Source organism: Setaria italica, chromosome VI (genome assembly GCF_000263155.2).
Source record: "Setaria italica strain Yugu1 chromosome VI, Setaria_italica_v2.0, whole genome shotgun sequence".
In the NCBI taxonomy this organism is placed as follows: domain Eukaryota; kingdom Viridiplantae; phylum Streptophyta; class Magnoliopsida; order Poales; family Poaceae; genus Setaria; species Setaria italica.
In genome coordinates this window covers 12040090-12112178 of record NC_028455.1, presented here as the reverse complement: position 1 = coordinate 12112178, position 72089 = coordinate 12040090, and the positions used below count along the sequence as shown (strand labels likewise).

Here is a 72089-nt window from a genome sequence, read left to right as displayed (position 1 = left end):
CCTCCATCCAGCTTGACTCGACCAATGCCGTCTCCATCACCGTCCATGTACTCTTGCTCTTTCGTGCACCATGTGGATCGCCCATGACTCCACCCGGACTCCTTGGGTTCCTCGATCCAAGCCTACTCATGTCCACCCTTCACAGCCCTAGTTCATCAGCATGGACCTTTCGCACTTGACCTTCACCTCATGCCGTCGACCGCCACATCACATCCTACACCTGCACATCACAAGCCAAGAGACACAACACACAACATACGGTATACTCAAATACCATAATACAACTCACACAACACACACCTCCGGTTAGCCGTTAGCATAATCAAGCATATATGGAATATGGACTCAACCGGTAAAGCCTCATCATCTAGTCAATCACTCATCACAAATAGACCAAGGCACTTCTCAACTTGGTCTCTCAATCTCCCCCTTGATAAGGGCATTGACAAAAGATGATTGGAAAGCAAAAGAGAACTCATTCAGGTGCCCAAGAACCAAGTAAAAGCAAACACAAGGCCACTTGAAATGAGAAGGGATCATGCAAGTTCTGAACAAAAATTCTAGGTTGCATCCAAGCCATTTGTCAATCTCCCCCTTGATGAATCCCACAATACAACCAAAAAGTCAGGCGAGAGACACAAGAGCTTCATGAATCCCACAATGCCATCAAGCCATTTCAACATTTGTCAAACGCTCATCACTATAAAATCAAGGTTCATATCAACTTGATTTTCTCAATCTCCCCCTTGATGAGTGTGTTAACAACATTCAAGCACAAAGAAATGGTTTGAGAGGTAAAAGCCAAAGATCTCATCCAAGTGATCAAAAATCAAGTAAAGGCAAGGATTAAAGTCACTAGGCATGAGAAGCATCACAAATGCCAAATCAACCTGGAAAAGACATGGGCAACGACTCGACACAACCGAGACAAAGAGAACATGATCCCTCAAGAAGAGGTAGAAAGGGCTCAACACTAATCATGTGAAGATTGAAAACACATGATCCCTCAAGAAGAGGCAAAAAGGGCTCAACACCAATCATGTGAAGATCGAAAGCTCAAACCAAATGCCAGTTCCTCAAGAAGAGGTAAAAGCTCAACACAACTAGGAAAAGAGCAAAAGAGAGCACAAAACTCACAAGCTCCCCCTGAACACATGCACTCCCCCTAAAAACATGCCACAATGAAATGCATGAACAAGAGCAAAAAAATGCATGCTCCCCCTCAAATGCAAAACTCCCCATTAAATGCAAGACTCCCCCTTAAATGAAAAGATAAGATACACATGGGAGCACAAAATGCATGCCATGGGTGTGCAATCTACCAAGCTTCTCAAATATATCACAAAGCACATGCAAAGGCTACAAGTGAGATAATGCACAAGAAGGTAGATCATAAAGAGCAATTGAATCGCCATCAAGAGGATATTATGATATAAGTAGAAGACAAAGCAAGTTGACAAGTTTTGCAGTTTATAAAAGTATCACCACATGAGCAACCACCTAGTCATGAATCACTCAAGCAAGAATTAAACTAGGCCATCAAAGCTCATATAAGGAAGATACATTCTCAACAAGAGATCATTGCAAACACCGACATATGCATCACAAGTCATGTCAAGGCTTGTTGAAACCATATGCCTACTTTTCGTAGACATCATGTAACAACTAAGCAAGCAAGGATATCAACATTAAGGACAATAACTTGGTGAATTACAGAATTTTTCTTTTCATAATTTTTCATTATTCACACAAAACAAGGTATATGAAGTGCCTTTGTGGCACAAAGAAGCCATGCTTCCTCAAGGAATGCATCATGGGCTAAACATTTGCAATGATACCTAGATCTTAGATCTAATTGAAAAGAATATGAATTCCAAGCAAAAGCTAAACATGGAACTAGCATTCAAGCAAGAGCAATGCATAAACAGGTAGCTAGTCATGGGTGATAAGCATTTCAGAATTCATTATTCAAGATTAACATTTGATTCACAAAAGCATTTAGCTCAACATGGTTATATGACAATATCATCAAGAGCATATGCTGCACATTGCTACATAATCCCCAACCAATGCACTAGCTCACAAATAGCATAAGGAAATGCTAACGATATATAGGAGAAGCTCATCTAGTGCAAAGTGTACAAGGTGCAATATGGTACAAATGCAATGCGATGCTAAAAGAGACGAGGTTCGACTCAAATCAAGAAAGCTCATGAGGGGTCAAACCAATCTAGGAAAGCTCCAAGGCAAAAGAAGAACCGCCAAGGATCCCAATTGAGTACCATAGAAAAGATATCAATTGAAGGATCAAAAATTGATATCACTTGAAGAAAATGAAATCCAATTGAAAGATCAAATATGATACCAATTAAAAGATCAAAAGCAGATATCAAAAACCAAAGCAAGTCCTTGGTCCAAACTCCCTCTCGAATGAAGCTGAACTCCCCCTCAACCAAAGACACCTAGCAAAGAAAAGCTAGAAAAAGAAGGGGCAAAAGAAAAGCTCTAACTCCAATAAAAAAGAAGAGAAAATGCAACCCAAAGACAAGGCAGGCCCAAAAGCAAGATAAAGCTCAATTCATGTCACACAATGCAATGATAATACTAATGAGAGGAATTAAAGCATTGCAACATGATTCTACATTTATGAATAAAAGATTGGGCAAGCAAACATGTCGACAAGGTGCAAATGATCATACAAAGATACTAAGCTAAAATGATACCAAATGAACAACATGCATACCCAATATGAAGACTAAGCTAAAGCATGGCACGATATTCATGTGGATCATTCACCAAGATATATTACAACGCTAGCATGACAAGACATACATGAAGATCACACATGCTAACATGAAAAGGTGGTTAGCCTACCATGGTATATTCACAGCATGATACAAGTATAAAACATGCAAAAGAGTCCACAAGTGAGTAGTATACACGAAAGGAAAAACTCATATACAAGTGTACATCCAAACAGTGTGAAGAACCATCAAGTCTTGATCACCTCAAGCAAAAGATCAAGTCCCTTCAAGCTCATGTCCTCCACCCTCATCCCCATACCTACACATGAGGGGACAAAGAAGACCGAGTCTAGGATCCCAAAGGGTTAGCAAGCATATACTTGGGAATCCAAAACTTAATCACACAGGTAAAAGATGCACTCAACTTATCATGTGGGTTAGCATGATGAAAATGCCAGTTCAAATGAGAAGATTTTGAAATGCCCTTGGAACCATGCCTCAAAGGAGCAACTCGAGAAGAAGAACGAGTGCTACGACTACAAAAAAGGCAATGATCCCCCGAGGTCTTAAGAGAAGAACCAATACAAGCATCATGAGAACCATGTCATGGACCAACATAAGAAGAACTAAAAGCATGTCCACGTGCATGACCTAACTCACTAGAACAGGAGTCATAAAACCCATCAATGAAATGTGGCTTCTTACTAGGCTCAAAAGTGCTCATGCCATGAGATGGGCTATGAACAACCAAAGGCCTAGAAGCACGAGTTCGCCGCATTTGTCTTGCACGACAATAACAAAAGCTCTCTTGTGTTGGGATACGAGGTAGGCTACACTAGCGCAAATCAAAAAATTTCTACCGTATAAACCAGAAAAACTGCCGTATAAGGATCACGGAATTACCACTCGACGCACTACTGGTGCGGAAGATGTAGATTCGCATCGATGCAGCGAAGTCGATCAGCGTAGTCGTACGTAGTCGATCACGTCGACGTCCAGCAGCTCCTCAGCAGCTCATCCACGTGCAGCAAGATCACCCTCGTGCCGCGGCTTGTCGTGGCTCGTCGGCAGCTCGTTGGCGGCTCGTCCAAGTGCTGCAGGCGCAACACCTCCAAGGTATCCACACGTGCAGGGAGGAAGCGTCGCAAGCCGAACTGCTAGATCCGTGAGTTGCAACAGGCGAGGGCGTGGGAGGTACGGCAGATGTGTTTTGCCAAAAAGATGTAAACCCTAGGGCGCCCCCACCCCTCTATTTATAGAGGTTCCTAACGGGCCTCTGGGTCCGAGGCCCATTAGTACTTCTAAACCTAATCCAACTCGGATCACATCCGAATTGGACTTCCAGCCCCTTAAGTGTGCGACCCTATGGGTTCGGATACGTATCGACATGGCCTGAGTACTCCTACTCGGCCCAATAGTCGGTAGAGGCCTCTAGCAAGACGTGCCAACTCCTATATGCACATGAAGATCATATCAGACGAACCAGCACAACATTATATACATGCTATTCCCTTTGCCTCACGATATTTGGTCTAGCTTCAAGCCGACCGCTCTTTCTTGATCCTGTGATTCGGAATCCCTTTGTAGGTTAACTCTTAACCGTACGTAGCATGGCCATGCATTTTCGGATCCGATCACTCGAGGGGCCCAGAGATATCACTCTCAATCAGAGAGGGGCAAATCCCATCTTGATTGACCATGTCTCATAGCATGCTTCTTGACAAACCCGAAAGCTACCTTTATAACTACCCTGTTACGGCGTAGCGTTTGATAGCCCCTAAGTAAGTCGATCCACATCTTGAATACATGCGACAATCTCAGGTCTAAGGACAAAGCGTATATGTTGTTTAAAGAGAGAACTACTTCTCGTGTTGGGTCAGTCCTAGCACATGTCTCCACATGTGCCCACATTATTAGTTCAACATCTCCATGTCCATGACTTGTGAAACATAGTCATCAACTAATACATGTGCTAGTCTAATATTCATGTATGTCCTCACATGAACTCCGACTAGGGACAACTTTAGAATAACCATACAAGTAAAGAGTTTCACACACAATTCACATAATTGCAAATCAATTCATGTAGCCTTTAATGGATATTCAAGGAACACAATATAAATCATGGATACAAATGGAATATCATCATCTCTATGATTGCCTCTAGGGCATACCTTCAATAGTCTCCCACTTGCACTAGAGTCAATCTAGAAGGTACCTAATACCCATAGCTCTTACATGCGCATCATGCTTAGCCTGCGGGAGTGGTTTTGTCAACGGATTAGAAATATTCAGATCCGTGTGTATTTTGCATATCTTGATCTCACCCCGGTTAACAAAGTCTCGAATGAGATGAAATCGCCGCATTACGTGTTTGTTCTTCTGGTGGTTCCTTGGCTCCTCTGCTTGCGCAATTGCCCCATTGTTATCACAGTAGAGATTCAATGGGCTGGACGCATTCGGGAACACACCAAGCTCAATGAGGAAATTCCTTATCCGAACACCCTCCTTCGCAGCTTCTGAAGCCGCGATGTACTCGGCCTCTGTCGTAGAATCGGCCACCGTCTCCTGCTTGGAACTCTTGCAACTAACAACACCACCATTTAGCGTGAACACAAATCCTAATTGTGACTTTAAATCATCTCTGTCGGTTTGGAAACTAGCATCAGTGTAACCTGTTACAACGAGCTCCTCCTCACCTCCATAGACGAGGAACATATCTTTAGTCCTTCTCAAGTACTTAAGAATGTTTTTCATCACTATCCAGTGACTTTCACCTGGATCAGACTGGTGTCTGCTTGTCATACTTAGCGCATATGAAACATCTAGGCGAGTACTTATCATTGCATACATGATAGATCCAAAAGCCGAGGCATATGGCACTCTACTCATGCGATCCCGCTCATCAGCAGTCGAAGGACACTGAGTCTTGCTGAGATGTATGCCATGTGACATAGGCAAGAACCCTTTCTTTGCCTCTTCCATGCTGAATCACTTCAACACTTTGTCAATGTAAGTATCTTGGCTTAATCCTATAAGCCTTCTCAATCTATCTCTATAGATCTTAATGCCCAGAATATATGCCGCTTCCCCTAAGTCCTTCATCGAAAAACTATTTTTCAGTGAAGTCTTTACAGACTCAAGCATAGGAATGTTATTTCCAATTAGCAATATGTCATCCACATATAAGATTAGAAATACTACAGAGCTCCCACTAACCTTCTTGTAAACACAAGACTCTTCTTCGTTCTTGGTGAAGTCAAACCCTTTGACCACTTCATCAAAATGAATGTTCCAACTCCTAGATGCTTGCTTCAATCCATAAATGGATGTTTGAAGCTTGCATACCTTTCCAGCATTTTTTGGATCGACAAAACCCTCAAGCTGTATCATATACACGTCCTCAGCTAGGTTTCCATTCAGGAAAGCTGTCTTGACATCCATCTGCCATATCTCATAATCGAAATATGCAGCTATAGCTAGAATAATCTGAATGGACTTAAGCATCACTATGGGCGAGAAAGTCTCGTCGTAGTCAACTCCTTGAACTTGTCGAAAACCTTTTGCGATAAGTCATGCTTTATAGATGTGAAAATTTCCATCCATGTCCTTTTTCTTCTTATAGATCCACTTGCACTCTATGGCTTTAACACCATAAGGTGGGTCAACCAAGTTCCAAACTTGATTGTCTCCCATGGACTCTATTTCGGATTGCATGGCACTCTGCCATTTTTCGAAGTCTGGGTCCATTATTGCTTCTGCATATGTCGCAGGCTCATCATTGTCCAACAATAATATTTCCCGTATTTTGCGGAGCCTTGCCGACCTTCGTGGTTGTGGCGGTACTTCTCTTGCCATGGGTATCTCAACTTGTTCTGCTACGTTAGCATCACTCATTGATTCTTGCCTGATCGGCTCATCTTGAACTTCTTCAAGATGCACTGTCTTTTCACTCTTTTCTCCTTTGAGAAACTCTTTCTCTAGGAAAACCCCGTTCCGAGCGACAAACACTTTGCCCTCGGACCGGTTGTAGAAATAATATCCCAAAGTTTTTTTGGATATCCCACGAAAATGCACTTATCCGACTTGGGTGTGATCTTGTCCGACTGAAGTTGCTTGACAAACACTTCACATCCCCAAATCTTTAGAAAAGACAAACTGGGAGTCTTTCCAGTCCACATCTCATATGGTGTCTTAACTACGGATTTAGATGATACCCTATTAAGTGTGAAAGCTGCTGTTTCTAGAGCGTATCCCCAAAATAACAATGGTAGGTCCGACTAGTTCATCATTGATCGAACCATGTCTAACAAAGTTCGATTACGTCGCTCGGATACACTGTTTCTCTGAGGTGTTACAGGCAGCGTAAGTTGTGGAACAATTCCGCAACTCTTGAGATGATTGCTAAACTCGTGGCTCAAATACTCGCCTCCACGATCAGATCGTAAGGCCTTAATTTTCTTGCCACGCTAATTTTCAACTTCATTCTGAAATTCCTTGAACTTTTCAAAGGTTTCAGACTTGTGCCTCATCAAGTAGACATAGCCATATCTACTAAAATCATCAGTGAAAGTTATGAAGTATTGGAATCCTCCTCTACCCGTCGTGCTCATTGGTCCGCATACATCACTATGTACGAGTTCCAACAAGTCTACTGCTCTCTCAGGAAATCCAGGCGTCTTGGTCATCTTGCCTAGCAAGCAAGCCTCACATGTCTCGTATAATTCAAAATCAAACGAAGTTAGAAGTCCATCAGAATGGAGCTTCTTCATGCGCTTTTCACTTATATGACCCAAACGACAATGCCACAAGTAGGTCTGACTCAAATCATTAGGCCGAGGCCTTTTAGCACTTACGTTACAGACAGGTGAACCATCAAGATTTAAAACAAATAATCCATTCACAATGGGTGCAAAAGCCATAAATATATTATTCTTAAAGATCACACAACCATTGTTTTCACTCGCAAATGAATAACCATCCTTCATCAAGCATGAAGGAGACAAAATGTTTCGACTTAAACTAGGAACGAAATAACAATTATTCAACTCCATAATAAATCCTGACGGGAGGTGGAGTTGCATCGTCCCGACAGGCAACGCAGCAACTCTTGCATTATTGCCCACGCGGAAATCAACTCCTCTTTCCACGCTTCTACTTCTTATCATTCCCTGCATCGAATTGCAAATATGAGCAACCGATCCGGTATCAAATACCCAAGAATTAATAATTGTATCAGCGAGAAAAATGTTGTCTATAACATTAACAACAAGCGTACCTGGGGTAGAAGTACTCTTACTTCCGTCATTCTTCAACGAAGCTAGGTACTACTTGCAGTTTCTCTTTTAGTGACCAGGTTCGTGACAATAAAAGCACTCTTTATCTGGAGCAGATCCAGCTTTAGCCTTGGACGTTGGGTTTGGCTTGGACACTCCAGCCTTACCCTTCTTCTTCCAAGAATTACCCTTCTTCTTGAAGGTAGGCTTGTTCTGTACAGCAATCACATGGCTGGTAACTAGCGCTTTTCTTAATGTCTACCTCTGCTGTCTTGAGCATACCACACAGTTCATTCAGACCCTTCTTCATCCCATGCATATGGTAGTTCGAGATGAAGTTCCCATAGCTAGGCGGAAGAGATGAAAGAATGAAGTCAGTGGCCAACTCTTTGCCCATTGGGAAGCCCAGCTTCTCCAATCGCTGAGTGTAACCAACCATCTTGATTACATGTGGTCCTACTACTGCGCCTTCTGCTAGCTTGCACTCCAGAAAGGCTTTGGACACATTGAACCTTTCAGTCCTAGCCTGTGTCTGGAACATGTCCTTGAGCGCCACAATCATATCGTGTGCCTCATGATTTGTTTCGAACAGCATCTGCAGCTCGGGTTCCATGCAAGCAAGCATAAGGCAGCTTACCTCAAGATTAGCATCAAATGCCTTCTTGTAAGCAGCCTTAATGGCAGCAGATGCATCATCAGCAGGTACTGGTGGTAGTAAGGTGTCTAGAACATCTTCCTTTTTATCGGCCCTGAGAACAATTCTCAGGTTACGGATCCAATCCAAGTAGTTTGTTCCATTCAACTTGTCCTTCTCAAGGACCGAACGCAAAGCAAATGGTGTGGTGTTGCTAGGTGCCATTTAATCTACAACAAAAGTAATGCAAAATACACTAAGACAAACGTATCCATGATAGAGCAAATCACATTAAACTATTTTAACAGAATCTACTCCCACTAAAATCAATATCCCTCTATTGATACTTAGTGATTCAGGATCCACAACTAACAAGTCTACTAGTGAGCTTTAGCATCACCGCTAGCAAACAAGGTAGATCGGTTAGCAACTTTTGCTAATCATATCACATATGACTCCTGTTGTTGGGTGACATCTCCATGTCTCAGCGCCCAACCTTTATGCCCCAAGGTCCTTAACCGTTAAGTTAACCTTGTTAAGCAAACCAACCCTTATGCGTGTAAGTATCCGACACAAACCCGTCTAATTAAGGAAAACTAGTGGCACCCTAATTTCATAGACCCACCACTAATTGTACAAGACATGGGACGGTGCAAGTTTTAGTTGGGAGGGCATACTAACTTAAACTTTGTGAGGGATTGTTCTACTTCTAACATCATAGCATGCAGAAAGTAAAACATAAACAGAATAGCATTCCCACAGTTGTGACACAGTATGGCCCGTTTTCATATGGTGATCTCCTTCACCATGGTGATCTCCATCTCCATGTTCCATGTGCGCCATCCTCCTGGTGATGAGTCCTCCAAGAACTAGAACATGCTATTACACCTAATAGCTAGTAAAGAAGCTAGTAATGAAGATTACATAGTTGCTTGGATCATCACAGATTGGTACGCAGACCATTAAATCCATTAAGGTGACAACACATATGGCTCCTGCCATGTTGCTGTACACGCGACACGCAGGTCACGAATGAGTTACACGCATGCATCACATACACAAAGGGGCCATATTGATCACAAGATACATACATCCTACAAAATAGAGTTAAGCGTCCTAACGTTCCAAACTTTGGAGGCCCGAAACTCCATCTTCCAAGCCGAATTTGGGAAATCTAATTTCGTAAAAAATGGCATGGCCATTGAATTTCATGTGTAACTTTTTCTATAGATCAATTTTCATATAAAATTCACCCCGATCCGAGATCGTACCAAAAAGTTACGGCTGATTTACCGAAGCATACGCACACGACAAAATTCCGACCCCGGCAGTAGATCCCATCTACTATTGCACATCTCATGCGCCTGGCGTATGAACCTGGATTTTGATTCGACCAATCACATTGATCTTCGCTCACTGCAACTGGAATTACATGTATCACTTAACTCCGATGGCGGAAACCCGACCGGTAGGAGTATGTCGTTACACTACCATTGCAGCAAGAACACGAAACCAGGACATAGATCAAATTGAAAACTCGCATATCTCCATATGCACACATCCCGAATCCAAAACTAAATAGCTACGACTCTGATACCACTGTTGGGATACGAGGTAGGCTACACTAGCACAAATCAAAAAATTTCTACCGCGTAAACTAGGAAAACTACCATATAAGGATCACGGGATTACCACTCGACGCACGACTGGTGCGGAAGATGTAGATTCGCGTCGATGCAGCGAAGTCGATCAGCGTAGTCGTACGTAGTCGATCACGTCGACGTCCAGCAGCTCCTCAGCAACTCGTCCACGTGCAGCAAGATCGCCCTCGTGCCGCGGCTTGTCGTGGCTCATCGGTAGCTCGTCGTGGCTCGTCGGCGGCTCGTCCAAGTGCTGCAGGCGCAACACCTCCAAGGTATCCACACGTGCAGGGAGGAAGCATCGCAAGCCAGACTGCTAGATCCATGAGTTGCAACAGGCGAGGGCGTGGGAGGCGCGGCAGATGTGTTTTGCCAAAAAGATGTAAACCCTAGGGCGCCCCCACCCCTCTATTTATAAAGGTTCCTAACGGGCCTCTGGGTCCGAGGCCCATTAGTACTTCTAAACCTAATCCAACTTGGATCACATCCGAATTGGGCTTCCAGCCCCTTAAGTGTGCGACCCTATGGGTTCGGATACGTATAGACATGGCCTGAGTACTCCTACTCGGCCCAATAGTCGGTAGTGGCCTCTAGCAAGACGTGCCAACTCCTATATGCACACGAAGATCATATCAGATGAACCAGCACAACATTATATACATGCTATTCCCTTTGCCTCACGATATTTGGTCTAGCTTCAAGCCGACCGCTCTTTCTTGATCCTGTGATTCGGAATCCCTTTGTAGGTTAACTCTTAACCGTACGTAGCATGGCCATGCATTTTCGGATCCGATCACTCGAGGGGCCCAGAGATATCACTCTCAATCAGAGAGGGGCAAATCCCATCTTGATTGACCATGTCTCATAGCATGCTTCTTGACAAACCCGAAACTACCTTTATAACTACCCTGTTACGGCGTAGCGTTTGATAGCCCCTAAGTAAGTCGATCCACATCTTGAATACATGCGACAATCTCAGGTCTAAGGACAAAGCGTATATGTTGTTTAAAGAGAGAACTACTTCTCGTGTTGGGTCAGTCCTAGCACATGTCTCCACATGTGCCCACATTATTAGTTCAACATCTCCATGTCCATGACTTGTGAAACATAGTCATCAACTAATACATGTGCTAGTCTAATATTCATGTATGTCCTCACATGAGCTCCGACTAGGGACAACTTTAGAATAACCATACAAGTAAAGAGTTTCACACACAATTCACATAATTGCAAATCAATTCAAGTAGCCTTTAATGGATATTCAAGGAAAACAATATAAATCATGGATACAAATGGAATATCATCATCTCTATGATTGCCTCTAGGGCATACCTCCAACATCCTAGTGCTCATCTTTCTCACAATATGAGCAATGGTACAAAGGCCTTTTTGTAGGCCCGATCCGAGAGGACGAATGATCATTCTCATTCAAGTGAGAAGTCGCTTGGGACTTAGAGCAAGAAGCATCAACAACATCTGTTGGCGCTGAAATTTGGCCGATGGCCCTCAGCGTCAAACACACGACCCGGGAGAATCTGCTTAGCTCTTGTTCAGGTTATTGCCTTGGTGCGGTTAGCGCGACGCGCCAGAGCGTATCAGCAAGTCGGCCGATTTACTGTAGAGATCACCAGCTATAAGACAGCCGATACTCGCGTAGCAATCATAAGGAAAACTTCTAGAGCAATCTAAACAACACTACAAAAGCAACACTTGGAGTAGATCTAATCAGCTATGTGATGATAAAGGATAAAAATAATAAAAGCCGACATTTCATACCTCAAGCTGGATAACTGGTGATAAAAACTAAAAGAACGGGTAAAACCTATGACTCTAGTTGATATCAATAACTGGTGAATAAATCTAAACGAAACAACAGCGATACGCCCGAAGTTAAAGCTTAGATATTACTCGATAAGCGGAACTTACAGAATCGGCCGGAGATTGTGTAGATGCAGCCCTGCCAATACGTATGAACTCGTGAAAGAAAAAGGTTTTGGCGAAGTCGCCGACTTGAAAGTAAAGTACGAGGAAAGAGTAGATTTGTTGTATTGATTGATGATGTTTTTACAAGCCTCTTGAGACAACTATCTATACATTATTACAATAGATTTCCTAACCGACTAGGATCTATCTCTAATGAATATTTACAAACATGACTCGTATTCGAGTTGGTTATTATTTCCTACAGGCCTATCTCTTTCTTCAACAAATCTTCATCCTAGCCCACCTTAGGCCCAAACCGGCCAAACTGCTTTGACTCCCAATTGGCCAGCCTCCACCGATTTCTTCCGCCAATCGGCTGAAACACTGTAGCTTCAATCGGCTGATTCCCAACTGTAGCTTCTAATCCGCCGCATCGGCCCCCCTTTTCAACTTCTGCCGCCTCTTCAACTCGTAAGCATCTGGGCCTCCGAAGATCATGAGTCACCCGTCCAGCTCGGGGAAGTTGTCCCCCTCCCATCCATCTGTCGGGGTGGGGGCCTTGGTTTTCTTCTTCTTGGTGTCTGTCGCCTTGAGGTTTCCCTATAGGTACTTCATGAGGAAGGAGTCCTTGTAGAGGTTCTTGGCCAGGAACACATGGTTAGGGCATGGTCCGTCGAGGATCTTCTCAAAGTAGTCAGTCAGGGGTTTCCCGCCCTTCTTCTCCGACCGCTCCGCCGCTGCGATGAGCTCGTTCTCCCGTCGCGGCTTGTTCTTCTTCTTTTTCATGCGCCCATGGGAAGTCGTGGCCTCGTCCTCTTCTCTTTTTGCCTTTCCTTTGCTACACTCAAACACGGCGTCCACAGCTTCCTCCCCCAAGGCATGATTGGTGGTGATGTCCAACAGCTCCTTGGTGGTTTGCAGCTTCGAGCATCCAAGCTTGTGCACTAGGGACTAGCAGGTTGTGCCAGAGATGAAGGCTCCGACTACATCCGTGTCGACTATGTCGGGGAGCTCATTACACTTCCTCAAGAATTGTCAGATGTAATCCAAGAGGGTTTCACCCAACTTCTGCCTGCAGCTCTTCAAGTCCCATGAGTTCCCGGCCTGAGTGTACGTGCCTTGGAATTTGTTGCTGAAGACATCCTTCAGGTCGGCCTAGCCTTGGATTTGGCCGTGCGGCAAGTACTCGAGCTAGGCCCTGGGGGAGTCGGCCAGACAGAGTGGGAGGTATTGAATGATGAAATACTCATCGTCGGCCTCTCTTGCTCGATAGGCCAGTTGGTAGTCCTCGAGCCATACTCGGGGGTTGGTGGCACCAGCGTACCTGGCGACATGCGTCGGAGGTCAAAAGCATGGGCAGAAGGGCGCATTACGGATCCTTCTCCCGAAGGCTTGAGGTTCGGGCCTGTCGGGGCTAGGGCTCCGACTGTGCTAGTTGTCGTGGCATGCCCTCTCCTTCTAGGCGATCTTGGGCTCCTTGCCAGCGTGCCTCCGGGCATTGATCGTGTTGCGTGCATCCTGCTTCTTACCCACTCGGTCGTTTATCAACGTGGTCGGGGCATGATGACTCGCAGTAGGAGCGCGATCACTCTTTCCCAGGCATCAAGAGGTACCCGACCGAGTCGAGGCTCCGTCATCCCTAAAGCTGGCGTGACTTCGCCTGCTCCCTAATGCTTCGTGCTGCCTCACATGGGAGCTTTCAGCTTGCTGTACGACCGCCATCTCCAGTTGCGATGGATCTACCTAGACGTGGGGTCGATCGACTCGGGAATCGAGTAGAGGATCATGGCTGCAGCGGCCATGTTCTGAATTGCCCGTGCGAAGCGTGGTACGTCCTCGGCTCCCTGAGCGATCTCGTGTTGGACTTGCCAGGCGCAGGTCCGTGCGGCATCCCCTCGCTATCGTCGTTAGGGATCTAGCTCCGCCTGCTGCCACTCTAGCTGCTGCCGTTCCCCCTCAAGTTCTGCACGCCGAGCTTTAAGAATTTCCGCCCGCTCCTGGGCGTAGGCTTTGCGATGCTCCGTTATTAGCTGGTCTGGCAGGGTGTCCATGGTGGCTTCTTCGGCAATGGGTTGCTTGCTGCCGTAAGGTCCTAGTTTTGAGCTTGAACTGTCGTTGGCGTCATCGTTGAAGAGGTCGTGGATGGATGCCGAAGCATAGTCCATCATGCCGACAAAGATGGGCACGTTTGGGGTGCGGACAGTGGCTTCTACTGACTTCCGTGAGAAGATGTTGACCAACGCGTAGAGGGTGGCCTCGATCTCCTTGCGAGGCGGGTTCGGCCTGAGGTAGTTGTTGATGCAGCTGGCGATCACGTCTACTTCGGTGTCGAGGAAAGCGTCATCGGCCGTGGCGTTCATATCGATGATGCGTGGGGTCGTCGGATCAACAAGATTAAGGTGTGAATTCTTTATTCCTGAGCTTGAGAGCTCAAGTTTGTAGTAGGAGGTTACAAACAGTGCATATGTGTGCTTGTGTGTGTTCTACTTGGAGTCGAATCTCCTCTCTCGTCCCCCTCCCCCCCCCGTCCTTATATTCACGGCTCATGGGGAGGGTTACACTGTAGATCGTCATGGGAAACCCGTTTAGTTGGGCGCTCTACTCGATTGGTAGTTGTAGGGCCCATCCTCGAGTTGAGGCATCTTTCTGCTCCATATCCGTCGAGATCTTTGTCAGGGCCCGCTCTTCCGGTCGCCTTGGTTGTTGAACCCGGCCCCTACACGTATCTGGGGGTGGCACCTGCCCCCGGTCACTTCACCTGACACCATCATGATGGTGAATCAGGCATGCTTGACTAGGTACGATTTGAAACAGTGCCACCACACCATTCCCGACTAGGGATCTTTGTCCTGGGCCTACTGTCCTATCCTCCGGGGCACGGACAACGGTGCGCTTGATTGATCGGCCCGCATTTTCCTCGCTCCAGCCCACATGGGCTTAGATGCGGCCGTCATATCGGGCAGGTCTACTATGTGGTAGTCCTGGCCCATCATTACATCTCGGCCCTCGCATGACGCCCTGGGCCGATTCGATGGTCTGTTTTCCTCGAATCCTAGGCTCACCCTCGGGTCCCATCGGCCAGTCGAGCGGTGATGGCGGTGGCCTCCCGTTTGGCCCAATAAGCTTCATTTTCTAACCCATCTTTGTTCGGGCTTAACGATGGTTTAGGGTATCCCTAATCTGGATACCCATCACCAATCACAGACATGATTGAGCCTTGTGTTGAAGGTGTGGAGCCTTGTCCATTATCAGAAATACTCAAGGATGTACCAAAAAATTCTCCAGCTTCATTCAAATGATGGTGAAATCTGTTTCCCAGCAAGTCTTGAGCTTCATGAAGTCTTTCCACCCCAGGGCTGATCTGACACCCATTGCTCAAGGCATAGCAGTAGATTGCTCCGACGAACACTTCAAGGAGATCATGTAGGAGATGGATCCTATTGCTGAGGAAGTAGCTACTCAGTTCGACCTTGAGTAGATCTATGTCAAACAAACATTAGTCTATGCAAAAACAATTGTTAATGCACGGCATGTAATATATCTAAGTCTTTGTGCAATTTAATGTTTGCTTTGTGACTTGTTATCTTTTAGTGCTTCGTACGAATAACCCTGATTTGTGCTTGTGTGGTTAATGTAAGTGTTTATGCACAAGGCTTTTCTTGCAAGCCTCATCAGTTGCCGATGTAGAGTACTTAAGGCCGCGTTTTCCTTTTGTGGAATGTGAGTACCTGAGCTATCTAGAAAATAGACCTCTGGATGAGTAGTCTCTTCAGGTTTCACGACATAAATGCTTGATGTTCCACGAGTTGTTGACATCTTCACCAGAGAGATATTGGAGCCTATACGAACTAGGTCCAGTGACCTTGGAGACTATGAACGGTCCCTCCCATGGTGAGTTGAGCTTGTGCAGCCTCTTGGTGTCTTGGATATGCTTCAGGACCATATCACCTACATTGAACGAGCGTTCTTTGATGTTGCAATCATGATAGCTGTGGATCCCCTCTAGGTATCTTGCAGACTGGATGAGTGCTGCACAGCGGGCTTCTTCAAGGCTATCTAGATCTAGACTTCTTGTTTCTTCAGCTGCACCTTCCTCATACTACTCGACTATTGGAGATTTCCACATAACATCAGCAGATAGGACAACTTCAGATCCATAGATGAGGAAATAGGGTGACTGCCCTATAGGCTTGCACGACTAGGTACGAAGCCCTCAGAGAACATTCGGTAGTTCTTTGAGCCACTTGCCTCCTTTAGTGTTCGATATGTCATGCAACCATTTCTTTAGGGCATCCAGAACCATCCCGTTGGCACGCTCAACCTGGCCATTAGCCCGCAGATGAGCCACAAAGACGTACTGGATGTTGATCCCACTGTTCTCGTAGTACTCTCAGAACTTATGGTTATTGAAATTGGAACCCAAGTCTGTGATGATACGATTGGGGAAACCATAGCGGTGGACAATTTCATCGAGGAAGTCAAGCACTCGGTTTGCCTTGGGACAGGTTACTGGCTTGACCTCAATACACTTCGTGAACTTGTCAATTGCCACTAGAACTCGGCTGAACCCTCCCGCTGTTGGTAATGGGCCGATCATGTCAAGCCCCCATCATGCAAAGGGCCAAGAGGGTGGTAAGGTGATTAGCTTGCAGGTAGGGACATTGTCGTTGTCAAGATTGACAGATCAAGACTTAGACTAGTAAATTTCTTTTATGCGCGTAAAGCCTTAGGTGGTGGCGTGGGAGACACAGGTTTAGACTGGTTCGGGCAAGGGAAGCCCTACGTCCAGTATCGAGGATGTTCGTGTTGCCCACGCGGGGTTCTGTAGTAGGGGGTTACAGATCGTCGAGAGAGGGACTGATCCCAAGTCTCTTCCGTGCTTGTGCTCTTAGGGAGAGTAGTGGTGTGCTGTGGCTTGCGGGGGAGAAGAAGCCGATCCCCTCTCCGGCCCTGGGCTCCTCCTTTTATATCGCAAGGGGGGTGGCCGGAGTTACAGCTGGGATCGGGTGAAGAGGACCGTAAAGTGTAAAGCGTGGAATGGTAAAAAATACGGCAGGAAGGGGGAGCAAGTTCCTAGACGCCCGACGCCTCCGCCGGCCCCTGGCGAACGCCGGCGTGCATGCCAGAGGGGGAGGTGGCCGTGTGCCAACTGTCGTTGCTTCCTACAGATAGCTCCTTCGGCACTCGTAGGCGTCGGGTCATGATGAAGGCGTTTCATCGTTATCCTGGTGTCTGTTGGGGAGGACGGTGGATGCTACCGTTCAGACGACGGCTCCTGGAGAGAGGGCGTCACATCCTTGCTGCTGGGCGCGTGGGTCCCGAGGGCGCGCGGGGCCCGAGGACAGGCCGGTCTCTCCTCCGCTCCGGCCGGCGCAGGCCATGAGTACCCTGCGGCGAATGGGAGCGAGCCGCCAGTACTATAGCTTGTACAGTGTGGTCGTGCACGGGTACTTGCAACGGGTTGCGTGAGGGGCACGGTCATCCCTTCCCTCTGCCAGGCCTGCAGCGCATTTATGGCGAAGCCGTCGGGGGGACCCACAGGATTTTGTCTATCTTGCCCACCTGGACCGCATCCGAGGGGGATGCCTGCCCCGGGGGCCCCAGCACGCCCGACCCCTCCGCTTGGGGTCAGACGAGGTGGAACTTCGTGGCGAGGGGTCGGGCGCCCCCGACCCCGGGGCCGCAGTCGGACAAGGCGGAAGCCTTGTGGAGGGAGGTCGGGCGTTCCCGACCCTGAGGCCGCGGTCGGGCGAGGCGGAGTTTCGATTATGCTTAGGTGGGCCCGGGCCTTCGCGTTTGCTCCTTTAAGCGGTATGTTAGGGGATCGTTAATATCTCCCCCCAACAGTAGCCCCCGAGCCTGTGGTGGAGCAGGAGTGCTCCTCCGAAGGCTTCTTTCACTGTTTCGCCGCGGGCTCTGTTTTATGGCGCGCTTGTTTTATCCCAGCTTGGCCGGGGAGCCTGCGAATTGTGACCACACGCGTGGCCGTTAGTTGCGATGCTAGCCCCCGAGCCCCCGCGCGTTGCAGGAAACCGGTCGGGAGGCTAGGTCGACTTTTGATCGTTGTCCCTCAAGCGTCCGTTCGCTAGGACGGAGGGGTTGTGCCAGGCCACATTATCCTCGTTGGACGAACCGTGGTGCTCGTTTGAGCTGCAAACGGGTAGGTTCGAGTGGAGTCCCGGTCCCCGTTCGGGGGGGTCCGGCTCGGGCCAAGCTGGTGGCGCACTCCAATTTCCCGCCGGCCATTTCATATAGTTCCCGAATTCGTTCGACCGGATCTGGGGGCTCGTTGCCTTTCCCTGTGGAAAAACCATGAACTTTATACCGGACGGGACTCGAACGTGAGGTCGGGACGCCCTTGGCTTTCGCTTGCCTGGGTGTTGGCCGCTAGCGGACCCGTCCCTTCTCACCCCTTGCTCGGGGGATGTCCTGAGGCAGCTGTCGAACCCGTGTTGGGCCAGCTTTCGAACCTCTGGACCGTAATGGGCCGTAGGGGCGTTTTCAGCCCCGTATCCCTTTCTTACCTCCCTGTGGGCTGTGGGCCGGAGCGAAGCGGTCGTTGCGTCCGGGCCGAACGTGGGGGCGTCGTGGGCGCGTCATCCGGGATTTGTATCCATGATTTGTATATTGTGTTCATTGAATATCCATTAAAGGCTACTTGAATTGATTTGCAATTATGTGAATTGTATGTGAAACTCTTTACTTGTATGGTTATTCTAAAGTTGTCCCTAGTCGGAGTTCATGTGAGGACACACATGAATATTAGACTAGCACATGTATTAGTTGATGACTATGTTTCACAAGTCATGGACATGGAGATGTTGAACTAATAATGTGGACACATGTGGAGACATGTGTTAGGACTGACCCAACACGAGAAGTAGTTCTCTCTTTAAACAACACTTACACTTTGTCCTTAGACCTGAGATTGTCGCATGTATTCTAGATGTGGATTGACCTACTTAGGGGCTATCAAACGCTACGCCGTAACAGGGTAGTTATAAAGGTAGCTTTCGGGTTTGTCAAGAAGCATGCTATGAGACATGATCAATCAAGATGGGATTTGCCCCTCTCTAATTGAGAGTGATATCTCTGGGCCCCTCGAGTGATCGGATCAGAAAATGCATGGCCATGCTACGTACGGTTAAGAGTTAACCTACAAAGGGATTCCGAATCACAGGATCGAGAAAGAGCGGTCGGCTTGAAGCTAGACCAAATATCGTGAGGCAAAGGGAATAGCATGTATATTATGTTGTGATGGTTCGTCTGATATGATCTTCGTGTGCGTATAGGAGTTGGCACGTCTTGCTAGAGGCCGCTACCGACTATTGGGCCGAGTAGGAGTACTCGGGCCATGTCTATACGTATCCGAACCCAAAGGGTCGCACACTTAAGGGGCTGGAAGCCCAATTCGGATTTGATCCGAGTTGGATTAGGTTTAGGAGTACTAATGGGCCTCGGATCCAGAGGCCCATCAGGAACCCCTATAAATAGAGGGGTGGGGGCGCCCTAGGGTTTCACACCTTTTGGCGAAACACTTCTGCCGCGCCTCCCACGCCCTCGCCTGTTGCAACTCGCGGATCTAGCAGTCCGGCTTGCGACGCTTCCTCCCTGCACGTGTGGATACCTTGGAGGTGTTGTGCCTGCAGCACTTGGACGAGCCATCGACGAGCCGCCGACGAGCCACGACGAGCCGACGACGAGCCGCGGCACCGGAGGCGATCTTGCTGTGCACGTGGACGAGCTGCTGAGGAGCTGCTGGACGTGATCGACTACGTACGACTACGTTGATCGACTACGTACGACTACGTGATCGTCTTCACTGCACCGACGCATATCTACATCTTCCGCACCAGTAGTGCGTCGAGTGGTAATCCCGTGATCCTTATACGGCAGTTCTTCCTGGTTATACACGGTAGAAATTTTGATTTGCGCTAGCGTAGCCTACCTCGTATCCCAACAGTGGTATCAGAGCCGTAGCTGCTTAGTTTTGGATTCGGGATGTGTGCATATGGAGATATGCGAGTTCTCTGTTTGATCTATGTCCTGATTTCGTGCCCTTGCTGCAATGGTAGTGTAACGACATACTCCAACCGGTCGGTTTCCGCCATCGGAGTTGAATGATACACGTAAACCCAGTTGCAGTGAGGGAAGATCAATATGATTGGTCGAATCGAGATCCAGGGTCATACGCCAGGCGCATTAGATGTGCAATGGTAGATGGGATCTACTGCCGGGGTCGGGATTTTGCCGTATGCGCATGCTTCGGTAAATCAGCCGTAACTTTTCGGTATGATCTCGGATCGGGGCGATTTCTATACGAAAATTGATCTACAGAAAAAGTTACACATGAATTTCAACCGCTTCGCCGTTTTCGGCGAAATTAGATTTCCCAAATTCGGCTTGGAAGATGGAGTTTCGGGCCTCCGAAGTTAGGAACGTTAGGACGCCTAACTCTCTTTTGCAGGATGTATGTATATATCTTGTGATCAGTATGGCCCCCTTGTGTATGTGATGCATGTGTGTAACTAATTCGTGACCTGCGTGTCGCGCGTACGGCAACACGGCAGGAGCCATATGTGTTGTCACTTTATTGTATTTAATGGTCTGCGTACCAATCTGTGATGATCCAAGCAACTATGTAATCTTCATTACTAGATTCTTTACTAGCTATTAGGCGTAATAGCATGCTCTAGTTCTTGGAGGACTCATCACCAGGAGGATGGCGCACATGGAACATGGAGATGGAGATCACCATGGTGAACAGGTTCTATGAAGATGGAGATCACCATATGAAAAACAGGCCATACTGTGTCACAACTGTGTGAATGCTATTCTGTTTATGTTTTACTTTCTGCATGCTGTGATGTTAGAAGTAGAACGATCCCTCGCAAAGTTTAAGTTAGTATGCCCTCCCAACTAAAACTTGCACCGTCCCATGTCTTGTACAATTAGTGGTGGGTCTATGAAATTAGGGTGCCACTAGTTTTCCTTGACTAGATGGGTTTGTGTCGGACACTTACACGCATAAGGGTTGGTTTGCTTAACGAGGTCATCTTAACGGTTAAGGACCTTGGGGCATAATGGTTGGGCGCCGAGACATAGAGATGTCACCCAACAACAGGAGTCATATGTGATATGATTAGCAAAAGTTGCTTACCGATCTACCTCGTTTGCTAGCGGTGATGCTAAAGCTCACTAGTAGACTTGTTAGTTGTGGATCCTGAATCACTAAGTTTCAATAGAGGGATATTGATTTTAGTGGGAGTAGATTCTGTTAAAATAGTTTAATGTAATTTGCTCTATCATGGATACGTTTGTCTTAGTGTATTTTGCATTACTTTTGTTGTAGATTAAATGGCACCTAGCAACACCACCACATCGTTTGCTTTGCGTTCGGTCCTTGAGAAGGACAAGTTGAATGGAACAAACTACTCGGATTGGATCCGCAACCTGAGAATTGTTCTCAGGGCTGAGAAAAAGGAAGATGTTCTAGACAACCCACTACCAGAAGAACCTGCTGAGGATGCACCCGCTGCTGCTAAGAATGCTTACAAGAAAGCATGTGATGCTAACCTCGAAGTAAGCTGCCTTATGCTTGCTTGCATGGAACCCGAGCTGTAGATGCAGTTCGAAACAAACCATGAGGCGCACGATATGATCGTGGCGCTTAGAGACATGTTCCAAACACAGGCCAGGACTGAAAGGTTCAATGTGTCTAAGGCCTTTGTTGAGAGCAAGCTAGCAGAAGGCGCAGCAGTAGGACCACACGTAATCAAGATGGTTGGTTACACTCAACGGTTGGAGAAGCTGGGCTTCCCACTGGGCCAAGAGTTGGCCACTGATTTCATTCTTTCCTCTCTTCCGCCTAGCTATGGGAACTTCATCTCGAACTACCATATGCATGGGACGGAGAAGGGATTGAATGAGCTGTGTGGTATGCTCAAGACAGCAGAGGCTGACATCAAGAAAAGCGCTAGTACCAGCCATGTGATGGCGATACAGAACAAGCCCAGCTTTAAAAAGAAGGGCAATTCTTGGAAGAAGAAGGGCAAGGCTGGAACGTCTAAGCCAAACCCATCGCCCAAGGTTAAAGCTGGACCTGGACCTGCTCCAGATAAAGAGTGCTTTTACTGTCATGAACTTGGTCACTGGAAGAGAAACTGCAAGCAGTACCTAGCTTCCTTGAAGAACGGCGGAAGTAAGAGTACTTCTACCTCAGGTACGCTTGTTGTTTATGTTATAGACAACATATTTCTCGCTGATACAGTTATTAATTCTTGGGTATTTGATACCGGATCGGTTGCTCATATTTGCAATTCGATGCAGGGAATGATAAGAAGTAGAAGCGTGGAAAGAGGAGAAGTTGATTTCCGCGTGGGCAATAATGCAAGAGTTGCTGCTTTGACCGTCGGGACGATGCAACTCCACCTCCCGTCAGGATTTATTATGGAGTTGAATAATTGTTATTTTGTTCCTAGTTTAAGTCGAAACATTTTATCTCCTTCATGTTTGATGAAGGATGGTTATTCATTTGCGAGTGAAAACAATGGTTGTGTAATCTCTAAGAATAATATGTTTATGGCTTTTGCACCCATTGTGAATGGATTGTTTGTTTTAAATCTTGATGGTTCACCTGTCTGTAACGTAAGTGCTAAAAGGCCTCGGCCTAATGATTTGAGTCCTACCTACTTGTGGCATTGTCGTTTGGGTCATATAAGTGATAAGCACATGAAGAAGCTCCATTCTGATGGACTTCTAACTTCGTTTGATTTTGAATCATACGAGACATGTGAGGCTTGCTTGCTAGGCAAGATGACCAAGACGCCTTTCACAGGATTTCCTGAGAGAGCAGTAGACTTGTTGGAACTCGTACATAGTGATGTATGCGGACCAATGAGCACGACGGCTAGAGGAGGATTCCAATACTTCATAACTTTCACTGATGATTTTAGTAGATATGGCTATGTCTACTTGATGAGGCACAAGTCTGAAACCTTTGAAAAGTTCAAGGAATTTCAGAATGAAGTTGAAAATCAGCGTGGCAAGAAAATTAAGGCCTTACGATCTGATCGTGGAGGCGAGTATTTGAGCCACGAGTTTAGCATTCATCTAAAGAGTTGCGGAATTGTTCCACAACTTACGCCGCCTGGAACACCTCAGAGAAATGGTGTGTCCGAGCGACGTAATAGAACTTTGTTAGACATGGTTCGATCAATGATGAGCCAGTCGGACCTACCGTTGTCATTTTGGGGATACGCTCTAGAAACAGCAGCTTTCACACTTAATAGGGTACCATCTAAATCCGTAGTTAAGACACCATATGAGATGTGGACTGGAAAGGTTCCTAGTTTATCTTTTCTAAAGATTTGGGGATGTGAAGTGTTTGTCAAGCGACTTCAGTCGGACAAGATCACACCCAAGTCGGATAAGTGCATTTTCGTGGGATATCCAAAGGAAACTTTGGGATATTATTTCTACAACCGATCAGAAGGCAAAGTGTTTGTCGCTCGGAACGGGGTTTTCCTAGAGAAAGAGTTTCTCAAAGGAGAAAAGAGTGGAAAGACAGTGCATCTTGAAGAAGTTCAAGATGAGCCAATCGGGCAAGAATCAATGAGTGATGCTAACGTAGCAGAACAAGTTGAGATACCCATGGCAAGAGAAGCACCGCCACAACCACGAAGGTCAGCAAGGCTCCGCGAAATGCGAGAAATATTATTGTTGGACAATGATGAGCCTGCGATATATGCAGAAGCAATGATGGACCCAGACTCCGAAAAATGGCAGAGTGCCATGCAATCCGAAATAGAGTCCATGGGAGACAATCAAGTTTGGAACTTGGTTGACCCGCCTGATGGTGTTAAAGCCATAGAGTGCAAGTGGATCTATAAGAAGAAAAAGGACATGGATGGAAATGTTCACATCTACAAAGCACGACTTGTCGCAAAAGGTTTTCGACAAGTTCAAGGAGTTGACTACGACAAGACCTTCTCGCCCGTAGTGATGCTTAAGTCCATTCGGATTATTCTAGCTATAGCTGCATATTTCGATTATGAGATATGGCAGATGGATGTCAAGACAGCTTTCCTGAATGGAAACCTAGCTGAGGACGTGTATATGATACAGCCCGAGGGTTTTGTCGATCCGAAAAATGCTGGAAAGGTATGCAAGCTTCAGAGATCCATTTATGGATTGAAGCAAGCATCTAGGAGTTGGAACATTCGTTTTGATGAAGTAGTCAAAGGGTTTGACTTCACCAAGAACGAAGAAGAGTCTTGTGTTTACAAGAAGGTTAGTGGGAGCTCTGCAGTATTTCTAATCTTATATGTGGATGACATATTACTGATTGGAAATAACATTCCTATGCTTGAGTCCGTAAAGACTTCACTGAAAAATAGTTTTTCGATGAAGGACTTAGGGGAAGCGGCATATATTCTGGGTATTAAGATCTATAGAGATAGATCGAGAAGGCTTATAGGTTTAAGCCAAGATACTTACATTGACAAAGTGTTGAAGCGGTTCAGCATGGAAGAGGCAAAGAAAGGGTTCCTGCCTATGTCACATGGCATACATCTCAGCAAGACTCAGTGTCCTTCGACTGCTGATGAGCGGGATCGCATGAGTAGAGTGCCATATGCCTCGGCTATTGGATCTATCATGTATGCAATGATAAGTACTCGCCCAGATGTTTCTTATGCGCTAAGTATGACAAGTAGACACCAATCTGATCCAGGTGAGAGTCACTGGACAGCGGTGAAAAACATTCTTAAGTACTTGAGAAGGACTAAAGATATGTTCCTCGTCTATGGAGGTCAGGAGGAGCTCGTTGTAACAGGTTACACCGATGCTAGTTTCCAAACCGACAGAGACGATTCAAAGTCACAATCAGGATTTGTGTTCACGCTAAATGGTGGTGCTGTTAGTTGGAAGAGTTCCAAGCAGGAGACGGTGGCCGATTCTACGACAGAAGCCGAGTACATCGCGGCTTCGGAAGCCGCGAAGGAAGGTGTTTGGATAAGGAATTTCCTCATTGAGCTTGGTGTGTTCCCGAATGCGTCCAGCCCATTGAATCTCTACTGTGATAATAATGGGGCAATTGCGCAAGCAAAGGAGCCAAGGAACCACCAGAAGAACAAACACGTATTGCGGCGATTTCATCTCATTCGAGACTTCGTTAACCGGGGTGAGATCAAGATATGCAAAATACACACGGATCTGAACATTTCTGATCCGTTGACAAAACCACTCCCGCAGGCTAAGCATGATGCGCATGTAAGAGCTATGGGTATTAGGTACCTTCTAGATTGACTCTAGTGCAAGTGGGAGACTGTTGGAGGTATGCCCTAGAGGCAATCATAGAGATGATGATATTCCATTTGTATCCATGATTTGTATATTGTGTTCATTGAATATCCATTAAAGGCTACTTGAATTGATTTGCAATTATGTGAATTGTATGTGAAACTCTTTACTTGTATGGTTATTCTAAAGTTGTCCCTAGTCGGAGTTCATGTGAGGACACACATGAATATTAGACTAGCACATGTATTAGTTGATGACTATGTTTCACAAGTCATGGACATGGAGATGTTGAACTAATAATGTGGACACATGTGGAGACATGTGTTAGGACTGACCCAACACGAGAAGTAGTTCTCTCTTTAAACAACATATACGCTTTGTCCTTAGACCTGAGATTGTCGCATGTATTCTAGATGTGGATTGACCTACTTAGGGGCTATCAAACGCTACGCCGTAACAGGGTAGTTATAAAGGTAGCTTTCGGGTTTGTCAAGAAGCATGCTATGAGACATGGTCAATCAAGATGGGATTTGCCCCTCTCTAATTGAGAGTGATATCTCTGGGCCCCTCGAGTGATCGGATCAGAAAATGCATGGCCATGCTACGTACGGTTAAGAGTTAACCTACAAAGGGATTCCGAATCACAGGATCGAGAAAGAGCGGTCGGCTTGAAGCTAGACCAAATATCGTGAGGCAAAGGGAATAGCATGTATATTATGTTGTGATGGTTCGTCTGATATGATCTTCGTGTGCGTATAGGAGTTGGCACGTCTTGCTAGAGGCCGCTACCGACTATTGGGCCGAGTAGGAGTACTCGGGCCATGTCTATACGTATCCGAACCCAAAGGGTCGCACACTTAAGGGGCTGGAAGCCCAATTCGGATTTGATCCGAGTTGGATTAGGTTTAGGAGTACTAATGGGCCTCGGATCCAGAGGCCCATCAGGAACCCCTATAAATAGAGGGGTGGGGGCGCCCTAGGGTTTCACACCTTTTGGCGAAACACTTCTGCCGCGCCTCCCACGCCCTCGCCTGTTGCAACTCGCGGATCTAGCAGTCCGGCTTGCGACGCTTCCTCCCTGCACGTGTGGATACCTTGGAGGTGTTGCGCCTGTAGCACTTGGACGAGCCATCGACGAGCCGCCGACGAGCCACGACGAGCCGACGACGAGCCGCGGCACCGGAGGCAATCTTGCTGTGCACGTGGACGAGCTGCTGAGGAGCTGCTGGACGTGATCGACTATGTACGACTACGTTGATCGACTACGTACGACTACGTGATCATCTTCACTGCACCGACGCATATCTACATCTTCCGCACCAGTAGTGCGTCGAGTGGTAATCCCGTGATCCTTATACGGCAGTTCTTCCTGGTTATACGCGGTAGAAATTTTGATTTGCGCTAGCGTAGCCTACCTCGTATCCCAACATGGAGTTATGGGGAGCACCGTCCCGCGAATCGAGGAGGATAGGATGTTTTCGCGACCGATCGTACGCGCGGGTTTCGAAAAGGAAACGGGCGTGGCAGGGGCGTACCTGGCGCTGCATTTATGGCGGCCGAGGTGTCGATTTGGCTTCTTCGGTATCCTTCCTATAAAAATGGGAGCCCGCCGCGCCGGTTCCGCCTCCCTTTTGCATTCGAGCCTTCTCGCCTCACAGCCTCATGCTCAGTTCATCCGCGCCTTGCTTCGTTTCCTTCGCTCCAAGCCGCATGCTCTTCTTCCTGTCTCTGTCGATCTCCTCCCTCCTCCGGCGATGGGTTCCTGGAGGGTCTCTCATTTCACCTCCTCGCGCGCCGAGGGCCTGGTGCGGAAGGGCCTCCTTTGCGAGAGGACGGCGGCGGGCGAGTGGGAGCTGCCGGGGCTGGAGCAAGTTCCGACGCCTCCCTCCGGCTACGTCGTCTCCTTCGCTCACTTCCATGAGCGGGGGTTCACCTCTTCCCCGAGTCGCTTCTTCCGCGGGCTCCTCCACTACTATGGTCTCGAGCTCCAGCACCTCAACCCGAACGGGATCCAGCACATTGCGGCGTTTGTCGCACTGTGCGAGGGATTCCTGGGCATCAAGCCCCACTTCTCGCTGTGGAAATATTTTTTCACAGTGAGTTTGTACCAGAAGTCGGGGAAGGCTGGGAGTCAGCAGCGGTCGCCTCCGGTGCCGATCGGGTGCGCCGGGATCCACATTCATCATACTCGCTCCAAGGAGTATATGACGATGAAGACCTCGGCGTCCCACAAGGGGTAGCACAACCAGTGGTTCTACGTGAAGAACTACCCGGACTCCCCCCTGCCGGCTTTCACCGGCCGTACCATCGACGCGGCGCCGGATGTGTGGGCGTACGGGCCGGTGGAGAAGGAGAAGAAGCGATTCTCCGAACTGCTGCAGGCCATCGAGCGGCTGAAGAAGAGCGGGCTCACCGGCGCCGGGGATATCGGAGCGTACCATGCCCGACGGGTGGCGCCGCTGATGCTCCGGATCCAACCGCTTGCCGCCATGACCCCCGATGCGCCGACCGAGGGCACCGCCTTGGTGACGGGTGCGCTTGCCGCCTCCGAGATCCGGCAACGGATTCGGGAGGCGCTGGAGGACAAGGACGTTGAGTACCTGATTCCCGGGCACTCGCCGATGCGCCCGGAGGCGGGCTTCATAGACCTGGTAAGGAGTTGAGGCGTCGTCCTCCTTTCTTTGTATCCTGCGATTGTCGCTCTGACGCGGAGCTGTTTTGCGTTTGCAGGGCCCACTAACCCGGGTCGCGGACTCGCTCCCGCCGGTGCCGGAAGATGCTGAACGGCGAACTCGCAATCGTCTCCTTGCCGAGGCGCAGAAGCGCCGTAAGGACAAGGAGACGGCGAAGAAGCGGAAGAAGGCCGCCAAGGAGCTCCAGTGGCGGCGGAGGGGGTCGGTCGTGTCTGACGACGACGACGATGATGACGATGATGATGAAGAGGATGAAGATGAGGAAGATGATGAAGAGGAGGAGCTGGTTTCCCCCCGATCGGGCGCCCTTGTCATTCGGGAGGCACCCCCGCGGACGGCCGCGGGAGGTGAAGCGGGGGAGGCGTCCGCCCGGGCTTCGGCTCCACCAGGCCTCGGGGGCTGTGCCTCAAGGGCCAGCACAGCGCGTGCCCCAGGAGTTGGCGCGGGACGCGCCCCCAGGGGTCGGCGCAGGACGTCTCCCAGGAGCAGGTGCGGGATGCCCCCCAGGGGTCGGCGCAGGGCGTCCCCCAGGAGCGGGCGCGGGATGCTCCCCAGGGGTCGGCAAGGGGTGCCCCCCTGGGGTCGACACGGAGCGCCCCTCGGGGGTCTTCGGAGCCTGTCCCCGCCACAGCTTTGGAGCTGGCGCGGGGCGCTCCCCAGGAGTCCGCTCAGGGCGCTCCTCGGAGGTCCGTGGAGCCTGCCTCCACCGCCGTGCCCGCTGCCGGAGAGCAGCGAAGCGGCGACAAGCGGCTGCTGCCGGATGCCCCAGGGTCGGCGTCGGGCTCCGAGTCGAAGCGCGCGCGTCGCCCTTGTGCTTCGGGGATGTAAGTTGCCCTTCCTTGCGGCTCGTTCCTCTCCTCTTCTTTCGTCCGTTTCTGCTGACGTCCGTTTATTGGTGTGCAGCCCTGCTCCCCATGGCCTTACCCTGCAGTTGGCGCCTAAGAAGGCGCTGCAGTTGTCGACCTCCTCCGGGGGGCGAACCGCGGTCCCGCCCGCGGCGAGCGGCGGGGTCCCTGGTGAGGCCGCGGACCCTTCCGCGGAGGTGGCCCCTGTGGCGGCGGCTGGCGGAGCGACGGCGGCGTCAGCCGCGGGAGGGGGAGCAGACCCCACTCCACCTTTGGTCCCCCCGGTCGCCCCTACAGTGCAGGGCGCGATCCTCCCGGGTTCTCAGGCCGAGGAGGTGATCGACCTCGACGCCGACGAGGCAGAGGGGACGGCGGCGACGGGAGGTAGGGCGGATGCCCCCGCAGCCGTGGCGGGATTGAAGGTGGAGGGGGGAACGCCTGCTTCCGAAAGCGCAGCGGCGGCGGAGGCAGTGGTGGCGGAGGCAGGGACCTCCGCCCCAAACACCCCCGTGGGAGTAGCTCTGGCGGTGGAGGCGGAGGGGCCCACTGGGATACCGCTGGCAGCCTCGGCGGCGACGAGCGTGCAGGTGCCGGGGCCGTCGGTAGACCCGGCGGCTTCTAGTGCAATGGTGCCGACCTTGACAGCAGCGTCAGGGTCGGCCCCTGCCTCGGCTTCGGCTTCCTCCGTTCCCAAGGCGTGGAGGGGGTCCGTCCTTCGCTGGTCATCCCGCGATGACCCGCCGAGGCATCTCTTCGCGCTGGACGACGCCGCTGAGTGGCACAAGTGGCAGGCGGTGCAGGGCGGCATTGCCCACGTCCAGGCGGCTCTGTCTTCGGCGTTGGGGGTTCTGGGTAACACCGTCCTCCCTGGCAGCCAGGTATGTTGCTCCTACTGTTGGTGATCAGCGCCTTCCTTTTGCTTTTTTCCCTAACGGCACGTTGCTTTGCAGGCTCTCCAAGAGGGCAGTCGGGGGAAATCTGATTTCCTCCGGCGGCAGCAGGGTCTCTGGGAGCGCTTCAACACTGGGAGGGAGCGCACCAGGGACCCGTCCCTGCAAATCAACGCCGCCCAGGGGGTCATTCGTGACCTGCAAAGGCGTGAGCGGGCGGCGTTGGAGGAGGCGCGGCGAGCAGAGGCCAAGCTCCAAGCCGTCACTAAGAAAGCCCGCCTCGACCTCGAGGAGTTCCAGGCTGTCGCTGCGAGGGCCCGCCGTGACGCCGAGGAGCTTCAGGCTGCTGCTGAGAGGGCCCGTCGTGACGCTGGGGAGCTTGCACAGCTGAGGGGGGAGCGTGAAGCCCTTAGCGCGGAGACTGGTCACCTTCGCTCGCAGGTGCAGGGACTTCAGTCTGCCGTGTCCCGAGGGGCCGACCGGGAGCGCGAGTTGAAGGCCCAGGCCGACGGTGAGGTTTTTTCCGTTCCCGCGTTCCCGTGTTGTTTGTGTTCTGTCCTTTGACTTGGTGGGCTTTTCTGGATGGTTTCTGCAGGTGAAATCGCCAAGTTGCAGGGTCTGCTCGACGCGGAGCGCAGCGAGCACGGCGCCCTGCGAGATGCGGTCCGTGTCGTCTACGACGACTTTGGCGTAGCTCCGGAGGAGGGGTCGAGCTCTCTGCCGGCTCGTGTCCTCGGGGTACGCCGTCGGCGTCGCGAGATCGCCGTGGACGCACTTCACATCGGCGTGCGGCGAGCCTTCGGGGTCTTCGGCTCTCACTATTCTGGCATCAATTTTGTTGGGATGAGTGAAGGGTACGCCGTCGGTTACACTGAAGCTGAGCTGGACGGGATCAATGCAGCGGTGACCGTGCCGGCGGAGGCCCTCGCGAAGCTCCTGGAAGATGAAGCCGTCCCTCCTGCCGACCCCTCGTCAAGTTAGCTGTACCGGGCTTGTGCCCAAAAGTTGTAATTATGTCAGTCTTGAACTCGTTTTGCGTTGGCCATACGGGCCTGTTCTATGACTTTGTTGCGTGAAATATTCCGATCCCCTTTGCTGTTCCTTTGAGCTCGAAAGCTTAGAATGTGTTGCCGGGTGCGTCAGTAAGTTTTGATGAGCGAAGGTGCCGTAGCCGCTGGGGCGTAGGTTTTTTCGCAGTCCGATCAAACTTGCCTGAGCACCGTTCACGCATCCTTCTCTTTTTTGCGCCTAAAGGTCTAGAAAGGGATTGTTCGGTTTGAAAAAGAAAAAACGTTTCTTTTAGATGGCGCCAAGCGGCTGGGGTCGGGACCCCTGATAGCCCCCGAGGGGTATGCGGTCCTAGAGCCAGGCCAGGGTTGGATACCCCTGAGCTTGAAGGACTGAACCGAGACGGCTCGGGGTTTCTTTTTTCGCAGAAGAACAAAACTGGTAGCCCCCGAGGGGTATGCGGCCCTGGAACGAGGCCAGGGTCGGATGCCCCTGAGCTTAAAGGAAAAAACGGAATTGAAGGCAAGTTTATGCAGGACTTGGAAATAAGAGCTATGGGTAAAAGCGCCTTAGTTGTTCTATGTTCCAGGCGTTGCTGAAGACGTGCCCGTTGGGAGTCGCCAGTTTGTAGGTGCCTGGTCGTAGCACTTGCACGACGATGAACGGGCCTTCCCATGGGGGAGTCAACTTGTGCCGACCCCTGTTGTTCTGGACGAGGCGGAGTACTAAATCACCGACGTTGAAGGCTCGGCCTTGTACCTTGCGGCTGTGGTAACGCCGTAGGGCCTGCTGGTATTTAGCTGAGTGTAGTAGGGCTACGTCTCGCGCCTCGTCGAGTTGATCTTGTGCGTCCTCGAGTGACGCTTGGTTTCCCTGTTCGTCGTATGCCTTGACCCTCGGCGACCCGTACTCTAGATCGGTGGGCAAAATGGCCTCTGACCTGTAGATCATGAAGAATGGGGTGAACCCCGTCGCCTGGCTGGGGGTTGTCCTCAAGCTCCAAAGGACTGCGGGAAGCTCCGCAACCCACCGTCCGCCGAACTTTTTAAGACGGTCGAAGATCTGTGGCTTGAGACCTTGGAGTATCATGCCATTGGCTCGCTCGACTTGCCCGTTCGTGCGGGGGTGCGCCACGGCCGCCCAATCCACTCGGATGTGGTGGTCGTCGCAGAACTGGAGGAATCTCTTCCCGGTGAATTGCGTGCCGTTGTCGGTGATGATGGAATTCGGGATCCCGAAGCGGTGGATGATGTCGGTGAAGAACTGTACCGCCTGTTCGGACCTAATTTGCGCCACTGGTCTTGCTTCGATCCATTTGGAGAACTTGTCGACAACGACGAGCAGATGAGTGAAGCCCCCGGGTGCCTTTTTGAAGGGTCCGACGAGATCCAGCCCCCAGACCGCAAACGGCCACGTGATGGGGATGGTTTGCAACGCCTGTGCGGGCAGGTGAGTTTGGCGGGCAAAGAACTAGCATCCTTCACAGGTGCGGACTACCTGGGTAGCATCCGCGACCGCGGTTGGCCAGTAAAAACCTTGTCGGAAGGCGTTGCCAACGAGGGTCCTTAGCGCGGCGTGGTGACCACAAGCTCCGGCGTGGATATCCTGGATCAGCGCCTTTCCCTGCTCGATCGGGATGCAGCGCTTGAGGATCCCAGTGTGACTTTTCTTGTAGAGCTCTTGGTCGATGATGGTGAAGGATTTGGCGTGGCGCGCGATCCTGCGGGCCTCTGTTCTGTCTGCCGGGAGCGTGTCGCGGATGAGGTAGTCGAGGTATGGGGCTCTCCAGTCGATCGGGGGGTCGGCCCCCGCCGCGGGGTCTGCCGTGATTTCCATGACCGTGGGGTCGGGTGAATCGTCTTCCAGGGCCGAGTTGGGCAGAGCAGCGTTGATTCCCCTGGGACTGGTGCTCGAGTCCGGGACAGGTGGCGCGTTGCCGACCTCCCCTGGCTCGGGTCCCGATCCCAGGGCTGGGAGTGCTTCGTCGACCCCTGCCGGCTCTGGATAGCGGATTGAAGGCTTCAACTGGTTGCTAACGAAAACGCCGTCGGGGACGGGCATTCGGCCGGATGCCGCCTTCGCCAGCTCGTCGGCGGCTTCGTTGAAGCGCCTTGCAACGTGGTTGAGCTCTAACCCGTCGAACTTATCTTCGAGCTTACGGACTTCGTCGTAGTAGGCTGCCATTTTGGGGTCATGGTAGCTCCACTCCTTCATGACTTGTTCGATGACTAACTGGGAATCGCCCCAGACGTCCAACCGACGGATACCCAGTTCGATGGCAATACGGAGTCCGTTGAGGAGGGCTTCGTACTCGGCGACATTATTGGATGCAGGAAAATGGAGGCGGATCATGTACCTAATGCGCACGCCCAACGGAGAGACGAAGACGAGACCCGCTCCGGCACGGGCCCTCATCAGTGACCCGTCGAAGTACATTGTCCAGTACTCCTGCTTCTCTGGCGCCGATGGGGTTTGAACCTCCGTCCACTCTGCCACGAAGTCGGCAAGTGCCTGGGACTTGATGGCGGTGCGGGGGACGTAGGTGATGCCCTGGTCCATGAGCTCGAGCGCCCACTTCGCGATTCTACCCGTAGCATTTGGGTTCCGGATTACTTCACCTAACGGGAATGATGAAACGACCGTTACCGGGTGCGAGGTGAAGTAGTGACGCAGCTTCCTCTTCGTGATAAGGATGGCGTAGACGAGCTTCTGGATCTATGGATAACGTGTCTTGGATTTGGACAAGACTTCGCTGATGAAGTACACCGGGCGTTGCACCTTGAGAGCGTGTCCCTCTTCTTCCCGTTCCACCACCAGGGCCGCGCTAACCACCTGGGTGGTCGCCGCGATGTAGAGCAGGAGGGGCTCGCCGTCGGTGGGTGGGACCAGGATCGGGGCCTTCGTCAGGAGGTCCTTGAGTCGGTCAAGTGCCTCCTGGGCCTCGCTGGTCCATTCGAAGCGGTCAGACTTCTTCAGGAGCCGATAGAGAGGAAGACCTCGCTCACCGAGGCGCGAGATGAAGCGGCTTAGAGCTGCTAGGCATCCCATCACGCGCTGCACCCCCTTTATGTTCCGGATTGGCCCTATGTCGCCGATGGCTGCTATCTTCTCTGGATTTGCTTCGATGCCGCGCACGGAGACGATGAAGCCTAATAGCATGCCCCTTGGGACTCCGAACACACATTTCTCGGGATTGAGCTTAATACGCTTATCCCTCAGCCTTTCGAAGGCTAGCTCTAGGTCGGGAACGAGCTGGTCGCCCCTCCTGGATTTAACCACGATGTCATCAACGTAGGCCTCAACGGTCCGCCCAATGAGGTCTCCGAAGCACTTCAGCATGCATCGCTAGAAGGTAGCCCCCGCGTTTTTGAGGCCGAACGGCATCTTAACGTAGCAGTAGGGACCAAAAGGGGTGATGAAGGAGGTAGCGAGCTGGTCGGCCTCTTTCATCGCGATCTGATGGTAGCCGGAATATGCGTCGAGGAAGCTGAGGGTCTCGCACCCGGCGGTTGAGTCGACTATTTGATCTATGCGTGGCAAAGGAAACGGGTCCTTTGGACACGCTTTGTTGAGACCGGTATAATCGACACACATCCTCCATTTCCCGTTCTTTTTTGGTACAAGGACAGGATTAGCCAGCCACTCGGGGTGGCGCACTTCCTTGATGAACCCGGCCGTCAGAAGCTTCTGGAGCTCTTTGCCAATGGCCTTGCGCTTTTCCTCGTCGAAACGGCGCAAGCCTTGCTTCACTGGTTTGGAGCCAGCCCTGATGTTCAAGGAATGCTCGGCGACTTCTCTCGGGATGCCAGGCATGTCCGAGGGCTTCCACGCGAAGACATCGCTGTTCGCGCGGAGGAAGTCGACGAGCGCGCTTTCCTATTTGGGGGATAGGGCCGCGCTGATCCGCACAACCCCTCCGTTGGAACAGCCGGGATCGAGAGGGACTTCCTTGATACCTTCAGTGGGCTCAAAGGAGATGTTCGACTGCTTGGAGTCGGGCTGATCCTCGATGACCTCCGCAAGCTGGACCGCTAAGCCGCTCGTGACGGTGATGGCCGCGGCGTACTCGCAGCACTCAACGTCGCACTCGTATGCCTTCTGAAAGGTCATGCCGACGGTGATGACCCCGTTGGGCCCCGGCATCTTGAGCTTGAGGTAGGTGTAGTTGGGGATTGCCATGAACTTTGCGTAGCACGGCCGTCCCAAGATGGCATGGTAGGTTCCGCGGAATCCCACCACCTTGAAGGTGAGGACCTCCTTCCGGTAGTTGGAAGGGGTCCCGAACGTAACGGGCAAGTCGATTTGCCCGAGGGGCGTCGCCTGCTTCCCTGGCACGATGCCATGGAAAGGTGCCTTGCTGGGACGGAGGCGGGAACGGTCGATCCCCATGGCGTTGAGAGTCTCGGCGTAGAGGAGGTTGAGGCCGCTACCCCCATCCATGAGTACCTTGGTGAGGCGCGTCGTGCCGACGATGGGGTCGATGACGAGAGGGTAACGCCCCGGATGCCGGACGTGTCCAGGGTGGTCGGACCTATCGAAGGTGATGGCCGGCCCTGACCAGTCAAGGAAGGCCGGAGTCGCAGGCTCGGCCGCGTAGACCTCCCGGCGCTCCAGCTTTTGCTGGCGCTAGGTGTCGTACGCCGCGGAGCCGCCGAAGATCATGAAGCAGCCGTCGACCTTGGGGAAGCCGTCTTCCTTCTCTTCGTCGCCCTTCTTTTCCTCATCGGGCTTCCGCTTCCGATCACCTTTTACCGGATTGCCCACGAAGTATCTCTTCATGAGGTTACAGTCTTTGTAGGCGTGCTTCACGGGGAACTCGTGGTTCGGGCACGGTCCCTCAAGCAACTTGTCGAAGAAGCCGGGAGTGCCCTCGGGGGGCGGCTGCCCCCGCTTGCGCTCGACCGCGGCCACGAGGGGGGCCTCGCGCCGTTGCTTGCCCTTCTTCTTCTGCTGGCGACTGGATGTGCCTTCGTCGGCATCCTCCTCTCGTTTCGCCTTGCCTTTGGAACGGTCGAAGATCGCTCCGACGGCCTCTTCGCCCGAGGCGTAGCTAGTGGCGATATTGAGGAGCTCCTCCGTGGTTCGCGGGCCTCGGCGCCCCAGCTCGTGGACGAGGGGCCGGCAGGAGGTTCCTGCTAGGAAGGCTCCTATGATGTCGGCGTCCGCGATGTTGGAGAGCTCGGTGCGCTTTCTGGAAAAGCGCCGGATGTAATCCCGGAGGGACTCGTCCGCCCCCTGGCGACAGCTCCGGAGATCCCAGGAGTTGCCGGGGCGCGTGTACGTGCCCTGGAAGTTTCCTATGAAAACGTCCTTCAGGTCGTTCCAGCTGCGAACGCGTCCCGAAGGGATATGTTCTAGCCAAGCTCGCGTGGAGTCGGCCAGGAAAAGGGGTAGGTTGCGGATGATAAACAGGTCATCATCCGCCCCGCCGGCTTGACATGCAAGCCGGTAATCGCTGAGCCATACTCCAGGATTCGTCTCCCCTAAGTATTTGGCTATACTCGTGGGTTGCCTGAAGCGCGCTGGAAAAGGCGCGTTCAGGATGCGCGCAGAGAAGGCCCGGGGCCCAGCCGGACCAGGGCTCGGGCTGTGGTCTTCCCCGCTGTCGTAGCGCCCGCTGCGGTGGACGTGGTAGCCTCGATCTACCCCGTCCTCCCTGTCCGCGCGGGAGCGTCTCCGCGCGTTCAGGGTGTCGCGGGCATCGCGGACGAGGCCGACGCGCTGGTGGACGGATCGAGCCTCGCCTCCCGCGGGTGGCGGAGTCCAGCGGGCGGACGCGGCCTGATTCGCCCCCGGAGGGGGTTGATGGACAGATTCCCCCCGCCTCTCTGGGGGCGCGTCGGGCGTCGCCCGGCTGGCGTTCTGCCCGCGTCGCCGGGACGCCAAACTTTTCGCCTGCTGGACGACAGCACACTTGAGCAGGTTGCGCATCTCTTGGCGTGCCCGTCGTTCCTCGGGCGTCGCTGGTTCGGGGAGCTGTCGGAGCAACACTGCCGCGGCTGCGACGTTTTGGCTAGCGCGGGCGAAGAGCTGCGGACGCTCCTCGTCCGCGTAGATGCGTTGCTGGACATCGCGCGCCCGTTGTCGCGCTCCCCCCTCGCGGTGGGGGTGCTCGACTTCTTGGCGGGCGCCCGCGTGCGCCTCTGGTTGCCGAGAGCACTCCGGGGCCCTTGGCAAGGCTCCGGTTGTAGCTGCGGCGCGCGAGGGGGGAGCCCTTTGTCTCCCCTCGGCATCGTTGCCGTTGGATCCCTCGGAGTGCGCGTCGGCCACGAGGCACTCACGTGAGGGATGTGGACTCCCGCTACTGGAGCCAGCGTCAGAGATCGTCCTCGTTGCGCCTACGAGCTCGTTGCTCGCGGGCGACGCGGTCATGGACCGCGCTAGGAGGCGTCCGTAAGCCCCCGTGGCATTGCGTAGCCCGAAGGGCTGTCCCCCTGGTGAGGTCCTTCCAGTGGGCGAGTGGCCGTTCGCCGCCGTCCCGGCAGTGGGGCCGGGGGCAGCTGAACGAGCGGGTAGGATGAGGACAGGGATCAGCTTGATCCCTTCCCCGGTGGCAAGGAAGTCCAGGCTCCCGAATCGGATCAGGGAGCCCGGAGCAAAGCTACTATCGTAATTGGCCATCTAAGGCTGGGAATGTACGCGCAAAGGTCCCCTACCTGGCACGCCAACTGTCGTTGTCAAGATTGGCGGATCAAGACTTAGACTAGTAAATTTCTTTTATGCGCGTAAAGCCTCAGGTGGTGGCGTGGGAGACACAGGTTTAGACTGGTTCGGGCAAGGGATGCCCTACGTCCAGTATCGAGGATGTTCGTGTTGCCCACGCGGGGTTCTGTAGTAGGGGGTTACAGATCGTCGAGAGAGGGACTGATCCCAAGTCTCTTTCATGCTTGTGCTCTTAGGGAGAGTAGTGGTGTGCTGTGGCTTGCGGGGGAGAAGAAGCCGATCCCCTCTCTGGCCCTGGGCTCCTCCTTTTATATCGCAAGGGGGGTGGCCGGAGTTACAGCTGGGATCGGGTGAAGAGGACCGTAAAGTGTAAAGCGTGGAATGGTAAAAAATATGGCAGGAAGGGGCAGCAAGTTCCTAGATGCTCGACGCCTCCGCCGGCCCCTAGCGAACGCCGGCGTGCATGCCGGAGGGGGAGGCGGCCGTGTGCCAACTGTCGTTGCTTCCTACAGATAGCTCCTTCGGCACTCGTAGGCGTCGGGTCATGATGAAGGCGTTTCGTCGTTATCCTAGTGTCTGTTGGGGAGGACGGTGGATGCTACCGTTCAGACGATGGCTCCTAGAGAGAGGGAGTCACATCCTTGCTGCTGGGCGCGCGGGTCCCGAGGGCGCGCGGGGCCCGAGGACAGGCCGGTCTCTCCTCCGCTCCGGCCGGCGCAGGCCATGAGTACCCTGCGGCGAATGGGAGCGAGCCGCCAGTACTGTAGCTTGTACAGTGCGGTCGTGCATGGGTACTTGCGACGGGTTGCGTGAGGGGCGCGGTCATCCCTTCCCTCTGCCAGGCCTGCGGCGCATTTATGGCGAAGCCGTCGGGGGGACCCACAGGATTTTGTCTGTCTTGCCCACCTGGACTACATCCGAGGAGGATGCCTGCCCCGGGGGCCCAGCACGCCCGACCCCTCCGCTTGGGGTCGGACGAGGCGGAACTTCGTGGCGAGGGGTCGGGCGCCCCCGACCCCGGGGCCGCAGTTGGACGAGGCGGAAGCCTTGTGGAGGGAGGTCGGGCGTTCCCGACCCTGAGGCCGCGGTCGGGCGAGGCGGAGTTTCGATTATGCTTAGGTGGGCCCGGGCCTTCGCGTTTGCTCCTTTAAGCGATATGTTAGGGGATCGTTAATATCTCCCCCCAACAGACATGTTGTTGCTTGGTGAAGAATTGGCATCCTTGACATCGTGGGCTAGTTCCTCGATGTCAGCGAAAGCTGTAGGCCAATAGAATCCTAATCTGAAAGCTTTTCCTACGATCGTTCGTGAAGATGCATGATTCTCGTAGATGCCTTTGTGGATCTCCTCCAGTATGTCCTTGTCGTCTTCTCATAAGATGCACTTCATGAGCACTCCTGACGATGCGCCTCTTTTGTATAGCTTATCTCCAACTAGAATGTAGTTTTTGCTGCACCGTGAGACTTGTTCTGTGTGACATCCCTAGTAATTAAGAGCAAGATCAAGAGAAATTAAGAAAGAGATTAGAGACAAATCAAAAATTTCTAAAGATCAAAGGCCTTATTTGCTAAGCGTTAAACTCCTTTATGCTCTCTGAGGCAGAAAGTAAAAACAAATTTTATATAAGAACTCAAATTTTGGCCGATATAAAAGTGGTAGATCTCTTCAAATTGGGCATCATGTGTGCATAATTGAGCATCTTGGCCATGCATTGTTTAAGTTCACATAATTGTTGTTTATTGTTGAATTTCAAACTTGTGAAGCAACTCCAATTTCTGCTAGATTCATAGAAAATGACATATAATTTGAAGTGGATGGAGTACCTCTTGCTATAGCACCTTCCTCTTACTAGGTTCCCAATGCATCTTAGGCCTACATTACACAAGAATCGGAGAGCTTTAACATGCCATGGCAGAATAACACTAGGATTTGAAACAAACTAATATATATTTGGCAGTTCTTATAACATGCAACATGCAGTATTTTAGTTTGTAACATGGATGTGGGTGATACCGAAATAGTATATATGCTCAAGAACAATTAGTTTATTAGTGGAATATCTGTGAAAGTGTTAACCCTTTTTTTGCAATGGGGCCACTGATACTAGCTGGATAGTGCATATAATGATTGGATCTTTACAATTGATCCAGATGGAGAAAACCAAAAAAGACAGTACCCTGTGTTAACCAACCATTAAACATGGAAGTTCAAAGGTTGCTACGTCATTGTTACTTTCCTTATCTTGGTTTTAGCCAAATTAAAATAACCTATAAAATGGTTGGACCATCCCAGTCAGACATGATCTTTACTTATAAAGAAAATTATGTTAACTTCTTCGTCTAATATATCATATAATGATCATCACTCCCCACACAAAACCATGTATTTCATTCTGGCCATAGCAATAATGGCATGATTCTTGTTCTGCCAATATAGAATTTCAAGGTGTAAGCTTGTCAGTCATGGTTGGTGGTGAGTAACAAATGTTCTTCAAGGCAAACCGATTCCTCAATCAGCTGATTTTGTGTTGGATACTTGTGTTTTCCTGCAGCACTGGGAGCACTCACCACAGGTGAGAAACAAGGAGCTGGTTCTTCAAGTGCATGAAAGACACAAGTTGCCATCACAAAGCCTTATAAATCAAGAAGGCTCTTTTAGTTGTATCCGTAGATTGCGTAACTGGGTTTGTGGCCAACTTAATATTTTTGACATGTGAACGTGCTATTGGTTCCTGCCCTGCTGGGGCAATGCTTTCTGGATCTTTCTGTAAGGGATGATTAGTAGTTCCTCAGTAGATTTCTTCTTAATACAAAGATACGCAGCTCTCATGCGTCTTCTTAATACAAAGATACGCAGCTCTCATGCGTATTCTCGAAAAGTAGTTCCTCAATAGCTGTAAACTACTCGATGCCAAGATCTATGGTCTTGTCTGTAAGATGGTAACACAAGTGAAATCTCACTATCTGTGTGCTCCGGAACTACAGCTTGCAAATTTGCAATCAGGACTCGGGAGTGCATGTGACCTCTTTTGTTGGAAGGTGCTGGTGCTCACGAGAATGAGCATATGAAATTGACCATTGCAATTTCTAGCAAATCATGTTGTTCCTACTCAAGTTCAGTTTGTTTCCACTTCCTGTGGCTTTATTTGTTAGATAACAGCTGAATTGTTTTGTGAATGCGTACTTTATTGCAAATGTTTTATTCTCCTCTTTGGCACGGTGCATCTGTTTTAACAGTAATGGAGTAGTGTTTGAGCATTAGCAGTATGATTTTATTCTGTTCATGTACCACATGATAATGCTGAATGTCAGTGTCGAAGGCCGATGGCACTGCCGCGGAGTACGTTTGGGTCCTGTGCTTCTTTGAAGAAGCTATCCTCATCCTGCCGCCCATTTTCAGAGGCACATATCTGCCTGCATCTTTCTCAACATCTTGTAGATTGACAACTGACAAATATCAATAACCAGCTATCACCATCCACCACGAGAAAATTCGTAAGTGAGCTGGGTGGGTGAGGCTTTCAGCCTGTGATTCTGTGAAGGACATTTTGGTCCACGTAGAAAAAACTGACAAGGGACAAGGCACAAGTTAACGGAAACAGCTAACGGACTGAACGGCAATGCCATATAGGGAATGAATTTCGGATGTATGTCAAATAAGGAAATTCAAATTTTTGAAGGTTAAGAAAAGATCAGTCATATTTTACCAGTGTTAAATAAGAAATTGTCTCTTCATTTGATGACCTGAGAGCCTGGGACAAGCTCCGCATTCAACCAATACTGAAAAGAATATCTCGCTTCTTTTATTTAGAGCCTGTTTGGATCCAAGTGCTAATGGGTGAAAGTGCTAAAGTTCAGTACCTTTATGCATAATCCAAACGGGGGGGCTAATGGGAGGACTTTAGCCCTTCCTAAAAAGGTGCAAAAAGCATTAGCTAGTGGGGAAGAGTTAATGGATACTAATGGCATGTGAAAAGATCAGAAAGGGAAGAGAGAGAAAGGGGAAGGTGAGGAGATAAAGGGGCAAAAGTGCCGCTTCATGGACTTTAGCTCTATCCATTAGCTATGTCTTTCAAATGGGAGTGCTAATGAGTTGAAGTGCTAAACTTTAGATGGGTTAAACTTTAGCAATAACACGTCAAATGAGCCTCAGGATGAATGCAGGGTAGGCATGCGAAAAAGGAAAAATAAAAGTTTGAGGCCGTCCGGTATCTTTAGCAAATGGGAGTCTATTTGACTGTATCCATGCCTGCAACAATGTTTCGAATTCCAACATGAAACTTCTATTAAAAGAAGCAAGACAACGTAAGCCAAACCGTGAGAAAACCACCAAACAAACCTCTAGAACAAAAGGTGGAATCTCAAGATAAGAAACGGAATCTTGACACGAGTGCCCATAAGCACCAAAACTGAAACATGAGCAAGTATGCATACAACGATGTACTTAACTAAGAAACTGAACTTAACAAACTCAGCCGATCTTGAATACAAAGCAATTTCCCAGTGCCAGGATCAATGCATTTGAGCTCTTGGACAGCTACGTACTTAGGTGTGAATTCCTGCTGTGCAGAGAACCACATAAACCCATATATACAAGACAACAACAGCTTCACATGCATATATACCACATAAACACAGCTTCTGAACTACAGGGTACAGTACATGCATGAACTCCAAAGAACGCAAAAATGTTATGTGATTTCTGAGCCAACCATATGGTCATTAATGAACATGACGCAGAAAGTGGCATAGCAAGTATACCGACGCCACAAAACAAAAATATCCACACATGCTATGCGGGCACACCAGTTCTCAAGTGCCACAACAAAGCTAAGTCTGCAAAAGAAGTTCATCCATCAGCATGAATACATCGATTATGTCTTACACAGGCTGAATACCCCAAAATTGCTGGAAGTCGCAAATCTTCTACAGATCTAGTTGACATCGAATATATGATAACACTCATTATTAGGGGTACTGTAGCGCACAAATCATACAATTACTCTAACAAATAGGTAGTCAAAATTTTCTTTCCAGATAGAAACTCAGATACAGGATTTGAGGTCAATTGCTCCCAAAACAGAGGAAGAAAGCAAGACTTTGATCCATTCCCTGTCTCATGTACAACAACACAGCACTGTAGGTAGATTTATCTTCATCATCCAGAACTTCTACCTCGCTTTGCATATTTCAATCAGGCATGTGGACATCATCCGGTAAGCATCCATTTTTCCTGCATGGAAACAGAACATCAGTCAAGAGGTCCGAAGGGAGATCACAACTAACACAGGCTACAGTATACATGTAACAAAAAAGTAAACTTTCATCATGTAGAAGAGATTTCTGTTGAACTCCAGTTATGTTTGTGGTATAAGAACAATTGATGTTGGGGCAAGCCGCAAGCCGAGTATAGTTATTATGTTAGGTTAGGACACTTTGGTCATGCAACAATGGATACGTACACACATTTGTACGACAGCATAAACAACTCCAACAAAACATGCCCTGATGCTTTCAATCTCAACTTGTGCATTTTCAATAGCATTAAAAAATATTTTAATCCACAAAACTACTATTCGAATACATGGTCCTATCCAATTAATAGAAAATGAATGATTATAAACTTGGTGACAAGAAAAATTGTATCTACCAACAGGCCTCTATGTATCAGTGAAAAGGTGCATATTATAACACAGATTTGGTGTTTGTTACATCTTGTGATTGTTAAAGATACGATCCACAATCCCAGGCTCAAACAAATAAGGCCTTCAATATTCTACTACCCAAGCCTAACTAATTCTCATGTCCACACGCACTTGATGACGTAAAAATTATGGAACTGAGATGCACTTGAATGTACAAAAACTGTTCATCAGCCATCGTACACAAGAATAATTGGCTATCCAAAGCAAACGAATGCTCCCTTATGTAGGTACAACAATCTACTGTCAAGTAATCAAATCACAATAAACTAATTGTATGTGTACCAAGCTCTTGCACTGTTAGCAACACAATTATAAGACATGTGAAAAACTGCCTTCGCTTGTAAAGCTGAAATTGTCTGGACAATTAATGATTTATTTACAACTTTCATCTAACAGCCATACTCGGCAATCATAAATGTTAGACCTAACATGACATCTTTATTCCCAATTTAACATTCCAGTCCTGTCACTATACATGTCAGCAAAGAATGATTATGAAGCAAAAAGTTAATCTGAGGGTGTACTTTAACTCTCACACGATAGACAAGCAAACATGTGTTTAACAATTACAAATTCAAATATAGGTACTGAGGTACCTTAGTTACATTTTTCTGATTTTCATAATTAGCAGAGTACAAGAAAGAACCAACTAAAATGAGACATGGGGATATAATTTGAGATATTCTGACAAGGATGGCAATAACCTCTACAAGGATCTAATGGTAGTATACATGCAAGGATTGTGAATTGTGACAAATTATCTATAAAAATTCCATGAACTGCAATTGCTGTATATACCCTCATGTCGGATGTCTTTTACAATGTTGTACAAATCAGCATGTGTGTATTACTTTTAGCTTTTTGCAGGTGCAGTTACTTTTGCAGCAAAAACAAGCTATAGTAGCAGCAATAGATTCTTGATATCTTAACAAAACTAACATACTGATCTAGTCCTCATCTTCATCAGGAACAAGTCTAACAGGACCCTTCACCCTGCTATCACTATTCCCAATAAATTCCTGAGCAGCCTTTGCAAGGAACTCTTCCGCAGCAGCACGAACAGACTTCTTTTGTGGCAAATACTCAGACTTTCTCTTCTGCCCAGACCAGCCCCTTCTTTCTCCTCTACTGATTGCCTGCATGCTTCTCTTTTGATCTGAAACAACAAAAATAAAAACCTCAACTCCAAGCCTTGCTGCTGCTTATGTTCCAGACCTCAACACCAGAAATCCATATGTACCAGATGTCAGGTGGGAAAGTGAGTGTCCAATGAACCTTGCTGCTGCTTGTGTATTCAGTGTAGTAGTAGGGCGAAGTGGTGCTGCAATTGAGTTCAGTGTTAACAGGGTAACAGCATGGCATATCTATGAATAAACTATGAACACACATTGAAAAGTGCAGTACAGTACCCTTGTCCCAGTCCTCAAATCGATTTAATTTCTCTTGCCACAGGCTTAACCTCTCCTGGAAAGAAAAGAATCGAGCCCAGGAGAAAACAACTGTCAACTAAAGAGCTATACCATTTTACAAATACAGAGATTGCATTTCCACTTCAAGTAGTGGCCAGTGGCCACAGGCCACGTAGACTCCACCAAACAATCATAAACATCAAAACTTTCTCCCGGAATAGTTGAAAAGATATAAACATCAAATTCATGTGGCTACATAGAATTCTCCATTCAAAGATTACAAAATATCAATTTTCATTAAACATAAAACTTTGAACAGTAGACAACATGCATAGACTGAATTTTTGATAACATTGTAAATCCAAATAGTACTCCTCATTGAAGAATTGCCATCATCGCCATTTTCAGAACTTTTCTCCTTAAATTAAAATTTCAACGAAATTAGAACAAAGAATTTTTTATTTAAGATGCCCTCACAAAGAACCCCAATGAACTTAATACTTAAACTTTTGGCCATGCAAATTCTACACCAAAAGGGCAACAACAGCAAATTAAGCTAAATGCCAAACCATGTGAAAGGTGAAATTTAAACCATGCAAGCTCTGTTCTGATCCACAAAAAGCTACTGTAAAACCATGCGCATGTTCCATAGGCCTAAGCTAAAGTGCTCCACCCTCAAGCTCACTGCTCCAAGGCATTCATTTACACGATATACTACCATCTTCGTTCCAGACTTCCAGTCAATAGCATCGACATTTAACCCCTACTTCAAGTTCAAGGGCATTCAGAGACAAGACACTTCAAAAGATTGAGGATTCTCAGAGCAAGGAGGAGCTTACAAACTCCTTTCTGATCGGGTGCTCGTCGGGGTCAATTCCAGAACACCTTAGCCGCACTGCAAAAATCCACAAAAGGAGACGTTTATAATAAGAAAAGGAAAAAAAAAGAGAAAAGGCTTAACCTTAAGCAATGAGAAGGGTAAGCGCGGACTGTACCCGCGAAGAGGGAGGTGGCAGCCTGCGCCACCGCGAGGAAGGCGCGCGCCCGGAGCAGTGGCGGGAGCTCGGCCACGGCGTCGGGGTCCGCCGCCGCCGCCGCGAGCAGCTGGGATAGGTGGTCCCCGACGGACTCGGCGGCCGCGAGCGTATCCTCGGCTGCGGATATCGCAGAAGGCGGAACCGCCGAGGCGGCGTCAGCGGAGGTGGCGGCCATGGTCTGGCTTCTAAGCAGATTTGGACGGCGGCGAGGAATTCAGGGAGGCGGGTCGTTTGGGTGCACGGTTAAAAGGATGTGTTAGGGTTGGCATAAGGGCTGTCAAAAAAGCTCGAGCCTCGCGAGCTATTCGAACTCGACTCGCTAAAAGCTCTATTCGAGATTGGCTCGTTTTTAAATCAAGCCGAGCTCGAGCCTGACTCCATGCTCTTGTTTACTTCATCCCCAACTCCCAACTTTGGCACTATATAAAAAGAAGATTTCCCATCACATTAAACTTGCGGTATATGCATGGAGTACTAAATGTAGATGAAATTAAAAACTAATTGCACAGTTTTGTTATAGTTTGCGAGACGAATCTTTTGAGCCTAATTAGTCAATGTTTGGACAATAATTCACAAATACAAACGAAATGTTACAGTGTGCTACAATACCGGAACAGTAATTTTAACATTTCCAATTTTAGCAACTAAACAAGACGCATCATGTTCAGTTTCGCCAAACCCCCACCTGCCACCTCTCCCAGGCTATTTCCCTCCATGCGGCTTCCTAAGGCCTTGTTTACTTCCTAATTTGGGATAGGCAAAATTGACATTTTGCCATAAATGCGCAACTGTAGCGTTTCGTTTGTATTTGTGAATTATTATCCAAATATTGACTAATTAGGCTCAAAAGATTCGTCTCGCAAAGTACAACAAAACTGTGCAATTAGTTTTTGATTTCGTCTACATTTAGTACTCCATGCATGTACCGCAAGTTTGATGTGATGGGGAATCTTCTTTTTGCATAGTGTCAAAGTTGGGAGTTTGGAGGTAATTTTTCATCCGTATCGTACATACTAAAGGCCGTATCGGCCATATCATTCTCTCGAATGAAATTATGTAGCGCCATGCATGCTACTATTATCTTGCTCTGTTTGTGCATTGAAAAACTAGGTATACCCAATAAAATCCTCCACTTCATCTTCAACACACCGAATGACCTCTCGATAACATTCCTACGATAACATTCCTAAGGGACGAATGCGCGTAATTAAATGTCTCTTTCATACCTTTTGGCATTGGGCCACTTCTAAACTCTGGAAGATGATACTTTATATCCTTGTATGGTGCGAGGTAACCAGTACGGTTAGGATATCCCGAGTCAACTAGGTAAAATTTTCCTAAAACAGAAGATAAATTCATGATGTTAAACAAAATTGACACCAAACTTGTATAACCTTGTATAAATTTAAGACATTCCAAGTATACAAAGACGAGTACCTGAAGGCGGATGGGGAAACCTATCCCCATATTTGGTTAAGGCATCACTGAACACCCTCATATCATGAACCGATCATGGCCATCCACTGACTACAAATGTGAACCTCATATCGAAGTCACAAACAGCTAACACATTCTGTGACGGATACCCATGCCTTCCTGTGTGCTGGACTACCTTATCATTTGGCACCACAACTGGAACATGCGTCCCATCTATAGCTCCTATACAATTATCGAAGTATGGAGAAAATCGTGGATTCCTCAATCTTTGGTGGACGGTCTTGAAATCTGGATCCTTTGGTTTAATGATATCTACTGCTAGTCTCAGCACACTAGTTAAAACCTTATCAAAAGTACGACTGATAGTCTCTAAGGACCTGACAAACCGATCCTTAACCTGTCTAAGTGACTGGGGTGCACCAATGATCCAAAGAAACATTCCTAAAGCTTCCATAGTTGACATTCCTCTAGTTGGGCTCAGTCCATACATGTCTACTAACAGGTCATGTAACTGATGAAACATTAAGCTTGACATCCTAAACATGTTATAGCATGAGGTTCTATTACTTAATGTTTCGTGAACCCAATCTATGCCAGGTACAGTGGGTACCCTCCTTGGTGCTTTGTCCATGTGTTTTTCATAGTACGTACCCATCATAATTGCAGCCTGTATGATGTCTCTAGTCCTTTTACGACGATGTTGCCTCATTTCCATGAATATTTGAAACTCCAGCGACAAATCCTCATCAGAATCACTTCCACCAGAATCATTATCCTATAACAGTAACTTAAAAATGTTAGGAACTTGGGACAGCCATAACAGGACAGTAATTATCCAGTAACTTAAAAATCATTATCCAGAATCACTAATTATTCAAACATGCATAACAGCCATAACAGGTAGTTCATGCATACAGGTAGTTCAAGCATACACATTGTTCATGCATACACAACAGTAACACATAGTTCAAGGACACAAATAGTTCACAAAAGTAACACATAGTTCAAGGACACAAATAGTTCACAACAGTAACACATAGTTCATGCATACTAAAGAGACAGCCTCTAAAGGAACTTGGGATCAGTAGACGTTGCAAACTCGACAATGTTGTTCTCCTTGCAAAATCTTCTCAAGTGAAGCAACCTTCCTTCAGGAGTTGGAATGTTACAAAAAAATTCCCTCTCATATGGATCTTTAAACAAGTGCCTGCTTCCATAAAACTCCACAGTATCAGGTGTTGCTCCACATTCTAAAGCTAAATCCTGTGCCTTCTTTACTGATTGAGCCATCTCTTGCATAGGTGTTAGCTTCATTCTCTTTTCATTGATTCTGGCTTCTAAACTAGCACCCACATTCTTCAAAAGATGGTCACTTCTATCCTCAGAGGAACTCAGTTTATCAATCAAGTTGTTCATGGCTAACATCATTGGGCTTTTGTATTTCTTGGTAGGACTTGTACCAGTGGACTGTGTGCTTGGGGTACTGCCTCTCTTCTTGCTGTTAGTGCTGATTGGGCTCTCCTCATAATCAGTAGGCCCTTCTTGATCTTCCTCCTGACCATCTTCATCATCTGCTGGCTGTTCTTGGTCCCCTTCTTCTTCATCAAATCCAACCAGGAAAGAAGTAGACCCATCCACTATAACATCATGAAACATTTCCTCTAGATGTTCCATATATGCAGGAGTACCAAACTGCAATTTTTTGCATTCCCTAAACTTTCCCTGCAAATACATTTTCAGGTTATACAACATTTCAAACAAAGGGACTGCATGATACTGTACATACTGCCCCTCACCTTTGTGTTCTGTTTCCACCACCAATCAGATGCTGTTACAGTGCCATCTGCTCTCCTTCCTAGGCCACTCCTTGTTTGAAGTTTTTTCCAGAACCCATAGAGAATTTTTAGTTGATTAATTCTGTTCCTCAACTGTCCTTTGTCATGTTTCAAACCAGTGATCTTAGAGAATTTGTCAACAACTATCTTGAAACCCCTTGTTGACATGGTCCCTTTGTGGCAATTGCCGCCTCTAATTTGCTCAACCCATAATTCACACAAAACATGGGTATTTGGTTCAGATCATTGTGCCTTGTCAGTTGCAATCTAGTTCATAGCACAAACATACAATCCAATCACACACAAATTCAACAGATATATAGTAATTCAATTCACATTGCACATAAGCAGTGAGTATCAAGAAAGGACCACACATTGCATAGTAATCTAGTTCAAGAAAGGACCACACATGGATCAGCAGTGAGTATCAGTGAAAATGGGTCCCCTGATGTAAATGAAATCTAAATACCATCATAAGCAAGAAGATGATAGTTCAATTCACACACAATTCAATTCACATTGTATGCAAGCATATCAAGCATGGCACCATTCATTCATAGTGAAGAAGATGAGTTCCAGAAATTACCTTCGAGCTTGGGAATATGCATTCCACATTTTGTGCATTGCAGTTGTCTTCATCAACATCATACCACTCATCTCCACCAAGATGAGATGTCTCTTATGCAAGGCCTTTACCACGAGCAACGACACCTCTCATGCGAGCTCGTCCATTGCCGGTGGTAGCACCGTCAGGGCGCTCACCGACGAACAGGGACCTTGTTGCACGGCCTCTGCTTGCGCCGGTGTTCTTGCTGCCGCCGCTAGCTCCTCTTGCGCGGTGTTCTTGCTGCCGCCGCCAGCTCCTCTGCTTGCGTTGGCACTCTTGCTGCCGCCGACAGGGACTCTTCCGCCGCCTCCTCCAACCCTTCCTCCGCGGCGCGATGCGCGCAAGACGGGTGGACAGCTTCCGCGGCCAACGAATGTTGGTTTGCGAAGCATCTCCGCGTACGAGTCCATGTCGGGGAAGTCGGGGAAGTCGGGGAAGTCTTCGGCCTGAGAGTTTAGATCCAGAGCTTGGAGACCTTGGTGAGGAACCCTAGAACAATCGGCCGAAGAGAACAAGTCTTGAAGGCCATCGTCGCCGTGGCCCTCCATGGAAGCCGGTGGAGCAAAGCCGCTTGACTGCGGAAGGTGTGGATCCATGGGATCTGGATCGGCGTGGGGAGGAGTGGATCCACAACCAAAGAGGAGGAGTTGTGGATGGGGATTCCAGCCAGAGGGGAGGAAGGGGAATGCGGCAGCGGCCGGAGATGGCTGTAGGGCGAAGGGGAAGGTGGCGGATGACGGGGAAGATTTGCGGGCGGTGGATGGGGGGGCTTGCGAAGCGGAAGGCGGCGGCTCGCAGGGAAGATCTGCGGGCGGCGGCTGGCGGGGAGGATCTGCGGGCGGCGGATGGGGTGAGGGCGGAGCGGCTCCGGCGGCGGCTGGCGGCGGGGTGGGGGGCGATGCGAGAGGAGAGACGATGCGGGGTGGGGGGCGATGCGGCGGGGGGCGATGCGGGAGGACACAGACGGAGGGGTACCCAGGGAATAGCCGGATGAGGACCAAAGTTTAACAAGTTTAACACCCCCTTGAGGTGTTAAATTGGAGGTGTTAAAGTTTAACACCTAAGTTTTAACACATCTGTTTGGATCAAAAAGTGTTAAAATGTGTTAAAACTAGGGTGTTAAACTTTAACACCCTCAATCCAAACAGGACCTAATTATATATACTATTGAATTAATTTTTGCTGCTTCTCTGAGTCTTATATGTAAACGAGCTTATGCAAGCCGAGCTCGAGCCTTCGCGAGCTTCTCACGAGCCGAGCTTGAGCCTGCCTTCAAGCTCGAAGGAATCTTAGGCTCAGCTCGAGCTCGGCTCGACCTTCTACCAAGCTCGAGCTTGAGGTGGCAAGCTCGAGCTCGGCTTGTTGATGGAAACTTTAACTATCAATACTAATCTGTCTTTTTTCCCTTAAATTTTTGAAACTTTTGCTATCAAAATATTAACCTCCATTTCCGTCTAGTAGTTACTCGCAAGGCACAATATCAAATTTGACCCTACATCTATTTCTAAAAAATTATGCATACGTGAAACTTCCTCATATATATGATTATTATGCAACATTCTTTATTAGTATTGCACAATTTCAAGTATCGCTACAATAATTTAAACTTCAAAGGTGAGTAGTTTGAAACAGAGGAGGATAGTTTCCAAAATATGTAACTTTGAAAGCACAAATATGCTAATAAGAAAGGAAAAAGCTTACGCGTGCACAGACGTGTCTGTGCCAGACACGACGCGCGACCCTCATGGCCCGCGGCCTGTGTCACCTGAGGCCTATTGGCGCACGTGCTTGCACGAGTGCAGCACTCATGGCTCGTGGCATGTTTGTAGGTCTGAGGCTGAGCACATGTGTTGCTGGCCCAGGAAGTTAGTAGCTTTTGTTCTTTTATACTAGTCTGTTTCTTTTCCTCTAATTTGTGATATTTTTATGTAGTATCTATTTTCAATTTAATTTGCACCAATACATTAATTATGAAGATACCTACAAAATAAGACTGTATTTGCATATGTTTTGAAGTCATTTTATTTATTCTATAATGTTACATGTAGTAGCACCAACAATTTATATTTAAATATACATAAGTTGCAGCTGACACAGTGACACGTGACATCAAGTTGTGACCTGATATATGCATAAGTTGATAGCAGACATACATAATGCAGTTTTTATAGAAAATGATACAATATTTCCACGTAAGTTGCTGCACGGGCTCTTTGTATACAAGCTGACACACAAACATATAATATAAACCGATATAATGTATGTACATGTATGTGTTAATATTGAAGCTGCACATAATCAAGTTCCATACAAGCTGCTACTACTACGCATGAAATGCATATACACAATATACTAGTAGGCACATAAAATTGTAACATAAAAGAAAATTGATAGTATCTTAAAATACTTCATAAGTTGCTACATAATTGATATATAACGTTCCACAATTGATACATAACTTACTATTATATATAAATATAAGTTAACAGCTACGTAAAATGGCTTCAAAATGTATGAAATATGGTCTGTCATAAGCATTGCAATGGTGCAATCGAATTTAAAATGGATGCTTCATGAGAGAATAACAATCAATTAAAGAAAATAGAAGTATTTTTTTATTGACGTCAGTGGTTGCATCATTCAAGAAAGTGATGTCTTCATGTCTGGGGAGTTTACCTTCTCTACCTCATTTACCTTCCGCATTTCCTATTGCACTTACATTTCGCTTTTACCTTTTCTAGAATTGCCATGTGTAGTTTATAGGATTGGAACCTAGAGTGAAAAATTCTTTTGCGGTAGAGATAGCAACACATAGAAAAACCTAGTGCACATATAGGTAGAAATTGGAATAGGTTTTTATATGTGCTTGGAGCCTTTAGTTTTTAGAACACCAAATTTACCTCCTTCTTATGATGTTACGGTTCTTTCACTATTTATCCCAATATTTGTGAAATTAGTTTGAGATTTATGTACAATCTTTAACATATCTAGTTCAAGGAATAGGCCGTGAATAACTCCTAATAAGGTACTAAGCGTTCTATTGAGTTATTGTAGTGAACTGTGGGTAACGGTCCCGGTAGCAAATTAAATGCTATTAACGACACATTGGTGTGGTCTTATTGTTGAACTGAATGTGAACATAAGTATGATGCAAACATAAGTTGTTAGCTTTTCGATCAAGTGGGAGAATGTTGGATATTTTGTGATCTTGGCTTAACAACCGAGAGTACCAACTTATGAAACAAGTTTCCACCTGAAATTCACATAAAAAAATCAAACTCGTACCATGATAGGCAGCTACAACTAACATATCCATCTAGGATTCGGCCCTGGTCCCACAGTGCTACATATATGAGTTGGAGGGTGCCTCGTGCATGTATCCTAACCCACGTGAGAACTAAAACTCCGGTCAATTAGGGCACTGAAGGGATTGGAAGCTCGAGATCCTGACTTCACTTATCAAGAACACCTGTGTTTGAATGGTGGATTGCATCTATGTCACTTCTTCATCAGCCAGGAGCAAGAAGACCTAATCTGGTGAAGATCAAGTTCTACTTCATCTTCATCAGCTCATCTATAACTACAGATAGCATTTGAAGGCTCTGGTTAGTATGAATTTAGTCAATTCCACATTAATTATGATTAGTGATCATGATTAGGCTAAGCTAAGATCCTATTTAAGTTAATGTTAGATTAAGTTAAATCTAACAAATCGTAGCGGTGAGAACTGTGATTACTACATATGATCAATTTGAGAGCACATCCTAAAATATTTCTTATGTTCTGTATTCGGCCTTCCTATGATCAATGACCTACCTTGCATAAAAATACTTTTCAGGAGTTTTAGAGAAAGACCACGAACATGTTGGATGAGCCTTTGAAGATTTATTTAGCAACCGTGGTAAAAGTCTATAGAGTTGGATATGGACTTCGTGCAAAGAGTTCTGGAGAAGAAATCTGGATCTATCTGTCCATATATATTTAGCTTTATCGTCCATTATGCAAAAAAGCATCCTTCAAGCATAGCTACAAATTTCCAAGAAAGTCATCATAAACTCCGTTGGCTTAATCATCTTAATCTATGAAACAATCATCTAGCAATGTCAATCACAATCATTTGCATTGAATTACAATCACATTACACAAAATAATTGGTCTGGAGCTCCAACTATTAAACAATGATTCACAATCACAATACACAAAACAATTAGTCTGAAGCTCCAACTATTCAACAATGATTCACAATCACAATACACAAAACAATTAGTCTGAAGCTCCAATGTCTAAAGCTGACCTCTGACCGTGGTGTTAGTGTTTAGACCTGGCAACCTACCAAGGGGATACCCGAGGTAGTGTTTTATGCATGAGGCTTGACGAGATCAGGAACTCGAAGGTGAACTCAAACACACGATTTAGATAGGTTTAGACCACTTATATCGCGTAATACCCTACGTCTTATGTGTTGGTTGTATTATATTGATTGAACTTGTTCGGAGGGGGTCCCTGCCTCTCCTTATATTGCTAGAGGCAGGGCTACAGGTCGGTTGTTTACAACAATACTAGTCAGTTTCGACTGAGAGTCTTACTCTATTTGCTACGAGTAGTTTCCTAATCCTCGACTAGTTCTTATCCTCCATGTAGACCATGCCATCCTGCACCGTAATCTCCATGTCTGACTCGTCTCGGTGTACAGCCCTGTATCTAGAACTATCCAAACCTTCTGGTGGGCCCATAGATGTATGGACGACAAGCCCCCGAGTATTTTTTAGACAAATGTAGTAGTCCTAAGTACTTCTGTAGATATCTCCGGCTAGTTTGTGGTGCTCTTTGAGTACTCATCGGATTGAGTCTTCGAATGTACTCGAGTACTGCCATGCGGCTAGAATGTGCTCAAGCCTCTTTTAACTTGATCTTGAATCTTCAATCTTGAATTTTATATGAAAGTGCGATGAAAATCGCACTCCATATGGAGTAGTCCCTGAGTCTTAGGTTGAATCAAAGAATAAAGTTGAGGATCAATCTTGTAATTTTACATCTCTTTTACCTTAAAACGTAAAGAAAAAACTTTTTAGCCGATGGGCACGTGGCACACAGCCCCCAAGCTGTTACACGACTAATTTTGGGTATAAGGGTCAACCACTGGTCAACGTGACCATTCGCCAACAGTAACCTTATCTCTTTCCAAAAAAGTGGAAACTGTCAAGCGATAACTTAGGGCGTTTGAAAACGGAATATTCCCATTAATCTTGCCCTGTTTAACTCTGCTGCGGTTATAAATATTGAAGGAAATCATCCCTTTCGTTTCACCCAAGCTATTTGCCCGTTCATCTTCCACACTGTAGCCCTAGTGTCGCCGCTCGCCTGATCCTTGAGCTCGAGTGCCACCATTCGCACCGCTTAGCCCCCGAGTGTATGCACAAGAAGACCCTTGTGGCAACACGATTGGGGAAAAAGGCGACATCCAGCAAAGTGGCAGAGAGCAAGAAGAGGAAGGCTGAGAAGAAGAAAGAGATCTAGTTACCGACTTTGAAGTACGGCAAGACATACCAGACAACTCCTCCAAATCAAGCGTGCACCTGGAAGAAATCTGTGCTGAAGGAGGCGGATAACCAGGCATATATAGATGCCAATCTTCTTGAGGACCAAGACACCATCAACTGGAGGCCCGCATTCGGCAATCCTTGGCCAATGGAGAGCTACACCCATAAGACGGTAATCTTCACGCACTTGATTGAGCATGGTTTGGCTTTGCCCACGTCGGACTTCTTTCGCAGGCTTCTGAGTTATTACAAGCTGGAGTTAGTCCACCTCAACCCCAACTCAATTTTGCACATAGCAATTTTTGTGCATCTATGCGAAGCGTTCCTCAGAATCTAGCCGCACTTCCAACTCTTCCGCAAGTTCTTCAGAGTCAAGCCGCAGCCCAGGATGGATCACACCGAAGTAGTCAGGGGGGGTAGGCTTTCAATTGCGGGAGAAGGTTAAAGGCGTGTACTTGGATTACAAGCTAATTGACTCCCACTCTGGCTAGAAGGAGAGGTGGTGCTACATTGGGAACCATGAGCCCCGACTACCCAAAGTGATAGGCCACCGCCCAGTTTGGAACAACCGGTGGTTGGATGAGTTGACCCATGGAGATAGCCTCCAGCTACTCAAGCTTCTAGAGAAGATCACTTTACTTAAGTCGCAAGGGCTGACCGGAGTCGGGGTAGCCTTCAGTTTTATGAGAAGGCAGATCCAACCATTGCAACTTCACTGCACCTGGGGGTACGATTACTCAGGCCCCAACGACCCATCCCAGATGACATCAGACAACTTGTCCGTAGATGAGGTCATAGCGCGGTTAAGGCACCTATTGAAGCATGCGAGAGAAATTCCGACGATCGTGTAGGAGTACTGCACTGCTAACCCGCCAAGTAGTGTAAGTACCCATGGCCTCAGCCCCCGAGTAATAATTTTGTGTACTTGTCAATCTTCTGACTTGTCTTCTCATGCAGGAAAAAGTCCACTTGTTCTGCTTCGCTCCTCCTCCACCTGGATCGGATGGCTCTGATGCCACTCCTTGAGTACGCACAACTGCGGATGTACAAAAGGTTGTCGAGGAGGAGTCGGAAGGGTTCTCATCTTTCAGCAGCTATGACTCAGGGGCTGCTAAGAGTACATGATCAAGGCCCGGCTATCGGACAAGGCTGGGTATTCCTCCAGGACATCAAAGCGTGAAGCTGGAGATGACTTGGAGGCTGGACTAGCACCGCCACCGAAGAGGAGGTGCACTGTTGCCGTGAAGCGCGTGGTGAAGAAGCCGCTCACTGCTGATGAAGTCCCTCCTCTGGTAATCACATTTGAAGAAGGACAAGATCCTAAGGATCGAGTACTCGTAACTTGTTTCCCTTACCGCCATGTCTGCTTAGTTATGATATTTGAAGGATTGCAGGTAGTCGGGGAGGAGACAGAGGCGGAAAAGATGACTACTAAAGTTGTGCAGTAGGAGTTACCAGCGATCAAGGAGGTCATCGAACTGGATGATGATCAGGAGCCTCCTGTTGCTAGGCCAACCCCGCCAACGCGCATACTACTCAAGTGGTGGAGACGGCATCCAAGGCTGGTGAGGGTCAAGCTGCGATCCAGCGGGCCGCGCCGAAGAAGCCCTCTCCCACAACTAAGCCCATGCACCTGGTGGGAGAGCCCTCCCTAAAGATAAGGCGGTCCACAAAGTAAGTATTTAGAGTGTTACTCGAGTACTGATTGTCGGTGTTTAGACCCGGCAACCTACCGAGTGGGTACCCGAGGTAGTGTTTTATGCGTGGGGCTCACCGAGATCAAGAACTCGAAGGTGAACTCAAACACACAATTTAGACAGGTTCGGGCTGCTTATGTCGCATAATACCCTAGTCCTGTGTGTTAGTTGTGTTGTATTGATTGAACTTATTTGGAAGGGGTCCCTTTCTCACCTTATATTGTTGGGGGCAGGGTTACAGGTCCGTTGTTTACAAGAGTACTAGTCGCATTCAACTAGAGAGTCTTACTCTAATTGCTACGAGTAGTTTCCTAATCCTTGACTAGTTCTTGTCCTCCACGTAGACCACGCCGTCCTGCACTGCAGTCTCCATGTTTGACACGTCTCGATGTACAACCCCATATTGTAGGACTATCTAAACCTTCTGGTGGGCCCATAGATGTATGGCCGATAAGCCCCTGAGTACTTTTTAATCAAATGTTGCAGTCCCGAGTAGTTTTGTTGGCTTCTCCGACTAGTTTGTGGTACTCCTCGAGTACTCCATCAGATCTCAGTCTTCAAATGCACTCGAGTACTGCCATGCAGCTAGAATATGCTAAAGCCTCATTTAACTTGGTCTTGAATCTTCAATGTTGAATTTTATATGGAATTGCGATGAAAATCGTACTCCATATGGAGTAGCCCCCGAGCTTTAGGTTGAATTGAAGAATCAGGCTGAGGGTCAATCTTGTAAATTTCACATCTCTTTTGCCTTGAAACCTAAAGAAAAAACTTTTTAGCTAATGGGCACGTGGCACGCAGCCCCCGAGCCGTTACACGACTAGTTTGGGTATAAGGGTCAACCACTGTTCTACGTGACCGTTCGCCAACAGTAACCTTATCTCTTCCAAAAAATTGGAAATTGTCAAGCGATAACTGCAGACATTTAAAAATGGAATATTCCCATTAATCTCGCCTCTGTTTTAACTGTGCCTCTGTTATAAATAACGAAGGAATTCACCCCTTCCGTTTCACCCCAGCCATTCTGCTTGTTCATCGTCCACACTGTAGCCCTAGAGCCGTCGCTTGTGATCCTTGAGCTCGAGTGCCATCCTTCCCCACCGCTTAGCCCTCGAACGCATGCATAAGAAGACCCTCATGGCAACACGAATAGGGAAGAAGGCAACCTCCAGCCAGGTGGCCGAGAGCAAGAAGAGGAAGGCAACGAAGAAGAAGGATATTCAATTGTCGGCTCCTAAGTATGGCAAGACTGATCAGACAGCGCCGCCGAATGAAGCCTGTGCCTGGAAGAAATCCATCATGAAGGAGGCGGACATCAAGGCATTGGTGGATGCCGATCTTCTTCAGGAACAAGACTTCATCACCTGGAAGGAGGCCTGCGGCAACCTATGGACCATGGAGAGCTACACCCATGAGACAGTCATCTTCGCACACTTCATTGCGCAGGGTTTTGCTCTCCCTACATCTGACTTCTTCCGTGGGTTGCTGAGGTACTACAATCTCGAGTTAGTCCACCTCAATCCCAACTCAATCCTACACATAGCCATTTTCGTGCACTTGTGCAAAGCCTTTCTTGGTATTCAGGCACACTTCCAGCTCTTTAGGAAGTTCTTTAGAGTTAAGCCCCAACCCAAAATGGACCACACCGAAGTAGTCGGGGGGGGGGGGAGAGGTAGGAATCCAACTGTAGGAGCAAGTCAAAGGCCTGTATTTGGATAATGAATTGATAGAATCCCACTCGGGCTGGAAACAACGGTGGTTCTACATTGGAAATCACGAGGCCCGACTACCCAAGGTGACCGGTCACCGATCGGTCTGGAACAATCACTGGTTGGATGAGCCAAGTCATGCGGATAGCTTTCAGCTGCCAGCGCTACTAGAGAAGATCGCCATGCTCAAGAAGGAGGGACTGACTGGCATCAGCATGGCCTTTAGCTTCATGAGAAGGCGAGTCCAACCACTATAGCTGTGCTGCACATGGGGATACGATTACTCGGGTCCCAATGACCCATCCCGGATGACATCGCAAGACTTGTCCGTAGATGAGGTAGTGGCAGGGCTGAGGCACTTCTTCAAGCACGCCAGGGCGATCCCGATGATCGTGCGAGAACACCGTGTTGCCAACCCGCCAAACCAAGTATGTACCCATGGCCTGCAGCCCCCGAGTACTAACTTTTGCACTTCTTAATTTGTTGACTTGTCTTCAATTTGTAGGAAGAACTTTACTTGTATTGCTCCGTCCCTCCTCCACCTAGTTCAGATGGCTCTGACACCGCTCCACATGTACAGACCCTTGCGGCTATACAGAAGGCGATTGAAGAGGAGGAGGAGGAAGAGGAATCGAAGGACTTTTCCTCCTTCAACAGCTCTAATTTAGAGGCTGCTGAAAAGTTCGTCGTCAAGCCCCGCCCGTCAGACAAGGCGGGGTCTTCCTCGGGGACTTCAAAGTGAGAAGCCAAAGATGTCCTTGAGGCTTGATTGGTGCCACCCTCGAAGAGAAAGCGCACTGTCGCTGTCAAATGGGTAGTGAAGAAGCCATAGACTGCCGATGAAGTCCCTCCTCCCATAATCGCATTTGAAGAAGGATAAGATCCTGAGGATCAAATACTCGTAAGTTGTTTTCCTTTCCACCATACCTAACTTGATTCTGACAATGGTGAATTGCAGATAGTCGAGGAGGAGACAGAGGCTAAGAAGACGACTACGAAAGTCATGTAGTAGGAGCTGCCGGTGACTAAGAAGGTTATCAAGCTGGAGGATGATGAGGAGCCTTCTGTCGCCAGGGTCAATCCCACCAGCACGCAGACTACTCAAGCAGTGGAGACGGCAGCCAAGGCGAACGAGGATCAAGCTGCGATCTAGCAAGCTGCATCGAAGAAGCCGTCGCCCACTGTAAAGTCCCTATGGCTGGGGGCAGAGCCCTCTTCGAAGATAAGGAGGTCCACTAAGTAAGTACCCGAGTACTGATTTGTAACTTGATGTCGCCATGTAGTGTGTTTTGACACTTGTCTTTTTTTTCAGGAAATCCACTAGCATGGATATTGGAGGCCTAAACCCGAAGTTCGCAGCTGATGGTAGTAGCAGCTCTGCCCAAGAACTCGTCCCGCCGCCTTCAATTCCGCCGCTAGAGGAGCAGCCGGTACCAAAAGTAGCTCCAGGTTTTGTAACCCTTGTCTCTGCACTCATGCATAATGTAATTGCATCGCTTAATGTTCCTGTAGTGCTAGCCCTCGAGCTGCTAGTGGCCGAGCCCATTGCATCGACTACTTTCGCAGTGGTGGCAACACTGGTAGTCCTTGAGCTGGAGGTGTTGCGACCACTGCTGGAGGCGAGGCTACACTTGTAGGCCCTGAGCCAGAAGCCAAAGTTGAGGCTGTCGGGGTTTTGCGAGTGTTAGTCGTCATCCTGCCATTTGAAGCGGGACCGTTGACTAGTTGCGGTGTGGCCTTCCTTGTGTCTTCGGAAGCTAGTCCATCGACTAGCTGAGCACTGGTTCCTCTTGGTGCACCAATCACTGAAGAGCGCGAGGGACCATTGATTTCTGAAGGAGTGGACCTGGAGAAGATCCAGTTGCTAGCTGACCCTCTGGCCACCGTGGAGATTGAGGCCACGGTGATGGAGATGCACTGTCGTGTAGGCGAGTACATAGCAGTAAGTTTCACTGCTGCATTTTTTATGACTTGAAATTGGTACTCGTTACTTATACGAGTACTTGCTCTGTTTCTATAGAAACTGATCAAGTGCTCCCGCTGGAAATCAGAAATGATCTAGGGCTATGGAGACACTATCATGTGGGCTCAAGCGCTTGAATAGGAGTTGGCCAAGGAGCGGAAGTACTCCTCCTAGCTACTCATGAAGTACGACGGCCAAGTTGCCGAATACCAAAATCATGTCCAGCAAGCCGCGGAGGGGAAGGACTGTTGGAGGTATGCCCTAGAGGCAATCATAGAGATGATGATATTCCATTTGTATCCATGATTTATATTGTGTTCCTTGAATATCCATTAAAGGCTACTTGAATTGATTTGCAATTATGTGATTTGTATGTGAAACTCTTTACTTTTATGGTTATTCTAAAGTTGTCCCTAGTCGGAGTTCATGTGAGGACACACATGAATATTAGACTAGCACATGTATTAGTTGATGACTATGTTTCACGAGTCATGGACATGGAGATGTTGAACTAATAATGTGGGCACATGTGGAGACATGTGCTAGGACTGACCCAACACGAGAAGTAGTTCTCTCTTTACACAATATATAGGCTTTGTCCTTAGACCTGAGATTGTCGCATGTACTCAAGATGTGGATCGACTTACTTAGGGGCTATCAAACGCTACGCCGTAACAGGGTAGTTATAAAGGTAGCTTTCGGGTTTGTCAAGAAGTATGCTATGAGATATGGTCAATCAAGATGGGATTTGCCCCTTTCTGATTAAGAGTGATATCTCTGGGCCCCTCGAGTGATCGGATCCGAAAATGCATAGCCATGCTATGACGAGCCGCTGACGAGCCACGACGAGCCGACGACGAGCCACGACGAGCCGCGGTACGAGGGCGATCTTGCTGCTTGTGGACGAGCTGTTGAGGAGCTGCTGGACGTCGACGTGATCGACTACGTGCGACTACGCTGATCGACTTCGCTGCATCGACGCGAATCTACATCTTCCACATTAGTGCATCAAGTGGTAATCCCGTGGTCCTTATACGACAGTTTTCCTAGTTTACGCGGTAGAAAATTTTGATTTGTGCTAGTGTAGCCTACCTCGTATCCCAACAGGGACCGCCTTTGGAAGTGCAATAAGGGATTGAAGATTCGTTTGGAAGGTAAGCTGTCACCTCCTGCTAGTCTTCAAGTACCAATTTGCGCTTATTGAATCTGACTTGCTCTTTGTGTTGTTCTTGTAGCACTAACCAAAGAGAAAGAGGATCTTCAGGGTCAACATGATAAGCAGTCCGTTTTGTACGAGACTCTGGAGCATAAGCTGGAGAAGGAGCGAAAACTACGCACCGATAGGGAAGTTGACCTGGTGAATACCATGATGCTCCTTCAAGAGAAAGAGGCTGAGTTGGTGGCAACCAAGCTTGCTCTGAAGGAGCTAACAGAAGCCGCTCAGCCCATTGCCAATATGGTGGAGCCCCTGGCAGAAGGTGTCGAGCTCTGCCCCTTGGTGGAGATACTCAAGGATGTACCTGGGAAGATCACTAGCTATGTCCAAAAGATGGCGGAGTCCGTCTCAAAGCAATTGTTGGCCATGGTAAAGTCCTTCTACCACAAGTCAATTTGGCTCCTGTTGAAGAGGGAATTGCAGAAGATTGCTCTAACGAGCAATTCCAATAGTACCAGCAAGAGATGGCTCCCATTGCTAAGGAGGTAGCCGGTTAGATAAACCTTGAGTGATTGTATGTAAAGATAGTATGTCATTGTAATATAAACATGTCATGAATGAAATAAAATGTTAATTATTTGAAGTCTTGTCACAAAAGTTTTATTGCTTGTCGACTTGTTTGAATTTTTGTTTTTAGTGCATCTCCCGAACTACCCTGATAGTTGCTCGGGGGCTGCGTATACTGTACCCGTTGGATAAAAGTTTTCTTTTTTCTGAAGACTAAGTAAAAGCAAAATTACAAGTTTGACCCTCAGCCTGATTCTTCGATTCAACCTAAGGCTCGGGGTCGACTTCATATGGAGAGTGATTGTCATCGCACTACCATATAAAAAATTTTTAAGACAAAGACTATTCAAAGCAAACATCGGGAACTGCTAAGAGTACCTTCCAGTCACGAGATAACTCTGGTACTCAAAGGTTGGCTGCATCGAGAAGTACTCGAGGAGCACCCGGAAGAACTCGGGTGACATCTTCAAGTACTCGGAGCTGTTCCTCTCGACTACAAAGTACTCGGAGGCTTGTCGGCTAGGCACCCCCAGGCCCACCAGAAGACTTGTATGGACCTACTCAAGGGAACGTACCAGAAACCTACTCGGACATGAAGACTACTCTGCAGGGCACGTAGGTTTCATGGACTCTTCGAAGACTAGTCGGGTCAAAAGGAAACTACTCTACCGAGTTAGAGTAGGACTCTGCAATGTACTTAACTAGGACTCATACACAATGCGCCTTGCAACCCTGCTCTCTCGACTATATAAGGGCGGGCAGAGACCCCCTCCAAACGACGAACAACTCAACACAAGATCAATACAATCTACACACAGGACGTAGGGTATTACGTGATCTAGCAGCCCGAACCTATCTAAATCATGTTTCTTGCATCACCATCGACTCCTTGATTCTCGACGACACCCACCGCACAAAAGACCACCTAGGGTACTCCCTAGGTGGGTTGACGGTCTAAAACACCAACTAAAACACCGACAGATTTTGATCTAGATAGGGTAGCTTGGTAAATAGCACCCGAGTTTTGGAGTCGGAATGGGAATTAACTTGTATCATAGACCGATTCGCACGATGGCTTGATTGCCGGCTCGTGGGAACCACTCCAACTAGTGGGAGAAGTCAAGTTGTACTCGGACTTGTCCCCAGTGCCTCGGAATAGGTCAAAATTGTTGAATTTTTGGATGATATCTTCCAAGGCTTGGTGATGAAAGTTGATGTCATAGTGCTTCTCCTCTGGGGACGGTGCGATGTGGTGGTGGAAGTTTCCAACGCTGTCTGCGACGCAGACCCAAGAGTCGAAGGTGAATGTCGCGCCTGCTTCGAACGTGACAGTGGGATTGATGATGACTTGAGCCATCGTGTTTGCTAGTGGATCTTTAGTGAGATCCCTACATGGCATGCCAGTTGTCGATGTTTAGACCCGGCAACCTACCGAGGGGGTACCTGAGGTAGTGTTTTATGCGTGGGGCTTGCCGAGATCAGGAACTCGAAGGTGAACTCGAACACACTATTCAGACAAGTTCGGGCTGCTTATGTTGCGTAATACCATAAGTCCTATGTGTTGGTTGTGTTGTATTGATTGAACTTGTTTGGAGGGTGTCCCTGCCTCGCCTTATATTGTCAGGGGTAGGGTTACAGGTTTGTTGTTTACAAGTGTACTAGTCGGATTCGACTAGAGAGTCCTACTCTAATTGCTTCGAGTAGTTTCCTAATCCTTGACTAGTTATTGTCCTTCACGTAGACTACGCTATCCTACACCACAGTCTCCATGTCTGACACGTCTCGGTGTATAGCCCCATATTGTAGAACTGTCCAAACCTTCTGGTGGGCTCATAGATGTATGGCTGACACTGATTTTGTCTTGATATTGCCTGCCAGTGTGTCTTGACACTTGTCTTGTCAAGAAATCTGCCAACATGGACATTGGAGGCTCGAGCCCGAAGTTAGCGCATGATGGCAGCAGCCACTCAGCCCAACATTTCATCCTAGCACCTTCAATTCCGCTACCAAAGGAGTAGCCTGTGCCAGAAGTAGCTCCAGGTGTTGTATCTCTTGTTGCTGCGCTTATGCATGATGTTATTGAATCGCTTAATGTCGCTGTAGTGCTAGCCCCTGAGCTGCCAGTAGTCGAGCCGATTGCGACGACTACTTCTGGTGTGGTGGATACATTTGTAGCCCTCGAGCCGAAGGCGGAGACCGAGGATGAGGTGGCGACTACTTCTGGAGTTGAGGCTACACTTGTAGCCCCCGAGCTAGAAGTTGAGACTAAAGCTGCTAGAGCTCTTCAAGTATTTGTGTTCATCCCACCTTCTCAAGTGGGACCATCTACTAGTTGCACCATGGCCACCTTCTTGTCTTTTGAAGCTAGTCCATCAACTAGCCGAGCTCTGGTTCCTCTCGATGCGCCAATCGTTGAAGAGCACGAGAAACCTTGCATAGCTAAAGGGGTGAACCTGGAGGATATCCAGCTCCTGGCTATCAGTGTTTTAGACCGGCAACCTGCCTAGGGGGTACTGTAGGTGGTATTTTGTGCAGTGGGTGCCGCCGAGAATCGAGGAGTCGATGGTGACACAAGGAACATGATTTAGATAGGTTCGGGCCGCTAGATCGCATAATACCCTACGTCCTGTGTGTAAATTGTATTGAGCTCATTCTCTGTTGTTTTTTCCTGAAGGAGGTCCGTGCGTGCCCTTATATAGTCAGGAGAGTAGGGTTATAGGGCAGACTGTATGAGTCCTAGTCGAGTACATTTTACAGAGTCCTACTCTAACTCGGTAGAGTAGTTTCCTTCTGACCCGACTAGTCTTCGGGGAGTACATGAAGTCTACATGCCCTACGGAGTAGTCTTCATGTCCAAGTAGGTTTCGAGTACGTTCCCTTGAGTGGGTCTGTAAGTCTTCTGGTGGGCCCAAGGTGCCTAGCCGACAAGCCCCCGAGTACTTTGTAGTCAGGAGAAACAGCCCCGAGTACTTGAAGATGTCGCCTGAGTTCCTCCTAGTGCACTTTGAGTACTTCTTGATGCGGCCAACCTTCGAGTACCAGAGCTGTCATGTGACTGGAAGGTACTCTTAGTAGTCCCTGATGTTTGCTTCGAGTAGTCTTTTGCCTTAAAACTTTTTCATGGTAGTGCGATGACAATCGCACTACATAAGGAGTAGCCCCTGAGCCTTAGGTTGAATTGAAGAATCAGGTTGAGGGTCAAACTTGTAACATCACTTCAACTTAGTCTTTAGAAAAAGAAAACTTTTATCCAACGGGTACGGTATATGCAGCCCCTGAGCACTTGGATGACTTATTGTAGTCGGTGAAGGGATCAATCTTTTAGTCAGAGTAACCGTTGGATGTTATGGTGGTAAATCTGAGTCGTATATGACCGTTGCTTAATTGATGGGTGGAATCTTGAGATGTTGCTGATATAATAGTGGGGCCCAACGCTAATGCTTATTGTAACGACCCTGGTTAAATCAGCCGAGTTAATCCTAATCCGAGTCCCTAATCCCTCTGTCTCAGCTCCCCTGAGCTTAACCGCTCAACCTCCAGTTCCCGGTCCCGACCCCTGAAAACCCAACCAGAACCACCGGTTCCTTCTAAGTCTCAACAACAGTGTTTCTTTCCATCTTGAGCAAAGGAGAAACCGAGACTGACGGGTGGATCCGCAAATCTCTTCCTCGGATCTCCCGAGGCAGATGCGCCCGAGCAGCATGCGCCCGCTTCAGTGCTTCTCCGCCGCGTGGCTTGATCTCTCCGACGCCACCGCTTCGCCCAGTCGCCGGCCACGACAGGATGGATCCACGCACCCTCCTCTCCAATCACAGCGGAAGCCCCTCTACAACCCTTTCTGCCTCGCCTCGTCTCGCTCGTGCCCTCGCCGGCCGCGCCATGGTGCCCCGTCGCCACCGTGGCAGAGCTTTGCCGCTGCTGCGTCTGATCACCTCGTGACTCGTGCCCATCATCTCGCCGGATCCCCGGCTGCAAGCCCCGATGCCTTCTGGCTTTTCCGCCTCTCCAAAGTCGCGTCGCCCACGAACTCGCTACGCGACGATTCCTCCCTCGCCAACCCCGACTCCGGCAGCGACAGCTCCTTTTCTCTCCCCACCCGTAACGTGCTCTGACAATGCCGCTGTTTCGCGCTCGCCTTCGCCACTGCTCGCCCTGTCTTCTCACCTGTTGCAACCTCGCTTGTAGCACCTTTCTCCCGGTCACACCAATCAAATCCACCGCTCGACAGCGCCCGCCTCCGCCAAATCTAAACCCCGGCAAAACCGCGCCTGCGCCGCCTTGTCTCCAGTGCCCAATGGCCGAAGACGCTATCTCCGAAGTTCTGTTCCGCCGCCCATCACTGCTCAATTGCCGCCATGGCAGTGCACTCCATCCTTTTCTTCCCGGTCTTCATGCTACTCCAACTCTCTCTCTTCCGCGCCGCTATAAAAGGGAATGCCAGAGTTCCACCGGAGTTTCTTCGCCATCATTGTTTCACCGCCCCTACTCTAAGCACACTTGAGCAATCCCACTGAAACTCTTGAGAAGTTCCCCTCTCCGCTCAAGTCCACTTCTCCCCAGTCCACCCAGTCGCCTGCTCCTCCACGCTGTGCTAGAGCTTCCTTGTTGCCCACAAGAAGCTCCGCCGCCGCCGGAGCACCGCCGGACATCGCCGCCGCCCAAGCCTTAGTGCTTAAGACCTTCCACTCAAGTCTGCTCCTTCCCGACCCCAAAGCTTCGCTAGTAGACTTGGAGGTAAGCTGCCGACCCCTTACCGGTTCGCCCGACCCCTTTTTCCGTCTCGCCCGACCCTGTCTGTTTCGCCCGACCCCTTTTTCTGTCTCGCTCGACCCTATCTGTTTAGCCGACCCTTATCCGCCTCGCCCGAGGACTCAGCTATATCCTTTTCCTTAACCTGAGGGTATCTGTGTAAAAGATCGGGATTTCTCTATGTTAAGTCTGAGGACCCCGAACATAGTTATCCCTTAAAGTTTAAGGGTCAGATCACAAGTCTATTCCCATCCGACTCTTTTATCTTGCTCTCCACCAACCAAAGTAAACTTTCCCACCTTTTCTGTAGCCTTGCTACAAGTGTCCGAGCTTTAACTTGCAAGTGTTGTTGAAATAACCGTCTAAACACTAACTCCTGCATTGCATTCGTGTAGAGTTGCATCTCGCTGACGGCGTCTACGAGCTACGCCCGGCGCCCGAAGACGGAGCTGTATCTGAGCTGCCAACTCCAGAAGCCGAAGCAGCCCCAGCTGAAGACGAGTTCTCCTCCCCTCCGCTTGAAGGCAAGCCCCGGAGCATAAACTCCAAATTTCTAAACTTGTACATGCCTTCCTTATCGTGTTTATGCATTTACGTATAGGAGTTGTTTGCAACCATAGATGCATGACATAGTTCCTTTGATCTGAACACTAGTTTGTTGGGCCGAGTAGTTGCTATGCTTAAATAGGAATCGGTAAAAGTCGATTGATTTCCTGTCACTCGCGAGTTATAGGAATTGGTTGTTTTCCTTCTGTTACAACTATAAGGACGACGGACGGGGTAGGGTTTTGGTTAAGTCTTTTGGTGGTCGGCTGATCACCCCGTCTGTTTACTGAATCTGTTAAGGCCCGACTGGTGGTGTTCGTGATCAAGTGTTTGAAAGTACTAACCTCATACTCAGTATGGGATGGGGAAGCCTAGTACCTGATTGAACCTAGATGTGAGCGGTCGCTCCACTGTCCTTGGAACGAAGTTCCCCTGCGGCCGCACGTGGTGGCAACTGTGGTCACAGAACGGTAGAGGCCGTGTCTGTGGAACCTTGCACCAAAGGAAGTGGACCCGACACGGGTTAGGGAATTGATGGGGAAGGCCGACACAGGAAGCGACCCTCGATGGTGCGCTGATGTCATGAGGTTAGGTTCACCATGCATAGTTAAAGAACTCGAATCGATTCGTCTGCCTCTCACAGTTTGAGACTGCTTGATCACTATGCTACACTGAGTAATAAAAGAGTCTGATGATGACATGACCTTGATGATGAGCTTGTTTGCATAAAGTTGGATCTATGCTTGCTTAGAGTAAGTTGCCAACATAGACTGGTTAATGAACTTAGAATCTGAGCTAAAACTTTGAAAATAAGGACCCAACATAGTTGCTTTTGGGAAACAAAACCCCTCAGCCAAAGAGCCTTGCATGTCTAGAAGTGGTGGAGTAGCTTTTACCACAGGTCGGTTAAGTCTTGTTGAGCTTAGAAGCTCAACCTTGTTTGTGGCTCTCTTTTCAGGTGAAGTTGATGCCCTTGAGCTTGCTGCTGGCACTTGGCTGTCCCAGCTCCCTCCGGGTTGGACGGTCGAGTGGGATCTCTCCTCGGACGGCGGGGAATGGGATCATTGATGTCCTGGATGGCCTCACCAGGGACATCCGACCCCGACGAGTAGCTTCCGCTTGTTTTTATCTTCTGTTGTTTTGTTCAGAACTTGTTAAACTCTGATTTACAACCAAGTGTGTAACAACTAGTTAATCAAATGGTGGACCTATTGTATTCTCTGGAACCACTCACCTTCGTGTGGGTTATGCTAACTCGATCCTGTTAAGTGGTTAAATCGGATGAAATCCAACGGCACTTCGAGTTAACTTGACTAAGGCATGAGTGTCGTGTGTCAAGCGGCTTAACCGTCCTTTAATTAAGTTAATCCGAGGTGGTTCCGCCACAGCTGGTACCAGAGCAGGTTTAGCAGGACAGAGAACACTATGGGTCCTAAAACACGTTCTTTTTGAATAAAATTTTGTAAGAAAATGTTCATTGAGGATGACTTTACTACGAGAGGCCCTAGGGGATTTTGGGTTGTTTTAGGTGGCTATTACTTATTGTTATCTTGCTAACCCCCAGCACTTCGCCACGTGTATCATACGTGTGCCGAGTTCCGCATCACGAGTATGCGAGGGTTGATAGGGAGTTCTATTCAAAGGACCCTATCATCACGGTTGTTTCGCCCACGTCTATCATACGTGCGCAGGTTCCGTATGTTGATTCATACGAAGGGTGGTATGGTTCGATTCCAACGAACCTATCATCACGGTTGTTCGCCCACGTCTATTATACGTGCGCTGATTCCGCATCACAAGTATGCGAAGGGTTATACGGTTCCATTCAAAGGGGACCTATTTCCACGGTTGTTGTGCTATCCATGCAGCGTTAAACGCATGGGTGCCATTTCTATAGTGAATGGTAATGCTTGGGGACGCTTTCGTGGGTGCTGGCACGAAAGGTTCAGGTGGCTGTGTTTTCTGCAGGTACACTAACCGCGTTCGCTTAGGAGACGCTACTAGAACCCGACTAGCTATTATAGGGAGAGACGTACTGGTTGCCTTGCTACCGGCACTGACTGCGTAAGACCAAAGGTTTTTGGCAGTTGTTTTGGTTGAGAGGACGAGGTAGGTCGTGCATGCGTCATGAACAAAAATCTGTGAAATCACCTCTCTAAAACAACCTTGCCTTGGAAAAGCTCTTCTTCACTTTAAGGATTTCTATCTTCCTTTCCAGCTTGTGCTTTGGTCAAATCCGAGTACCTTTTCTACCCGACCTGTTCTTCTTCTTAGAGTCTCTATCTCACGTTGTTTCGGTTCTTGGTTCCAGATGGCCGCCCCCGGACACGTGTTTTACGGCACTGACGGCGTTTCCCACTCTACGTGCCTACACTTTTAGGGTTTTCCTGCTATTCTGTGGGATACCTCAAGGTGGTTTGGGTACCAGTCCCCACTTATGTATGTGGGATGGATGTACCAGGAGCACGGAGTGCAGAGATGCAACGTGGAGGTGGTTGTACCTCCACCCCCTGTGCAGCCCGAGTGGCCCCAGCTCGAAGTCTTGACTTGCGGACACGCTCTGGAGGACACCTGGGAGTCGGCTGCCTTGCAAGCCCTCACCCAGTTCTGCCGGCTACACCCGTTTGAGGTCCTTTTGGACCCGATCGGTTTGTTTCCCGCCAGGGACCGGATGGACCCGGCTTGGCTTTATCGCATCAACAACATGGAGGTGTTGGCAACCTCCCATTCGTTGGTCACCGTCTCTACCGCCACCAGATGCATGTCAGCCTTGTATTGGCTGATTGAGCTTCAAGGCTGAGCTATGGCTGTCTTGGCTCAGATAGCCATAGACACCCAAGGGCATTTCAACGCCGCCAAGGGAGACTTGGTGGGACGGTCATATCAGCTCATCCAGAGAGGCATACAGATCCATGACATGTAGGCTAGGATTGATGAGCTGGAGGAAGAAGTGACAGACCTGGTGGATGGCATGATCGAGCTTGCCGAAGAGAAGATGGAAGTTGAGATGGAGCTCACAGTTGCTAATGCTCATTTGGACGAGCACCACACCGAGCTCGATGCTATGCATGCCCTTGAGATGCAGCTGGATGAACAAGAGGATCCTGAGGAGGTCATGGGAGCGTCCAGCATGGACATTGAGGATGGCAACGCCCCTTCTCCGACTCATAGTGTTCCCTCATAGGTTGAGAGCTGTAGGAATCTAATCTTTTGTTGTACTCCTCGGCAACCTAAGTTTTGGATAGTGATGTAATAGGTTAGCCTTGAGTTGAGTATTCCTCCTGTGTTGTGGAGAATAGCAATGAAATGATCTTAGTGAAATCAGATCTTGACTTGACTTTTGACCCTTTTTGCGACACGCCTTGGATGCCAGGTTGTGTGAGTTTTGTGCTGTGACCACATACAAGTTTTCTGTGGGTCTGACCAAAGCTTGGCCGACCCCGAGTTGCAAGGTCGGACGCGCTCGACCCCTCGAGGCAGTTCTCCGCCTCGCTCGACCCCTGGTTGCACTGTTTCGCTTAGCCCGACCCCTTGGCCTAAGGTCGGATATAGTGGAGCCCATGGGATACGGTTTTGGTTCGCCCGAAGTTGTGTGCAAAACTAAGATAGTTGCTAACTAAGATGGCAAGAGGAAGTGTGTATCTCCTTAATAAGAGATGTTGTTGTGTTGCACTATCGGCAAGAGTCGCATTTTGAGGATTTAAAGTATACGTTCCCGCATGATTGGAATACTTCTGAGGTTATGGAATTAATGGAACGTTGGCTCTTGCAGATAGCGCACCGCACCCGTTCTGGCTCTGTGCCCAGCGGTAGCGAGCAGAGGCCATGTGTTGGGATACGAGGTATGCTACACTAGCGCAAATCAAAAATTTCTACCGCGTAAACAAGGAAAACTGCTGTATAAGGATCACGGGATTACCACTCGACGCACTACTGGTGCAGAAGATGTAGATTCGCGTCGATGAAGCGAAGTTGATCAACGTAGTCGTACGTAGTCGATCACGTCGATGTCCAGCAGCTCCTCAGCAGCTCGTCCACGTGCAGCAAGATCTCCCTCGTGCCGCGGCTCGTCGTTGGCTCGTTGGCGGCTCGTCCAAGTGCTGCAGGCGCAACACCTCCAAGGTATCCACACGTGCAGGGAGGAAGCGTCGCAAGCCGGACTGCTAGATCTGCGAGTTGCAACAGGCGAGGGCATGGGAGGCGCGGCAGATGTGTTTCACCAAAAGGTGTAAACCCTAGGGCGCCCCCACCCCTTTATTTATAGTTCACATTATTAGTTCAACATCTCCATGTCTATGACTTGTGAAACATAGTCATCAACTAATACATGTGCTAGTCTAATATTCATGTGTGTCCTCACATGAACTCCGACTAGGGACAACTTTAGAATAACCATACAGGTAAAGAGTTTCACACACAATTCACATAATTGCAAATCAATTCAAGTAGCCTTTAATGGATATACAATGAACACAATATAAATCATGGATACAAATGGAATATCATCATCTCTAT

At 48.7% G+C, this 72089-nt stretch overlaps 1 protein-coding gene across 2 annotated transcripts; it reads right to left on the bottom strand.

The window, feature by feature from the left end:
• Positions 1–42448: 42448 nt before the first annotated feature.
• LOC101768583 (nuclear nucleic acid-binding protein C1D) lies at positions 42449–46081 on the bottom strand. 2 transcript variants are annotated; one of them, XM_004973075.3, is made up of 6 exons: positions 45727–46078; positions 45571–45626; positions 44732–44786; positions 44563–44643; positions 44266–44478; positions 42449–42850 (listed from the first exon to the last, which is right to left on the bottom strand). In XM_004973075.3, exons 1-5 carry the CDS (start codon positions 45941–45943, stop codon positions 44270–44272), a joined length of 618 nt encoding a protein of 205 aa, XP_004973132.1. In that variant the 5' UTR covers positions 45944–46078; the 3' UTR covers positions 42449–42850; positions 44266–44269. The 2 variants fall into 2 exon arrangements, with proteins under 2 accessions (XP_004973132.1, XP_022683039.1); XM_022827304.1 differs by having other exon boundaries at positions 42453–42850; positions 44262–44478; positions 45727–46081.
• Positions 46082–72089: the final 26008 nt, after the last annotated feature.

Excerpts from the sequence above, each read along its gene's own strand:
- LOC101768583 (XM_022827304.1), bottom strand. The coding sequence starts at position 45,943 with ATGGCCGCCACCTCCGCTGACGCCGCCTCGGCGGTTCCGCCTTCTGCG. Across the intron at positions 44,644-44,731 it reads ATTTGAGGACTGGGACAAGG|CACCACTTCGCCCTACTACT; the intron begins GTACTGTACTGC and ends ACTCAATTGCAG. Across the intron at positions 44,479-44,562 it reads ACTTTCCCACCTGACATCTG|ATCAAAAGAGAAGCATGCAG; the intron begins GTACATATGGAT and ends TTGTTGTTTCAG.